At 41.7% G+C, this 72,089-nt stretch overlaps 1 protein-coding gene across 1 annotated transcript; it reads left to right on the top strand.

Annotated features, from left to right (window-relative positions):
• The first annotated feature begins 24,555 nt into the window (after positions 1-24,555).
• Positions 24,556-28,359, top strand: FAM181B (family with sequence similarity 181 member B). Its single transcript, XM_008020301.3, has one exon. It carries the CDS (start codon positions 26,642-26,644, stop codon positions 27,920-27,922), a length of 1,281 nt encoding a protein of 426 aa, XP_008018492.2. The 5' UTR covers positions 24,556-26,641; the 3' UTR covers positions 27,923-28,359.
• The last annotated feature ends 43,730 nt before the right edge of the window (positions 28,360-72,089 follow it).

The following is a 72,089-nucleotide window of genomic DNA, read 5'->3' as shown; positions in this document are numbered from 1 at the left end:
GCATAGTTGTGAAGATTTAATGAAAGGGAATGAGTAGAGAGAACAGTATGTGTTTGCAAAATATCTATCAGATATTGGACACCAAGGAAACAATATTTATTATCTGGTGTTTGTAATCACCTCTACAAAATACCTGGGATAAAATTCCTAATTAATGTTGGATTATCTTCAGTTCAGGGAACTCACTGCCTTCTGAGATGGCAGATCTCATGCTTAGATAGTTATGTGGTGAATTTCTATATTACATTGGTTTAAGATTTCTTTTCTTCTAGCTTTTTATTCATGGCTTCCAGCTAAAGCTTTTGCTTTTTGAAATAATAAGTCTAATCTCTTACTCAAACAAAGTACTTTAATTATTTGAAGAAAGTTGTTTCTAATTTTCCCTGGGCTAATATTCTCTTTCCATTGTCTCTCATTCCTTTCCCCCTCCACCGCTGCTTTTCTTATCTTCCCTTTCTTCTCTCCTTTCTTTTACATCAGTCACAAATATTTATTAAATCTCTACCTGTCATAGTATCTGTCAGGCACTGAGGCTACCTTCTTTCCTTTCCTCAGAAAAATTATACACTGTTTAAAATAAAGTTTTGTTTTGTTTTGTTTTGTTTTTCACTCTATGCTATAAGAATGTTCTGAACCTTTTGGAAGCATCCTTTCTCTCATGGTTTAATTTTGATCATCCTCCTCCACCCAGTCATTTTTCGTGGGCATGGGACCCTCCCAGCCAGGTGCTGGATATAATCTCCTTGTGTGCCGTTTGCTAAGACCATTGGAAAAGTGCAGTATTAGGGTGAGAGTGACCCGATTTTCCAGGTGCAGTGCAGTCTATCACTTCCCTTGGCTAGGAAAGGGAATTCCCCGACCCCTTGGGCTTCCCAGGTGAGGCAGTGCCTCTCCCTGCTTCGGCTCATGCTCAGTGGGCTACACCCACTGTCCTGCACACACTGTCCGACAAACCCCAGTGAGATGAACCTGGTACCTCAGTTGGAAATGCAGAAATCACCTGTCTTCTGCGTTGCTCATGCTGGGAGCTGTAGACTGGAGCTGTTCCTATTCAGTCATCTTGGAACCTAGTCCTCCCAGTCATTTTTCTCTATACAAGCTATAACACACCAACAATCTCCTTAACTTGTGGCCTGACTGTAGACCAATCAATGCAGATCTGGAAAGTCCTCTTCTCTCCCATTTTGTAAGGCTAACCTCTTTTGAATAGGTTGATGATTATTTATGTAGGGGTAAGTCATGACTGGAAGAGTGCATTGGAATGGCTGATGCCGTATGCAGAAGGTGGACTGGTCATATATGCATTTTCTATTGAGTATTCTCCCCACAGCTAAATGTCAAACTGTAATTAGGTGCACAGAATTCACACAGAATGGCCTAACTATTCTAGAGTCTGGCAATTTTTAATGTAAGATGAATAAAACTTTATGTGTTGCTCTGATGCAGATGAAGACTCTGATAACCATTAGGGTAGATTTGGACATAGTCTCTCCCAGAAGTTGTCACAGGCAGCAGTTTTGCTATGAATCCAGAATTTTATGTTGTGGAGGGCCCATGATTTATACTGGTCAACTGTGACTCATTTATGGTAGATAGATGAAGGATAAAATAATACTATTTAGTGGGTCATCATATTTACTATTAAAAATGAAGACATGCATGTATGATTTTTTCAATTTTAGAGTATTTTCAAGGTGACTTTAAATTGCCTGATGCTGTCTCCTAGAAACTAAATCGGTGGCTTAGAATTCAAAAAAAGGAAGTGGGTTCTAGAAAGGGAGCATACAGTTTCTTAAGAAGGACGTTTTGCTTCTTCTATAGAGCTTTGCAACTGAAAATTTGTATTTGGATTCCAGTGACCCTGAACAATGAGGGTGGAGGTGGGTCTTTATTTTTTTCAGGCTGCTTTTCAGATTTCTCATTAAATTCCCTGTGATAAGTGGCTGTCATTTTTGATATTAAAAACATTCTTAAAGATGAAAGCCAGAAAAGACCTTGACTAGGGTAATAAAATCTGTAATATACCCTGGAACAGATTATATAAAGATTTGAAGACAGATGAAGGACAGAGAGGCATGTTAAGAAGAATTCCCAGCTCATGGCAGCTTAGTAGAGAAAAGCTAAGATCACCATATGGTTATTTTTTTCTGCCAAAGCACAGTGGCTTTTGCTTCTTGCACATAAGAGTTGGAAATCATAGCATTTCAGCATGCATTAGTGAAAGTTCTATCTCACCATGCTACGAAATTATAACTTAGAAGAGGAAGTTGAAGAGAAAATTCTTCAGAGGATTTACACTTACTTGTGAAAATCCAAAATCTAAAAGAGAGGCTACTGAGTCAGATTTCAGAGCGAAGTACTCAAATCAAATATAGCTCTGATTTGTAGTGTGAGAAGAAAGAACTAGATTTCCTCTGAGAGATATTTCTTATCCCTGACTGAAACAGTGGGGAAACTGAAAAGAATGGCCTTTGGTCCTTCAAATGTTCAAAGAATGACAGTGAAAGCCCAATCTTAAACAAAATATTTTTTAAAAAAATTTTAACAAATACTTCTTGTGGCATGTAACAGAGTTTCCTATTTCCTTCTCAAAATTAGATCATTCTTCCGTATCCTCTAAGAGCCTAAAATTCACTTTGGGATGACTCTGGTGAACAAAAAGCAAGCACTATCTCAAGCCTGTATTCTGAGTTTTTATGTCTCATTGCCTGTCACAGGGAAGCTTCCTGGACATTTTAGACTTTTTAAAAAACTGCAGTTCAATAAAAATGAAGATTTTCCTTTTAGGTCACCATTTCTTCTGGCAGACTGGGCCTAAAGTGCACTTTATTTCCCTTTAATTTAACAGCTCCAGCAGCTTTTCCAGTTAAATCGACTGTTCATTATTGAGCCCCATTTAGGAAGGGGCTGTGCAGTGCAGTTTAATGAATCCTTGGCACAAAGCTCCCTTTCAGGACTGGGAAAGAATAGGGGCTGTTCAGGCCCTGTAGGGCTGTATGTCAAAGCCAGCCCATAATGCCTGTCAGCCAAGGGCAGAAATTCCCACTGATATAAGAATGTGCAAGAAATCAACTTTCACCGCCGACGAGCAGATTAAGACACGATCAGGAAATGAGACTGTAGGTTTAGAACAGTGACACCTGTTTGAAGAGAGAGATTTTCCCATCCCTTCATCACTGTGTGGTTGGAGTGGGGGCTGGGAGAAGCTGCAGCACAGCCAAGCCCTCAAAGCCCTCCAGGTCCTCTGAGAGGGGAAGCAAAGACATAGTGGGTGGGGGCATCTTTGGGCTAGACTCCATGCTAAGTGCCTTAACATGCTTTTTCTGCTTTAATCCTTACAACAAGCTATGAGGATTATTTGCATATGACAGGGGAGGAGGAAACTGAAGCTCAGGTGCTTTCATTTCTGGTTCAAGGTTACACTGCTAATTGGCCACTAAATGGCAATGATGGGATGCAGCATAGACCTGTTTGGCTCTAGGATGTCTGTCTTTTCCAGAGCTCTGAACTGAGGTTCATCAAATAAATTGGATCCTTTAGAAATAACTGTAATTTAAACTTCTTAATTATGTGGGGTATGCATTCAATGTACATATGCTGGGCACGTGTGATATGTTGGGAATACCGGCACATGAGACATAGCATGATGGTATGAGGAGTGGCAGTTAAGGTACTGCCTTTACTGCTAGACCGGCCCAGTTTTGAATCTCAGCTCTGATAATGTTTATGTCTTTCAGACCTTGGGAAACTTCAGGGAAATCCCTCTCACTAAGCCTTGGTTGTGCTATTCTTTTTCGCAGCACACCCCGCCCCAACCACCCAACCCAGCCACACAGACATCAAGGATGGTGGCTACGGTTACTCTGGTATTGCTAAGTACCATCTGAAAATTAAAATGGTCCAAAAGGTTTCTACAGAAGGGAGTCCTAGATGCCTTTGTGTTACATCAGTACCATGAGATTCTGAGTCCTCAAGGTGTGTGTGTGTATTGGTTTTCTTCCAGTATCATGGGACAGATCAAGCCTTGGAAGTACATTTTCAAAAAGGTGAAATCATGACTCTTAGGCAAATAAAATATGGATCACATGTAAAAAATTGTTTAACTCATTAATTAGTCAGAGAATCACTAAAATATTAGGACTGGTTCAAAGAATATTTAAGAAGTCAGGTGTGTGTGTGTGTGTGTGTATATAGAGTATATATACACTATATATACAGAGTATATATATAGAGAACATATATATGAAATGTTAGGAAAAATTCACTGGTTACGAAGAACTGAGATAAATATCTTTGTGGTCATCTGTTCCACGAACAGAAATTATTTGCATATCTACCAGACAAAACTCTTCCAAGTAACAAATAATTTTACTAAATTAAGAGCAAGTAGTGAGAAGAATGAAATACATTCCTCTAGACAATCTTTGGGTGTTCTTTCCTCTTGTATAACATTGAAAGAATGTGGGACTAAACTTTCTGCCTGATTGGATAATTTTTCTGGTAACCCCCATATTTTATATGTAAGTTTGGACCATCTAAAGAAAAGAAGTAATTTGTGAACATCATAGGGTTAGTGGCAAAGACAGAAGTAAAACTCAGGTCTGCTGTCTCCTCTACATGGCTGTGAGACCACGTAGCAACCCTGTTTCTTTAAGCTAACGTTTCCACTAGAGACCAAAGAGTGAGAGGACTTTCACTTTTCTAAGTGTAAAGAGTGAAGGGATATGCATTTTCCAGGGCAGTTTTAAACCAGTTTCAACTAAATTCAATAAGTATATGCCAATTGATCCATGTTATTAAGGTGGAAATTAGGAATTTAACCCCAGAGTGTACTTCCTGCTAATAGCATAGGGGTGATTTGGTTCATTAGACAGGGTTCCCTGGAAACAGACCTTGAAACGGAGAGTTGTATGGGGAAGGCTGATTGAGAAGGACTCTTAAAGGATGCATATGTATGAAGTGAGGAAGTCAAGATTGGATGAAAAGAGAAACTGACTTGTCTTCAGCCTGAGTTAATCCCGTGGGAAGCTCTGGAGCTGGAATACTCTTTGGGGCTCGACTCAAGTTGAGGAAAGAGAGGTTTTGCCCTTGTATCCCTGCATCAGCCAGTCATTGGTCTACTGATGCGCCTGGGAAGGGATATGAACTTGGGTAATCCAGTTTCCTTGAGCAGAGGTCAATGCTTGGTGAGGGGGCCAGCTGTAAGCTACCAGTAGCCAGCCAGCTCAGCAGCTAGGGGATGGGTTCATCAGTCCCTAGGTGGGATCTGGGCAAAGCATCACGGTATCCACTACATTTGGCTTTTATTACAAGGATAGCTGTAATAAATATATATCAACTTAAGGGTCAACACTAATAGATGAGTAGTGAATGTCAGGAGCACTCTGTTGAGAAGGGTTCTAGGCTCATCTGGGCTCAGTGGAAAGAGTGTGAAGATTGATAAGTGATGTCCATACAAGAGAGTGGAAAGTGAGATTACATTTCTTCTTGAATTTGAAGATGGTGAAGGGTGACTACATCACACAGTTTGCCATGAACCATCCTGGTTTATGCCTGGGCTTCCAGGGTAATTCTAAATGACGTTACCTTGTATTCAAAAATGTCCTTCAGAAGCTCAATTTTATGGTCATCCTAACTAAGAGGTTCTTTTCTCCACACCTAGTGGAACAAGTAGCCTAGTATCTTCGGTGCATTTAGGATTTCAAAGAACACTGGCAGAGAGAATTTCCTTCAGCAACTTCTGCTTCTAACTTAGCAGCACAGAACTCCCTTTAGGCAAAGATGCAACCATTTCTGGCAATCTTCCTAGAATGGGTAAGGAGGAGGTGGAATGTGGAGATGTGAGGCAAAGTACAGGGAGAATAAAAACATTACAATCACAAAGAATTATTCTGTCACATGATAAAGCAAAACTTTCCAGGTATAGCCATCTCTGGCCTAGCTGAAGAGGGTTGACCCTGTACTTAAAATTAGACACTCAGAAAGTTGGAAGGGAAGGTAGAGATCATCTATTTATTTTATAGATGGGATACAGTCCAAAGTTACACTCTAGGTACTTGTGGAGCGGGGATTAGGACTCTGGTTCCTTAAGCCTCCCAGGCTAATGCTTCTTCCACTGGACCAGCACTTATTTGTCTTCTGTTCTCAAAAAAGAAATTAGTAGGATCTGTAGCAGTGACAACAACATGGAGGCAGCAATTTGGCCTCAGTTAAAAGAGAAAAATTGCTCACAGACCTGGGAGGACTTGGCAGAGAAGCTGGCAAGAAAATTGCTATACGCAAGAGGATGGGGAATTATTTTTTCCTGTGTAAACAGAGCATGGCATCAGGTTGGGGGCCAGAGTTCCCTCTTGTGCCAGGAAAGTGACAAATGCTAAAAAGTGCTACCAAGAACAAGGCAATGTGCCACACACCATGGAATACAAAGATAAATACACTCCTCTGCTCAGAAATCTCCAATGGCTCACCATATAAGATCAAGTCTAAGTTCCTTTCCATCAAGCATTCAAGACACCCTTTCCAGAGTTCTCCCCCTCTGCTCCCTGCCTCCCACCTCACATTCCAAACGTATAGTACTATTTAAGCTACCCTGAAATTTTTCAAGAATTTATTTTTTTAAAGCAGTTTTTGGTTTACAGCATAATTAAGACAAAAAGTTCAGAGGTTTTTCATATATTCCCAGCCTCCACACATACATAGCCTCCCCCATTTTCAACATCCCCCACCAGAGTGGTGCATTTGTTATAATTGATGAACCTGCATTAATACATCATAATTGTCCAAAGTCCATGTTCTGCATTAGGGTTCACTCTTGCTGTTGTACATTCTATAAGTTTAGACAAATTAATGACATGTATCCATCATTATGGTATCATACAGAGTATTTTTACTGCCCTAATAAACCTCTGTGCGCCGCATTTTCATCTATTCCTGCCCTCCAATACCTAGCAACCACTGATGTTTTTATTATTTCCATAGTTTTACCTTTTCCAGAATGTCATATAGTTGGAATCATACGGTGTGCAACCTTTTCAGATTCTTTTCCTTCACTTAGTAATATGCATTTAAGATTCCTTCATGTCTTTTCATGGTTTGATACCTCATTTATTTTTAGCGATTAATATTCCATTGTCTGGTTGTACCATGGTTTATTTATCAGTTCACCAACTAAGGGACATCTTGGTTGCTTCCAAGTTTTGGCAATTATAATTAAAGTTGCTATAAACATCCATGTGCAGGTTTTTGGATGGAAATAAATTTCCAACTTTTTTGGGGTAAATATCAAGGAGACCAATTGTTCCATTGTATGGCAAGAGTGTGTTTAGTTTTGTAAGAGACCTCCACACTGTCTTCCAAAGTGGCTGTAACATTTTGCATTCCTACCAGCAATGAATGAGTTCCAGTTTCTCCATATTCTTGTTAGCATTTGGCATGGTCAGTTTTCTGGATTTTGGCCATTGTAATAAATGGGTAAGTGCTATCTCATTGTTGTTTTAATTTGTATTTCCCTGATAACATATGATGTTATGGATCGTTTCATTTATTTGCCATCTGTATATCTTCTTTGGTGAGGTGTTTGTTCAAGTATTTTGCTCATTTGGATTGTTCATTCTCATGTAGTGAGTTTTATAAGTTTTTTGTGTATTTTGGATAACCGTCCTTTATCAGATGTTTTCTTTTGCAAATGTTTACTCTCAAGCTATGGCTTGTTTTCTCATTCTTTTGACATTGTCTGTCACAAAACAAAAGTTTTTAATTTTAACTATGTCTAACTTACCAATTATTTTTCTTATGATCATGCCTTTAATTTTGTATCAAAAAGTTATCTTCATACCCAAGGTCATCCAGATTTTTTCCTGTGCTGTCTTCTAGGAGTCTTACACTTTCGCATTTAGTTCTGTGATTCGTTGTTGAGTTATTTTTTGTAAATGGTGTAAGGTTTGTGTCTATATGCATTTTTCTGCATGTAGATGTCTAATTGTTCGGAACCATTCAGTGAAAAGACTATCTTTGCTCCATTGTATTGCCTTTGCTCCTTTGTCAAAGACCAGTTGCCTATATTTGCATGGGTCTATTTTTGAGCACTCTATACTGTTCCATTGATCTCTTTGTCTATTTTTTCAGCTAATACCACACTGTATTAGTTACTGTAGCTCTATGTTAAGTCTTGAAGTTAGATAGTGTCAGTTTTTCAACTTTGTTATTCTTGCCCAATATTATGTTGTTACCCTGTAATTTTAAATCTCCATATTTTGGCCCACGAGGATGCTTTTTAGGATGCCCTTTTTCTTTTTTCTGTCTATAAAAACTCTCCTTATCTTTTCAGGCCCAATGTAATGGCATCTTCTTGTAGAGCTTTCTTGACATTTCTCATACACCATGAATAATTCCTTTTTGTGTGCTCCAGTGACAATTTTCTTGTGCCCCTATAAAACACTATCCTGAGGGCAGGAAGTATATCTATGCCTGTTCTCCATGTTTAGTCCACAGGGTAATTGGGATATAGTAGGTGTTCCATAAATGTCTGCTGAATGAATAAATAAATAACATGATGAATAGACCATTGGAAATACATCTATCTCTTTAGGACCAGGAGTCAATCATGTGTGTATCCTTGTTGATTAGAATGGTGCCTAGCACATAGTAAGTCCCCAGTAGATATTTAGTAAGTGACGAAGATAGACAAGTATACAAAGAGCTGATACAAGGCACACTGGGCCTGGCAATAGGCAATTTGGTTTTGCAGTTAAAGCCATTTGACCCTTGGCAAGCTACCTAAACTGTTGACAGTTTAGGATTCGTCAGTAAAATGGGGACGATATTTCCTACTTGAAAGGATTATTGTAAGGATTAAATAAATAATGTATGCAAGTGCTCAGCACTGCTTCAAATGTTAGGAGGGAACTCAGTAAGTGCTTAAGTGAATGAATGGATGAATGAAGAAGTGCTATAAAAGAAATAATGGTAAAATATCAAAGGAATGTGAGGAAGAGAGATGTGACAGCCTGAATTGGTGGTAATGAGGACTCGGGAGGGCTTTTTGAAAGAGGTTAATATTTAATGTGGGCTTTAAAAGCAGGATAGGATCTTCAGAAAGTGCAGTGGAACCAGTGACTCCCCGGTTCAGCCTTATAGAAATATAATCGAATATATTTTCTGCTGTCTCAAATGCTACACCCAACAAAAGTCAACTTAATAACAGTGAGGAAAGATCAAGTGTAATATAGTAAAATTAGCCACAGGCGGGGGAGCCTAATTTCAGATTCTCTTTGAATAATAGCAGTTTTGAGGAACTGGAGGAGGGGGATTGAAACATAGGTGTGGTATCCTAAGACTTGAAAGCACTCCTTTAACTAATTTCCTCCCTTGATGCGGTCAGGAAGTACTTTCCGGAAAGAACAGACAGGTTTAATGCAATTATGCAGTGTTGGCCCTCCCCAGCTTGGCGATGTGCTAGGCAACTCCAGCTGGCCTCATACAAGAGAAAGTAAACTTCAGCTGCCCCTCAGGCCATTGTTTTAGCACTCTGCAGAGTAGTGTTCCAGCGGCTGATCCGAGCTGCTTAAGCTGTTTAATTGAATGAATTCAACCTCATATAATAGGATCTAGGTCTTTAAGCATTTCTGTCTGGTGCACCGGATATTGGGCTGCTCAAGTTACCCAACTTCAGTAAGGCCCTGGGTTTTTCTGGTGTCATACTTGTCACATTTTGGTGCAAATCTCTGTGGGATCACAACAGCATTATGCTGTATGGACACCAGCCTTATGCTGATGATCCACACATTCATTCAACTTGAGTTTAGTGTTTCTTAGAGGGGTCAGCTATCAGGTATTTTAATGAAGTCTGGAAAAAGAGATTCCATGTAGACAGACTTCTGTAATTTTCCTCATTTCAGGAAAAGGAGAGGGCATAATCACTATTTGGAAATTGAATCTTTCAGCTCTGTCTTGGTCTCATGTGCTTGGGCCTGTAGCAGACTGGCCATGCAATGGAGCAGGCACTGAATACATTCTAACAGAAGAGGGGGAAAACAAAAACAACTGAAAACCAGGTTAATCTTCAGCCTTACTCTCTGTCAATCCACCCTTCATACAGACCCCAATTGAAATTTCTTTTTCTTTTTCTTACGTAGAATTTACTGACAGCGACATGATATATCCTAAGTGTACAGTTCCATGAGTTTTGACAAATGCTCATGTGCCCACAGCCCAGTCAGGATACATGACATTTCCATCACTACAGAAAGCTCCCTGTGCCCACTTTCAGTCAATTCCAGCCCCTGTAGGCAACAGTGATTCTGATTTCCAGCATCATAAATTAGTTTTCTGGTTCAAAATCTCATATAAATGGGATCATGCAGCACATACTCTTTTATATTTGGCTTATTTGGCCCAACATTATGTTTTCAAGATTTCTCCATGATCTTGCGTCTGTAGTTTGTACCTGAATACTCTTCCATTGCATGTATCTACCACACAGAATGCACTTTCTAAAATAAAGAAGTGATCAGGCCGGGTGCAGTAGCTCACACCTGTAATCTCAGCACCTTGGGAGGCTGAGGTGGGCGGATCACCTGAGGTCAGGAGTTGAAGACCAGCCTGGCTAACATGGTGAAACCCCATTTCTACTAAAAATACAAAAAATTAGCTGGGTGTGGTGGCGTGCACCTGTAATCCCAGCTACTCGGGAGGCTGAGGCAGGAGAATGGCTTGGACCTAGGAGGTGGAGGTTGCAATGAGCCTCGGTTGCGCCATTGTACTCTAGCTTGGGCAACAAGAGTGAAACTCGGTTTCAAAAAAAAAAAAAAAAAAAAAAAGAAATGACCATGTGCTTAAAATCCCTCATTATTATCCCATTGTTTACATAATAATGCCAAATTTATTTTTTATTTTTAAATTTTTTTGTGGGTACATAGTTGATGTATATATTTGTTGGGAACAGGCTCCCCAAAATCTGGCCATAAACTGGACCCAAAACTGGCCATAAAAAAAATCTCTGCAGCACTGTGACATGTTCGTGATGGCCGTGATTCCCATGCTGGAAGGTTGTGGGTTTACCGGAATGAGGGCAAGGAACACCTGGCCCACCCAGGGCGGAAAACCGCTTAAAGGCGTTCTTAAACCACAAACAATAGCATGAACGATCTGTGCCTTAAGGACATGCTCCTGCTGCAGATAACTAGCCCAATCTATCCCTTTATTTTGGCCAATCCCTTTGTTTCCCATAAGGAATACTTGTAGTTAATCTATAATCTATAGAAACAATGCTTATCACTGGCTTGCTGTTAACAAATACATGGGTAAATCTCTGTTCGATGCTCTCAGCTCGGAGGCTGTGAGACCCCTGATTTCCCACTCCACACCTCTATATTTCTGTGTGTGTGTCTTTAATTCCTCTAGCGCCACTGGGTTAGGGTCTCCCTGACTGAGCTGGTCTCAGCATATATTTATGGAGTACATGAGATGTTTTGATACAGGCATGCAGTGAGTAATAATCATATCATAGAGAATGGGGTATCCATCCCCTCAAGCGTTTATCCTTTGTGTTAAAAACAATCCAAGTATACTGTTTTCATTATTTTAAAATGTACAATTAAATTATTACTGACTATAGTCACCCTGTTGTGCTGTCAAATAGTAGGTCTTACCATTCTTTCTAGCTATTTTTTCGTGCCCATTAAACATTTCCCCCACCCCACCACTAGCCTCCCCAGCCTCTGGTAACCATCCTTTCATTCTATCTCCATGTTGTTGCAAATGACAGGATCTCATTCTTTTTTATGGCTCAATAGGACTCCATTGTGTATATGTACCATATTTTGTTTATTCATTTATCAGTTGATGGACACTCAAGTTGTTTCCAAATATTAACTATTGTGAACAGTGCTACAACAAACATAGGAGTGCTGATATCTCTTCGATACACTGATTTCCTTTCTTTTGGGCATATACTCAGCAGTGGGATTGCTGGATCGTATGGTAGCTCAAGTTTTAGTTTTTTGAGGAACCTCCAAGCTGTTGTCCATAGTAGTTGTGCTGATTTACACTCCCACCAACAGTGTACAAGGGTTTCCTTTTCTTCTCATTCTCACTAGCATTTGTTATTGCTTGTCTTTTGGATAAAGCCATTTTAACTAGGGTAAAATGATATCTTATTGTAGTTTTGATATGCATTTATCTGATGATCAATGATGTTGAGCACCTTTGCAGATGGCTGTTTGCCATTTGTATGTCTTCTTTTGAGAAATGTCTATTCAAATGTTTTGCCCATTTTTGATCAGATTATTATATTTTTTTTCTATAGAGTTGTTGGAGTGCCTTATATATTTTGGTTATGAGTCCCTTGTCTGATGGGTAGTTTACAAATGTTTTCTCCCATTCTGTGGGTTGTCTCTTCACTTTGTAAATTGTTTTCTTTGCTGTGCAGAAGTTTTTTAACTTAATGTGAACCCATTTTTCTAGTTGTGCTGTGGTTGCCTGTGCTTGTGGGGTATTATACAAGAAATTTTTGCCCAGACCAATGTCCTGGAGATTTTCCCCAATGTTTCATTGTAGTAGTTTCATAGTTTGAGGTCTTAGATGTAAGTCTTTAGGCCGGGCATGGTGGCTCACACCTGTAATCCCAGAAGTTTGGGAGGCTGAGGAGGGCGATTCGCTTGAGGTCAGAAGCTCAAGGCCAGCCTGGCCAACTCAGCAAAACCCCATCTCTACTAATAATACAAAAATTAGCCGGGCATGGTGGCACACGCTTATCATCTCAGCTATGTGGGAGTCTGAGACACGAGAATTGCTTGAACCTGGGAGTTGGAGGTTTCAGTGACCTGAGATTGCGCCACTGCACTTCAGCCTGGGTGACAGGGTGAAACTCTGTCTCCAAAAAAAAAAAAAAAAAAGATTTACGTCTTTAATCCATTGTAATTTGATTTTTATATGTGGCAAGAGATAGGGGTCTAGTTTCATTCCTCTGTATATGGATATCCAGTTTTCCCAGCATAATTTATTGAAAAGACTGTCTCCTCCCCATTGTATATTCTTGGAATGTTTGTCAAAAATGAGTTCACTGTAGATGTGTGGATTTGTTTCTGAGTTCTCTATTCTGTTCCATTGGTCTATGTGTCTGTTTTTATGCCAATGCCATGTGCTTTTGGTTACCATAGCTCTGTAGTATAACTTGGAGTCAGGTATCGTGATTCCTCTAGATTTGTTCTTTTTGCTTAGGATAGCTTTGGAATCACTCTTTTGTGACTCCATATAAATTTTAGGATAATTTTTTCCTATTTCTGTGAAGAACGTAATTATTATTTTGATAGGGATTGCATTGAATTTATAGATTGTTTTGGGTAGTATGGACATTTTAACACTATTGATTCTTTCAATCCATGAACAGGGAATATCTTTGCATTTTGTGATGTCCTCTTCAATTTCTTTCATTAGTGTTTTATAGTTTTTATTATAGTGATATTTCAATGCTTTGGTTAATTCCTAGGTATTCAATTTTATTTGTGGCTACAGTAAGTGGGATAACTTTTGTGTGTGTGTGTGTATGTGTGTGTGTTCTGCAAGTATTTATAATTTTTTTAACTTTTATTTTAAATTCAGGGGTATATGTGCAGGATGTGCAGGTTTGTTACATAGGTAAACTTGCGTCATAGGGGTTTGTTGTACAGATTATGCCATCACCCATGTATTAAGCCTAGTACCCATTAGTTATTTTTCCTGATTCTCTCCCTCCTCCCCACTTCTACCCTGCAATAGGCCCTAGTGTGTGTTGTTCCCCTCTACGTGTCTGTGTGTTGTCATCATTCAACTCCCACTTATAAGTGAGAACATGTTGTATTTGGTTTTCTGTTCCTGTGTTAGTTTGCCAAGGATAATGGCCTCCAGCTCCATCCATCTGCAAAGGACATGATCTCTCTGCCTCTTTTTTTTAATGGCTGCATATACTACATGGTGTATATGTACCACATTTTCTTTATGCAGTCTATCATTGATGGGCATTTAGGTTGATTCCATGTCTTATAGGGATTACATTTTAAATTTGTTTTTCATATTTTTCACTGTTGGTGTATAGAAATGCTATAGATTTTTGTATGTTAATTTTGTTCTAATAGTTTTTCACTGGAGTCTTTAGGTTTTTCCAAATGTAAGATCATGTAGTCTGCAACACGGATAATTTGACTTCTTCCTTTCCTATTTGGATGCCCTTTATTTCTCTCTCTTATCTGATTGCTCTAGCTAGGACTTCCAGTACTGTGTGGAATAAAAGTGGTGAAAGTGGGCATCCTTGTAATGTTACAGATCTTAGAGGAAAGATTTTCATATTCAGTATGTACTAGCTGTGAGTCTGTCATATATGGCTTTTATTATGTTAAGGTATGTTCCTTCTATACTAAGTTTTTTGAGGGTTTTTATTATGAAGGGATGCTGAATTTTATCAAATGCTTTTTCAGCATGAATTGTAATGATCATATGGTTTTTGTCCTTCATTCTGTTGATATGCTGTATCATATTGATTGATTTGCATATGTTGAACCATCCTTGCGTCCCAGGGATAAATCCCACTTGGTCATGACGAATGGTCTTTTTAATGTATTGTTGAATTCAGTTTGTTAGTATTTTATTGAGGATTTTCCATTAATATTTATCAGAAGTATTGACCTGTAGTGGTTTTTTTTTCTTTCTTTTCTTTTTTCTTTTTTTTTCTTTTTTGATGTGTCTTTGTCTGGTTTTGGTGTCAGGATGATACTGAATGCCAAAAAGTTTTAGTATGGCATTCGAGCCCTTTCTTATCTGACTCTGGCCACCTCTCCTGCCTCTTCCACCCATGCAAACCATATTCTAGGGGAGCATCTCACTTTTCTGCTAATGCATTGTGTCTCCTACCCCTGTGTCTTCTGTGACCTCGCTGTGTTTTCACCTGAAATGCCCTTTTCCCTTTTTCCCCCATGGAAGTTTCCTCCCCAGCCTTCCTGTGTGAAGTTTTCTCTTATCTTTTAGCCAGATACTCCTCTGTTGTCTGTGTTGCCACAATCCCTTATACTTCTTCAGTTACAGACTGGACTTTGTGGTCTTGAAAATGAGATAATGCCTAACTTCTCTTGGCCATTGCAACATCAGAACAGTGCTGCACTCTGTGAATAGAGGATTTTAAGATGGCAAATTGATAATTTCATTGGTTGGGTTAACGAATTGGTTGTTCAGCATTATGTAGGACAGCTTTAACAGCCCACATGAAGCAGGGACTCTTCATAGCCCAGGAAAGTGCCTAGAGGAAAAAGTACGAATGGTTGCTTGACTTCTGACTCCACTTCCTTAGAGATCTAGTGTCCATCCCTGATCATCTAGGGAGCTCTTTGTCAAACTTTTACATGTGGGAATCTTTTTTTTTTAGACGACGTCTCACTCTGTCACCCAGGCTGGAGAGCAGTGGTGCGATCATAGCTCACTTTAGCCTCGATCCCCCAGCTTCAAGCCATCCTCCCAGCTTAGCCTCCCAAGTAGTTGGGACTACAGGTGTACACCACCATGCCAGGCTATTTCTTTTCTTTTCTTTTTTTTTTTAGCAGAAACTAAGTCTTGCTATGTTGCCCAGACTTGTATGGGAACCTCTTAGTGGAAACTCAGCATACATGTGGACCACCATTTTTTTAAAAAGATGTAATTCACATGCCATATAATTCACTGTTTTCAGATGTGCAATTCAGTGTTTTTTTTTTTTTTTTTCTTTTTAGTATATTCACAAAGTTGTACAACCATTACCACTAATTCTGGAACTTTTTTTTTATCAATCCTAAAAGAAATCCCATATCCATTAATATAGATCTCCAGTTTTAGGCGAAGTGAAATAAAATTTTTAAAAAAATGAAAAAGAATTTAGCAAGGAAAAACAGCTTTAAAAAAGTAATTAAAAATTTTATATCACTCAGAGTAATGAAATCATATGCAGCCTTTTGCCAGCTGTATGTATCCAGATCAAAACAGAATGCTTCAGAAGTAGACTCCATAACTGAGCAATTTTTCTTCTTCTCTGCACTCTCTATTTATATTAACTTAAAAGTTCTAACTCTCAATTATAGGTTATTGGAAATGAGAGCAAATGTTTTTTGGTTCTGTTAGACAGTTCTGAATATTTGGATCAAACAAGGCATCTTGTTGATTATACACTCAACAGTCATCAAATTGATATTGATTTAATGATTATTTTATTATTATGTACATGCTTTCCACAGTTCATCTATATTTTACTGAAATTTTTTGTATAGGTTTTTGTTTTGCCTGAAATTAATAATTTTCTTGTCTTTGGGGGGTACTTAGTTTTCCACGTACATTTCATTAATTCTTCCCTAAACACTTTAATAGAAGGATAGCATCTTCCTATGGAATTTGGAATGCTTTTGATTGCAGGTAGCATAATGTCCAACCTAAACAAAATAGGTTTTTAAAAAAGATTTCCTCACTTATAAAGAAGTCTGTAGCTAGGGCTTTTTGTGGTTGGTTAATTCAGTGGCATTACAATATCATTATGAATACAGGTGCTTTTCACATTTCTCTTTTGCCAGCCACAGCATGTTGATTTTTGTTTTCAGGCTTGACCTCTCATGATCATAAGATGACTATTATAGCTCCAAGTATCACTTCCATACACCAAAGGCAGGAAGAGGAACACTTCTTCATCCCTCCTCCTTTCCTCTCCCTTTCTTTCTTTTTTCTTATTGGTAGGTAAGGAGAGACTTTCCTAAAATTCCAAGATAGATTTAATGTCCCATTGGTTAAGACTGGACCTCATGTCCATGGTCTTGCTAAAAGGGAGGTACAATTGTCCATCATTTTCAGCCTCCACAGAAGGAGATGGACTCTGTTGTGTGAGAATAAAAATGGTATAGTTGTGGGTAAGCAACAAGAGTATCTACCACTTGCTATCATTATGATCAAATACATAAGGAAATGTGTCACTTCCATTTATTTTTCTTGGAGTCACCCCTTCCTCGAGCACTACATTCTCCTGTTCCAATTTGGACTGATTGTCACTAGGTTTGTCATATGGCTATTGTCCTGATGATTCTCTTTATCATTGTCTGGGGAAGTCTCTTTACTTCTTTTCCACAACAGAGCTCCTGTTTTCTGGATACCCTTTTCTTCTATTTTCTTCCTGGAGCACATTATTCAGTGGCTCCCTGAGAAAAGTTTCCTGAGAGGCAATTTCATAATATATTGCGTGTCTTAAAAATGTTATTCTGGGCCAGGTACGATGGTTCATGCCTGTAATCCCAGTCGAGATTACAGACATGTAATCTGGGAGGCCGAGCCAGATGGATGACTTGAGCTCAGGAGTTCGAGACCAGCCTCTGCAACATGGCGGAACCCCTGTGCAACATGGCGAAACCCCATCTTTACAAAAATCAGCCAGACATTGTGGCGTGCTCCTGTAGTCCCAGCTACTTGGGGGTGCTAAGGCAGGAGGATCCATTAAGGCCAGGAGATAGAAGCTCTGAATTGTGTTTGCACCACTGCACTCCAGCCTGGATGACAAAGTGCGACCCTGTCTGAAAACAAACGAACAATAAATAAGCAAACAAAAATGTTATTCTACCCTCATGCTTGATTGAGTATTGGGTTTACTACAGAATTCTAAGTAAGAAATAATTTTCTCTCAGATTTTTAAGGGCATTGACTCATTATTTTCCAAGTTCCAGTGCTGTTAATGAGAGGTATGGTATTATTCTGATTCTTTTTTAGTTAGTTTTTTTTTTTTTTTTTTTTTGAACATGATGTTTATTTCTCTCTGGAATCTTTCAGGTCTTATCTTTATTCCTTGATGTTCCAAACATTTATAATAATGTGCTTTGGCATATTTTTTTCATTAAGTTTGCTAGGCATTCAGTGGGTTCTTTTAATTTGGAAATGCATTTTCTTCAGTTCTACAAAATTTCCATGCTTTATTTTTTTGACAATGTTTTTCTCTTCCACTTTGTTCTTTTTTTCTGGAATTCCTACAAGGTTGTGATGAAAATCTCTTTTGCACCAACTGAAGAGTTCATTTGATTTTCTTAGTCTTGCCTAATATCGTTTTTCTGCTCCAGGATCTCGTCCAGGATACCACATTACATTTAGTCATCAGATCTTAGGCTCCTCTTGGTTGTGAGAGTTTCTCAGACTTTCCATGTTTTTGATGACCTTAGTAGTGTTGAGGAGGATTGGTCAGGTATTTTGCAGAATGCCTCTACATTGGAATGTGTCTGATGTTCTCATGATTAGATGGGAGTAATAGGTTTTTGGAAAGACCAGAGAAATAAAATTTCATTTTCATCGTATACTATTAAGGATATTATCAACATAACGTTGCTAGTGCTATTAATCTTGATCACCTGGCTGAATGGTGCTTGTCAGATTTCTCTACTGCAAGGTCACTCTTTTCTCTCATTTTATATAATGTACTCTTTGGAAGGAAGTCATCATGCACAGATCACATTTAAGGAGTGGGGAGTTATGATTCACCTTCTTAAGAGCAGAGTATCTAAAGAAGTTACTTGAAATTTGTTTTGCATGGGAGATAGTCTATTCTCCCTCATGTATTTATTCCATCCTTTGTCTGTATTAGTATGGACACATTTATTTATTTTATCTTTGGCTTTATAATTCCATAGCCCATTATTTATTCTGTGGCTCAAATTGTCCCAGTTTGGGTCATTAGGAGTTCTTTTAGTTGGCTCCTGTGTCCCTTTGACATACCCTCATTGTTTTCTGTTTTGAGCACTTCCTTGAACCATTAGATGTTTCAGGCTCATCTTGTATATTCCCTGCCCCAGTCCAGAATCAACCAGTTATCCTAGGAGCTCTAACTCTTTTTTACTGGAGAAAGGTATTAGGAACAAACATTTGGGCATTAAGTTGTCGTCCTGCTTTTAATTTTTGTTATCTTATTGCATTTTATGTACCCTTATAAGTGGCCTAAAATTCCTTCTGAAATAAAGCAGAATAAAATAAATAAATAAACAAGATTCATTTAAAAAAGTAGATCCGAAACTTAAACCCAGATATTTTCTCTCCAGATCTTATTTTCCTTTGGCATAAACCAAACCCAATATATCTCAAGAGATACAGAAAGGCAGAGACATACTTTAGAGTTTAATGTTGATTATACATTTGTCTTTTGGCTTGGCATTCAGTATCTTTAACAATTCTAGCCCAGTTAGCATTGTCTCCCACTATTTTCCTATAAGCATAAACACAAACACAAGCATAGGAGTACTTATTAATTACTGAAAAAGTCATCCATATTCATTTGAAAAATTAACATTTTTGATTAAGCATGTGATAGATGTAAATAAGTCATCTATGAAAAGATTCTCCTTGTAAAAACTTTTTAAAAATCCTATCTAAGGACAAATATCATTTCTAAGTCTCCATGTGGCCTATATGTCTTATTTATATACTTTGGGAAATTCTTATCTTCCTGAGAGTTGTATTCAAATGTCACATTATCCATGCCTCCTTCCCAATTTCCTTGATTAGAGTGAATTTCTCTTTCTGTTGAACCCACTATGATTCATTCACACCTTATTTTATATGGCTTTGCATTCTATTGAAGATGAGACGGCATTGTCTATAAGATTATAAGTTTCTTGAGGATAGGATCTGACTTTATGCATCTCTGTGTTCTCCCCAAATTATTTTCACTTCCCAACACATAATCTGTACTTAATAAATGTTTATTAAGTAAATGAAAGGAGAAATAAACTATAAATTAGTGTATACCTTATTTTCAGAACTACACCAATAGTATAAAAGGAGCAACAGACTAGGAGTTAGTAAATCTTGGTTTTACATTGAAATTATTAATTGTAGCACTATCTGTAATATAAAAGGTCTGTAAAACCTCCAAGTAAGTTAATCAAAACAGGACTAGTTGAATAAACTATAGTAGATCCATTCAGTGGAATACTACACACTGTTAAAAAAAAAAAAAAAAAAAAAGGAAGGAAGATATATTGTTAAGTGAAAAGAACAAGTTAGAGGAAAGTATGTATAATGAAAATATGACTGTGTTAACGAATCATAGGCCTGAACCCAAACAAAACAAAACAACGATGATTAACTCTAGGAGGTAGGGAGAAAATTGTGGAGGGAACTGTGGTAGAAGTTAGCCCTTCCTGAATATGTCTTGTGGCATAGTTTTGACTTTGAAACCATGTAAACTGTAGAAAAATTATAAAACAAAATTAAAGATTTATAAAGTAATTTTCATAAAAAGCAAAGTAAAACAAGTGAATCTGATTGTGCATTGAAGGGGTGGCATAATCAGAGATAATTTTTTTTTTTTTTGATGGAATCTTGCTTTGTCGCCCAGGCAGGAGTGCAGTGGCACAATCTCAGCTCACTGCAGCCTCTGCCTCCCAGGTTCAAGCGATTCTCCTGCCTCAGCCTCCCAAGTAGCTGAGACTATAGGTGTGCGCTGCCACTCCCAGCTAATTTTTAATTTTTTTAGTAGAGACAGGGTTTCACTATGTTGGCCAGGCAGGTCTCGAACTCTTGACCTCATGATTCACCCGCCTTGGCCTCCCAAAGTGCTGGGGTTACAGGCATAAGCCACCATGCCCGGCCAACCAGAGATAGTTTTTTAAAGTGAATTTGAAACATAGTAATTGGACTGTTCATCCCTATTGGAATAGGTTTTGAAGATAAAAAATGGGAATGACAAAGAAAAAGGAATTAAACTGTTTGTAGTAGTTGTGTTGTTTGTAAGAATATTGGCATTGTTATTCCAAAACTATTGCACATATTGTAGCATGTATAAAAAACAGCATAAAAAAGAACGTGAATCTGATCAAGCCTCTACATCTATTTCTCATTTACAGGAAACACATAGACCATAGAAACATGTTAAGTGGCATCATAGAGACAGATGCAACCAACCGAGTCCAGAATGTGGGAAGGTTGACCAGACAAAGATGCAGTTTCTTCAACAAACAAATCACAAAGAAAACAAAACAGTGTGTGTATGTGGCTACAGATTAAAAGAGATTTAAGAGACATATCAAACAAATTCTTTGTCATTTCATCCATTAAGGGGGAAATTCTTATTTCCCTTCGTTTGAATCTGAGCTGGCCTAAATGACTTGCCTGACTAATAGAAAGTCATGAAAGCGACATTCTGGGGATTCTTGGGCTAGGTCATAAGAAGCCTGGCAGGTGCCACAAGGGCCTCTTGCAGCACTGCTTCTGGGATTCCTGAGGCTCCACATAAGAAGTCTGAGTACTCTTAGACTAACATACTGGAGAGGCCAGTATGTGCAGGTGCAGGTGCAGTCATGTGAATGATGCCATGTTGAATCCTCCAGGCCAGCCATTGTCAACGTCACATGAACCAGGAGGATCACCTAGCCAGCTCTTGCTCAAATTACTTACCCATATTATTGTGAGATATAATAAAATGGTTGTTGATTTAAGTCACTAAGTTTTGGAGTAATTTGTTATATAACTATAGATAACCAGAATAACATCTAATATTTTAAGACATAAATTAAAATCCAGTGTTAGTAGAATCTGGTTTGCAGGGGAAAACGATAAAAAAGAAAACAAGAGAATTTAGGGTGCAGTTTGTAAGGTAACACTGTATTGTGACAATAATGATACTTTATAAATCGTGCGGTAAAATTTAGGAATTAATTTGCTTTATTTGAGATTTTAAAAATAATGAATGACAGGAAATTGGTTTGGGAAGAGAGAGAAAAACAGATGCATAATTATTTCTTTCATCATGAATGTGCATTCCTGACATCTCTGAGGGCTAAGATTGTCCTGCAGGGAATATGATTAAAGTTACAAAAGAGGAAAACAAAATAAATAAGTCAGCTTTTGATCCTGCTGCTATATTTACCCACAAGAAAGGAGGCAGCTCTCAGGTGGGCTTTTGTCTAAGTAATGTCCTGAAATCCAAGTGTAAAAGAACAATATGAAATCTCAATTCTCCCAAACGGTTTGGGGCGAGTTCAGCCCTTGAGCCCCTGGGGGACTTGGTTCCCAAGGAGACTAATCCCACTTGCACAGCATTAAGCGTCACTGGGGTGAAAGAGCTCTAGTTTGGAGTTCTGCAGAGAGCCCCTACTGCAGGCTGGAGCCGGGTCCCTCTGCTCTGTAGGAAGTGAAATGTATTGATGTCAAAGCCACTCAAATGAATGTGCTCACTCAGGGAGTAGAAGGAGGGACTGATGGGCTTGGCAAGAGCTGGCCACTAACTTTACTGAAACCAATTTTATTCCAGATAGAGCTCTTCCCCAAAGGAAAGGAGATCAAGGGAAAAAGTAGCCAAGGCCCTGAGGCTGGGTCTATATGTACAATTTCACTGGACAGTGGAAGCTCTAAGGATTTCTTTTGGTCTCAGGTGTAGAATTACTTCAAGCAGAAGCTGCTCTTTGTTGCCCTATTGCCTAAATTCTTCCATAAACACCACTGATTTCATTTAGCCATGCCTCTGCCCAGGCTGTTCTCTCTGCCAGAGATATTGTGTGTTTGCTTTAGTCAGATATATCATTTAAGTCTTAGCTCAAATGCTAATGTCTATGCAGGCTTCTCCAACTCCTGTGGGCACACTTGAGGGTCCTTTTACTTCCATTGAGACATGTATCACATTATATTACAATGGTTTGTTTGCATGTTTGTCTTTCCACCCAAAGGGTAGAAATCATGGCTGCTTATCTCTGTATCCCCAGTACTAGCATAGTGCTGAGCACATTGTGGGTGTCAATATCTTTCTGTTGGAAAAAAATCAGTGACTGGATGGATATTTATTTGTAAGGATCAATTTTGTGAATCAGGTTATAGAACTTCTAAGCCATGAATTTCTTATATTTGTATATAGAGCTCCATGGTTTACAAAAGTTTTAATTTCCATTATCTTATTGATTTTCACAACAGCCCTATAAAGTAGGATACATTATTATTCCCCATTTATAGATGGGAACATCGAGGTCCTGAAGGTTAAGTGACTTTCCCATAGGCAGTCAGATAATAAAGGCAGGACTGGACTCCAGTATCAGTCTCCGGCTCCAGTTTTAGCATGCTCTCTCCTATATTTCATTGTCTTTTTGTAAGTTTCTACAACCCCCAAGTATAGCTGCTCTCTTGCATTTGAAAATAGTCACTCACTTTGCTGAGGAAAAGGACAAATGATGCTGGTTTCATAAGCTAATGTGTTGGTAAGGAATGAGTGGGGCCTAAGGAATCAAGAACATGGACATTTGTTGAACTGCTATTTTGGGTCAGGTGCTTTTATATATACTGTCTCACAAAAACCTTGAGGAGTTGAGATTATCTCCATTGTGCAGATGAGAAAAGTAAGATTCAGAGGCATTACTTGCCTGTTACATCATGTAATTCTCACCCTGAGAACAATTATGACCATTCCCTTTTTTCAGGTAAGGAGCTTGAGACTTTGGAAGATGAACTGACTTGTCTAAGCAGTTCAATAGCAATAGGCAGGGCCAGAATTTGACCCTGGCTTCATCTAACTTCAAATCAACTTTGATGTGCAGAACTCCAATGGAAATGAAGAAAGACTTTTACATATGAACCTTTTCATATTCCATTTATTTCGAATATGATTTTAGGATTTAGATAACTCTGGCGATTAAGAGTTTTTTCAGACTAAGATATCAATTAAATGTAGAGTACTGTGCAATTGGTGTCCAAGGACTTGTAAGACAGTTGCTCAGTTGACATAAGGTGAAACAACAACAACAAGAACAACAACAAAACCAGTTAGTGCTATTGACTGCCAGACCTGGAAGCCTATAGAATGGCCCTGTAGGAAAGGGGAAGGGCAGTGCTGACATCCACATCTGGAGGGTAAGAAGCACAAATCAGTGACAGGTCTGCACAATTTTCTGAATGTGAATGCCACCAAGAGTAAAACAGACAGTTCAGTCATGGAGGACAAAATGTTGTGTGTAACTCAAATGAAAAGTCCATGATAATTGAGCCAACTCGAATTTAAAATAAAAAGTTTGGCTCAGCTATGTGGGTTTGGGAAGTGGTTACTTCATCTTCTAAATGAAAAACGTTCATCTGGCCTTTTTTCTTTTTCTTTTTAATTATACTTCAAGTTCTAGGGTACACATGCACAACATGCAGGTTTGTTACACCCATGGTGTGCTGCACCCATTAACTGGTCATTTACATTAGGTATATCTCCTAATGCTATCCCTCCCCCTCCTCACCCCACAACAGGCCCCGGTGTGTGATGTTCCCCACCCTGTGTCCAAGTGTTCTCATTGTTCAATTCCACCTATGAGTGAGAACATGCGGTGTTTGGTTTTCTGTCCTTGTAATAGTTTGCTTAGAATGATGGTTTCCAGTTTCATCCATGTCCCTACAAAGGACATGAACTCATCCTTTTTTATGGCTGTGTAGTATTCCATGATGCATATGTGCCACATTTTCTTAATCCAGTCTATCATTGATGGACATTTGGTTTGGTTCCAAGTCTTTGCTATTGTGAATAGTGTCACAATAAACATATGTGTGCATGTATCTTTATAGCAGCATGATTTATAATCCTTTGGGTATATACCCAGTAATGGGATGGCTGGGTCAAATGGTATTTCTAGTTCTAGATCCTTGAGGAATCGCCACACTGTCTTCCACAACGGGTGAACTAGTTTACAGTCCCACCAACAGTGTAAAAGTGTTCCTATTTCTCCACATCCTCTCCAGCACCTGTTGTTTCCTGACTTTTTTTTAATGATCGCCATTCTAACTGGTGTGAGATGGTATCTCACTGTGGTTTTGATTTGCATGTCTCTGATGGCCCATCTGGCCCTTTTTCTTTGGTAAGGCTGTGCCCTCATGGTGTTCAAAAATGGTTTCACTACATCTACAAAAGGAGGCTTAATGAAAAGAGTTTTGAAAGAGATGGCCTATTTCTCTCCTACACAAGCTCTGCATCTAAACTAGAGTAACTTATTTAGAGAACACTTTATCACGCACACAGTGTTTTCATAGACACAGTCCCCAACTGATGATGGGTCAACTCTATGATTTTCCAACTTTACAAAGGATTGATCAGGGTATTACATGCATTTCAACCTACAATATTTTCAACTTATGATGGGTTTATCAGGATGTTGCTCCATCATAAATCGAGAAGCATCTGTGATCTCACTTAATGCTCATGTACACCCTATGATCCAGAAGACACATAAGGGAATATGGTCACCTTTTTGTGTTTCAGAGAAGTAAGGGTGAATACTCATCCAGATTACGGAATAATGTATCATTTAAACATCACAGTTGCCCTGTGGGGAGGGCAACTTTACCTGCTTTTAACATGAGTAAGCTAAACAGAGAGTACGCTGGTTTGTCTAAAGCCATGAACTCGGCAGAGCAAGGATTTCAACCTAAGTCAAGAGGTTATTGAGTGGTGGCTAAGACCAGAATCCAATCCTTTTCTGAATTTCTTATGAAAATGACCTTATTGCTCATTTTCTCTATCTATCCCAAAAGGATTGCCCAGGTGAAATTAGTTTTAAGTGAACTTCAAGATGATTCTCGAAATGCAACGAAAATTCCAGGATAACCTAAATGGTATGACAGGTAGGGGAGAGGTTCCAATCCGTCTTTTGTTCTAACATGCTAAGAGTTTTATACACACACGGTGTTCTCAAGCAACAGGGGACTTAGCCAGATTGACCCCTTTCTCCATTGCCTCCTGCTATGTATTAATAAAAGATGGGCCACTGCTGGCCTCAATTTACTGTTAACCAATTGTTACTCATAACAATCAAGTGGCAAACAGTCAAGAAGAAAGAGCATTGGGCTTGAGAATCCTGGGAAAACTCAGGTTAGAACCTTAGGATCAGGTCTAGAGCTTTAAGAAATACTCATTTTCCTCCCCCATCTTATAGATGAGAAAGGCAAGGGCAAGAGAGGACGCAAGCATTGTCAGGGGCTTAGGAATGGCTTTGGAGTCAGACTGGGCTAGATCTGACCTTGGCCAACTCACTGAACCTCCCTGAGACGCAGTGTCCACATTTGTTGAATGGTGATAACATGTAATTCACAGGGCTGCTGTTCAAGGATTAAATGAGATAATAGATGGACAGCGCCTGGCAGAAGCAAGCGCCCAAAAGCTGGTAGGTGTTGTTATACAGCTGGACTGAAACCCCACGTCTCTAGACTCCTGCCTTCTTGCCTCAGGAAAGGCACCACCGCAAATACCTGCAGAAGCATATCAAGCCCTGCAGGGGCCTCACGGGCATGAGCTGGAGTTTGAGGACCAGCCATCTCTTCCTAACCCCTTGCGGTTGGAGGAGTCAAAAGAAACGCCGCGAAGCAAAGGGAAACGAACGGGTTAAGGCGTTGAGCTTGAGAAAGCTCAGAAAACTAAAGCGACCCCCCGCCCCTCCAAGCCAGGCTAAGTAAGCCCCTCCCCTGCACCACCGGGGCGGTAGCCGCGCGCTCCCTCCCTCCGCCCCTTGCTTACAAGACCTAATGAGCTCCCCTGGGAGGACGCGCAGCGAGCCAGGCCCGGAGCTGGTAGGCTGCGCCGCGCGCGCCGCGCCGGGACGCGAGCCGGGCCTGGGCGGCGGGCAGGAGCCGGCGGGGGCGCACGGCTAGCGCTGCGGACAGCCCGGGAGCCGCGGCGATGGCGGTGCAGGCGGCGCTCCTCAGCACGCACCCTTTCGTGCCCTTCGGCTTCGGGGGCTCCCCGGACGGGCTAGGGGGCGCCTTCGGAGCCCTGGACAAGGGCTGTTGTTTCGAGGACGATGAGACCGGGACTCCGGCGGGCGCGCTGCTGTCGGGAGCCGAAGGAGGGGACGTGCGCGAGGCCACCCGCGATCTACTCAGCTTCATTGACTCGGCGTCCAGCAACATCAAGCTGGCGCTGGACAAGCCGGGCAAATCAAAGCGGAAGGTGAACCACCGCAAGTACCTGCAGAAGCAGATCAAGCGCTGCAGCGGCCTCATGGGCGCCGTGCCCCCCGGCCCGCCCTCCCCGAGCGCCGCTGACACGCCCGCCAAACGGCCACTGGCCGCCCCTAGCGCCCCGACAGTCGCGGCCCCGGCCCACGGCAAGGCTGTCCCCCGGCGGGAGGCGTCTCAGGCCGCGGCGGCCGCCAGCTTGCAAAGTCGAAGTCTGGCCGCGCTCTTCGACTCGCTACGCCATGTCCCCGGGGGTGCCGAGCCGGCAGGGGGTGCGGTGGCTGCACCGGTGGCCGGGCTAGGAGGTGCGGGCACTGGGGGCGCCGGAGGGGACGCGGCCGGCCCCGCGGGGGCCACGGCGGTCCCAGGGGCCAGGAAGGTCCCACTGCGGGCCCGCAATCTGCCTCCGTCCTTCTTCACGGAGCCGTCCCGGGCAGGCGGCGGCGGGTGTGGCCCGTCGGGGCCGGACGTGAGCTTGGGCGACCTGGAGAAGGGCGCGGAGGCCGTGGAGTTCTTTGAGCTGCTGGGGCCCGACTACGGCGCCGGCACCGAGGCGGCCGTCTTGCTGGCCGCTGAGCCTCTCGACGTGTTCCCCGCCGGAGCCTCCGTACTGCGGGGACCCCCGGAGCTGGAGTCCGGCCTCTTTGACCCGGCGCCCGCAGTGGTGGGAAACCTACTGTACCCCGAGCCCTGGAGCGTCCCAGGCTGCCCCCCGACCAAAAAGCCCCCCCTGACTGCCCCCCGCGGCGGCTTGACCTTGAACGAGCCCTTGCGCCCGCTGTACCCCGCCGCTGCGGACTCTCCCGGTGGGGAGGACGGGCCGGGCCATTTGGCCTCTTTCTCCCCTTTCTTTCCAGACTGCGCCCTGCCCCCGCCGCCGCCGCCCCATCAGGTGTCCTATGATTACAGCGCGGGCTACAGCCGCAACGCTTATTCCAGCCTTTGGAGACCCGACGCGGTTTGGGAAGGGGCGCCGGGGGAGGAGGGGGCGCACCGGGACTGACTTGGAGGCACCCTTCCCTCCATTAGAGACGGCTGTGGAGAGCGCCGCGCCTCCATGGGTTTCTCCTACATCTAAAGAACAGTGGAAAATACACGTGGAGATGAAACCGGATTTTTAAAAATTCAGTTAATAAAAGCAACTTCAGAAAAAAGAGATGAAGAGGAGTTGGGGATTGTTTAATCACAACCTCACGTGTTAAAACAAAACCAAACACGTTGGTAGGTTCTTACTGGACCAGAGGAGCCAAGAAACCAAGACGGTATGGGGTGGGGACGGCAGAAGGGGCAAGAGCTGGCTTCTGTAGCCACCTGTCTTTTCTATTTTTCAGCGAAGGTCAGTGTGCTTAGTGTAATTGCCCCTTCTAAACAGTGTCCTAGTCCCTCCCTTCCCTCTCCTTGAGTGCATTTTGAATTAAAGCGTATATTGAAAAGAATGGAGCGGAGACTTATTGATTTGGGTGTTTTCTTACAGGACGGTTTTTCGTCTGGTCCCTTAGCTTTGTTAGGTGAGCCTGTGGCTGAGGGCGGAGGCCGGTGGTCCACTGCTGACCTCCTGTGCTGGTCCTTGGGTAGGGTTCTCTTCTGTCACACTTTAACTTTTTTTTTTTTTCCCTGCCCGCTTCTTGCTTCCATCTCCTTCCACCCTTATCAGTCCCAGTGCTTACTTTCCTTCTTTCTTTGCCTGGCCTCTCATTGCTCTTTTTCGGCCAGCTTTTCTTGCTCATCTCTTTTGTAGGAGACTTAAATTTGGCAAACCTGGGTTCCATTTCTCTCCTGTCTTTCCCCCATTTTCCAGCCACTTTGGGAGGGAGAGATTGGGCAAATTGTAACCTCTTTGTATCAGTTTCCTGATCTAAGAGGGTGAGGACGGTAATGTTCTTCTACTCCACGGCTGGTTGGGTAGCTCAGGGGGAAATAAAGTGTCTTGAGGCTGTGGCGGCGCTTGATTGGTTCTGCTGTGTATACACAAATGGTTTCTACACATGGAAACAGAGTTGTGAGTCCCATGCTGGTTTTTTTGTTTTGTTTTTTTTTTTTTTTGCCTATCTGCTTGCCTGGTGATTGCCCTTTCCCTTACAAGCTGTACACCCTCTTTACCATCCCTCCTTCTCTCCTTCCACAGCTCCCCCTCCACCTCTGTTGGTTTCTGCCTTGCTGTGTGTCCTCAGTCCTTATACCCACACCGTCCCCACGGAAGGACACAGAGAAGGATGTGAAGTTTCCAAAGGAGTCTCTATTCCCTGAAGAGCAGGTTTGATGAATGGAATCTGAAGGGGCTCTGCAGGGAGGAGTATGATCTGTTGTCCGAGGGAGATTTGGGGAAAAAGAAATATTTTTACCAGTCATGAATGTGGCAGAGAGGACACATGGCACCATCAGGATGGTTAAGGGGTGGGGAGGAAAGACTGGTGGGAAGTGAGCAGCTGAAGGGAAAAGAGGAACTCTTGGTGCTGTAGACCTGCCGAGAGAAAGGCATGAAGAGAGCAACGCCCAGAAAATCTGAGTGAAAGGCTGCCTACTAATGATGCTGCAAAGGAGAGCTGCTTGGCTTCAAGGCACCCAGGATTGATTGCAGGAATACCTGCATGTGAGTTAGTCGAAAACCGAGTGTTACTGCAATAGATGTAAAAATCCAGATTCATGGTTGCACACATCAAAAGTCTTGTGATATTTTCAGAAAAGAATTTCTGGAAAAAAATGAGTATTAACCAATGGTAGATGCAACTTTAAATGCTATCACTAAGTCACTTTCTTCTGAAGAAAGCCTTTCTTAAGAAAGCACCACAGGAAATAGAGCAAGGAGTACTGTTAATGATGATAAGAACTTTTGCAACTCCAGAAAGCTAATGTCTATTGAATCTCTTCCAAAGTGGTGAAAGGTGATTAATTCCATTGTGCTAACAGAATATTACTTAATAACGATTTAATTTATCTAAACTATTGTGAATACAATCCAGGATACACTGGCATGGTAGGAAAACATTAATAACCCTGTGACTGTTACTAAGACTATAGTGTCATTGTAATGTTTCTTAATTTTCCTCTCCTTTCTTACCTAGTGTAGTAAAATAAGTTATCTCTCCCCTACTGTTTTGCTTGCTATACCTTTCATTAATGATAATATCAACATTGTGTGTTTTGGCATTCCAGGCATTTAAGCTAAGCACTAACTCACTGAGCCTCTTAATATTGCCATGAGGTAGGTGCTTGATATGGTTTGGCTCTGTGTCCCTACTCAAATATCATCTCTAATTCTAATTGCCACATGTCAAGGGAGGTCCTGGTGGGAGGTGATTGGATCATGGGGGCGGTTTCCCCATGCTGTTCTTGTTCTCATGAACAAGAACACAGTGAGGGAGTTCTCACGAGATCTGATGGTTATAAAGTGTGGCACTTCCTTGCTATCTCTCTTTCCTACCACCATGTAAGACATGCCTTGCTGCTGCTTCACCTTCTGCCATGATTGTAAGTTTCCTGAGGCCTCCCCAGCCATGTGGAACTGTGAGTCAATTAAACCTCTTTCATTTATAAATTACCCAGTCTCAGGTAGTATCATTATAGCAGTGTGAGAACAGACTAATACAGTACTGTTATTATCCCTATTTGAAAACTGAGGCTCAGGTAAGATAACTAACTTATCAACAGCAAGTAGTGGATCCAAGATCCAGACATACCAGTGTCCTAATCCCAAGACCTGCCTGTTTCTTGCCAGGCTCTGCTGTGCTTTGTACATGTGTGTAGTTCCCAGTTCCCTGTATTATGCTAGTAGCAGATTTTTTCAACCTTGGTACTATTGACATTTTGGGTGTCATAATTCTTTGCTGTGGGAGCTATCCTGTGCATTGTAGAATGTGTAGCAGCATCCCTGGCCCCTACCCACTTGAAGCCAGTAGCACTGCCTTAGTTGTGACAATAGAAAAATATCCCCATTACCTTGTGTCTCCCTGGGAGGCAAAATTTCTGCCAGTTGAGAACCACTATGCTAGAGAAATGTATATATAAAGTGTCTGTGGGGTACCTGGCACTTTCATATGCATGATTTCCTTTGATTCCTACAGAGGCCTGTGCTTCGTTGTCATTATCTTCACTGTTACAGGTGACAAATAAGAAAGGCCAAGGGGAGGGGCTAAATCAACTTAGGTGCATCTCATCTCTGCTGATTTACCAGCAATGAACCAGTAACTTAACCAAATTTGAAGCATGGTTTACCCATTGGAAAAACTGGATAACGGTCTATCACAAAGTATTATTGTGATTTGGCATAGGGTATACATAAATATCTTCTAAGAGGAAGGGGGCAGTACCTAGTAACAGACAGCCAAGGCTTGGCATTATGTCAAGGTTCCAATCCTGTTACTCAGGCCCCTATGTAGCCCTATTCCTCCCCACTTGCCTTCCAGTCTGGGCACATAATGTGTCTGACATGCCACTTACTGTGGTACAGTAAGTAGTGCCCATTAGTAATCATTTTGCCAAGGACTGAACTTACTGTTTCCTCTGTTATATCAATTTCTGCTGAAGCCTGTTATAATTTTTTTAATCTCTTGCTTAGCCACATCCCCGACCATAGAGGATTCTTTTTCTTTTTTTAGGCGGTGTCTCACTCTGTCACCCAGGCTGGAGTGCAGTGGCGTGATCTCAGCTCACTGCAACCTCCACCTCCCAGGTTCAAGCAATTCTCCTGCCTCAGCCTCCTGAGTAGCTGGGATTACAGGCACCCACTGCCACACTCGGCTAAGTTTTGTATTTTTAGTAGAGACGGGGTTTCACCATGTTGGCCTGGCTGGTCTTGAACTCCTCACCTCAAGTGATCTGCCCGCCTCCGCCTCCCAAAGTGCTGGGATTGCAGGCATGAGCCATCATGCCTGGCCAAGAATTCTTTTTAAGTGCAATGGTAGGTATTTTTCAAGACTAGAAATATGCTGTAATATGCATGTAGTTGCATGGCTTTGGACAGGCTGGGTATCCTAACCTGGTAATAGTAATTATACTTGCATGCCTCATAGTCATGATCCTCCATCTCAGCTGGGTGTTCCTTGGTACCTGGAATGTGTTTTAGTGTCTTTCTGTATCCTTCTCATGTCCCAAACCTTTACCTATCTCCATTCAAGCTTCCACCCTATCCCTTCTCTCACTCCCAGGTCCTGACAAGATGGAGACCATGTGTTGTGACACCCCTCCATTTCCCACCCCACTTTTCCACACAATTTCTCTCTCCAGCAAGCAGGACCTTCTCTTGCCCTCATGGCTCAGGATCCTGCCCCTCCTGCCTCATGAGGACAAGCTGTTGCTCCATCTTCTCCTTATTAGCCATATCTTCAGCCTCATCCTTGCTCCCCACTTTTTTCTCTCATGCTAGAAGTAAACTTTTAGAGTAATTTTTGAAAGAAAGAACAAAAGCTCTCAGCCCTATTTCCCTCCCTAGGTATTTCTCTGTCATCTTCTCAGAAGAGTCAACTCTCTGAAAAAGAAGCTACACTTTTTGCTTCTACCTCACCTGCTATGTAAACCTTAACTATTTTGAGTCTTAGGGTGACCAACCATTGCAGTTTGCTTGAGACTGTTCCAGGTTTAGCATTGAAGTTCCACATTACAAGAAATTAGTTATGTGGAACCATCCTTCCCATTGCTCACTGAGGTAATATTTCTAAAAAGCAGTTCTGGTGTTTTCACTTTTTTGGTTAAAATCCTTCAATGGCTCCCTGTTACATCTAGGGTAAAGACTTTGCTTAGAAATGTGGCTTTTGCCAGCCTCTTTTTTCTCATTTACCACTCTCCTAATAGTACCTGTGTTCCAGAAATTTTGTAGTAATTGTAGGTGCTTTAATGCTCAATACCCATGCTACCTTAGTTCTAGGCAAATGCCATCTCTGCCCTACCATTTCCCAGGAATTTCTCTCATGGAAGCTTCAATTACCAAACACGGGGTCTTCAGCCTTAAGTTTTGTTGTTTACTTCTACAAACTTCTACGCCACATTTAAACAGTTGGACTCTGTCTTCCTAAAACTCTCTTCTTTGGGTTTTTGGTATCTCATTTTCTTTTAGTTTTCCTCCTAACTTCCTGGCCATGCCTTCTTCCTCATTGGTGTGACCTTATACGTTGGTGTGACCCAGGGTTCCCTCACTTCTGTCCTGTATTCTTTGCCCTCCATACATTCTTTCTGGGTGTTAGTGTCTTTTCCCAAGGCATTAGTTATTCTTAATGTTTCAATGACCCTCAAATCTATACCTGCAACCTTGGCTTCTTTCTTCTGTCCCAGATCCATTACTTGCCTATTTCCTAGATAGTCTCTTGGGGGCTCATACACTCCTCAAACTTTGTGCCCAAAATCGAACACATGCACAGACTGATTAGCCACAGTCAACCTCACCATACTCTTTTAGCCTGTCCCATTCTGTTCAAATAGCTACCAAGACCTATTTCATATTACCTTCTATGCCAGTGTGTTTTAAATATTTTATCCTTGACCTTCAGAAAAACTTCACTGGACATTATGTGTCAATATATTAAAAACCATATTTATATAAATCAATATTCAGACAAACATCCCCATATTGAATAGTGGAAATATTATATTATAATCTATATTAATATTCAATTATATTTTGATATATAATTGAAAAATTTTTACAGAGCCCAGATTCTTTCTAAGAAGCTATATGTTACACTGATAGTTTCTGTTCTATTTCTTAATAAAACCTGACTATTATTCATTAAATTGATTTCATGGCTTACTGATAGGTTGGGTCTGCAGTTTGAAAGACACTGTTCTAAGCAACTCTCATCTGTCTCCTCTACTCCTTTACAATGCCACTTCCTTAGTTTGGGCCTTCATCACCCCTCACCTAATCAAGTACCATGATTGCCTAATGACCTCCTGTCTCTAGGCTCACAATCCTCTCAACCATCCTTCCCATTGCTACTGAGGTAATATTTCTAAAAAGCAATTCTGGTGTCTTCACTTCTTTGGTTAAAATCCTTCAATGGCTCCCTGTTACGACTAGGGTAAAGACTTTGCCTAGAAATGTGGCTTTTGCCAGCCTCTTTTTTCTCATGCACCACTCTCCTAATAGTACCTGTGTTCCAGAAATTTTGTACTAATTGTAGGTGCTTTAATGCTCAATACCCATGCTACCTTCATAAATTCACTCCTGTTCTACTTATGCCTGGAATGGACTCCTTGACTTTCTCCGCTTGCTAATTTTTACTGAGCCTCTCATTCTTAGCCCAAGTGTCACCTGCTTTTTTAAGCTCCCGGAATCAATGAAGCACCTTTACTTTGGAATCTTCTATCGTTCTAAAAGACCCCAGGCTCTGATAGCAGTTAATCACACTGTTATAGTAGTCATTTGTTAGTCCTCTGCCTTCTATACCAGAGGCAGGGACTTGCCTCTGCTTTCTTATCACTTTTTGGAATCTGGCAATAGTAATGTGTAACCCATAAAGATGGGATGAATTTTACGGAACTTTAGAATTAAATAAGGGACTTTCCACTCACGTTGGCACTTGAGCTTCACCCCAAATGTCAAATGGTCATATAATCATATGCTCCCATTTGTTAAGGACCTATTATACAAAGAGACCCCTTTTTGTGTGGGAACCTTAATTGCAGCAGGAATTATGTATATGGCAAAAATAACCATACCAGTATTTTTATCAAGCCAAAGGGCAGAGTTATTTTTCTTGAAGCAGTACATGTTCTGGAAAGCATAGAGGATGTTGGTGACATGCTTTGATCATTTGTTCTACCCATAAAGTGTGATCAGAATGTTCCTCTGTGAGAGGAACCACTAGAAGCCCTTCCCTCAGTGAATCTAAAATTGAGTTGGGCAGTTAAGATACAGATATATGAAATGTTCGGTGTCAATATGGGAGTAAAGAAACAATATAAAGCACTTCGGGAGGCCGACGCGGGTGGATCACTTGAGATGAGGAGTTTGAGACCAGCCTGGCCAACAAGGTGAAACCCCATCTCTACTAAAAATGCAAAAATTATCTGGGCGTGGTGGCACGTGCCTGTAATTCCAGCTACTTGGGAGGCTGAGACATGAGAATCGCTTGAACCTGGGAGGCGGAGGTTGCAGTGAATCCCACTGTACTCCAGCATGTGTGACAGAGTGAGACTCTGTCTCAAAAAAGAAAAAAAAAAAAAAGAAACTGTAAGAAAATAATCCAAGAGATGTCACAAAATACTAGAGAGTCTAGAGAGTTTAATTGCTAAATGAATGGCATGGGCATCTTTCTTTCCACTTTCAAAAGGTGATGATCCTAGAAACATTTTAAGTTGAAAAAAATCATATTTATTTTTCCATAGAATGTGATGACAGTGAGAGATAGAATGAATGAATGAATATGTGGCTACGTTCCTGGCACAGGGCTCAAGATCCATTTATTACCTCTAATAAATGTTGTGGGTTGAATTGTGGCCCCCCTCAAAAGATAGATGAGGTCTTAACTCCCAGTATCTCACAATATGACCTTATTTGGAAATGGGGTCTTTACAGAGGTAATCAAGTTAAAATGAAGTCACTAGGGTGGGCGATAATCCAATATGATTGGCATCCTTATAAACAGGGAAAATGTAGACACATACACAAAGGGAAGACAGTGTGAAGACACACACGGAGAAGACAGCCATGTGACTGGGGCAATGCATCTACAAGCCAAGGTATGGCCAGGATTGCTGGCGACCACCTGAAGCGGGAAAAGCCAAGGAAGGAATTGCCTCTAGAGCTCTCAGAGAACTGTTGGTCCTGCTGACACCTTGAGTTTGGACTTCTTGTCTCTAGACCTGTGAGACAGCAAATTTATATTATTTTAAGCCACTCAGTTTTTGTGTTCTTATAGCAGTCCTACGCAATTAAAAATACAACAAATAGTGACGATCAACACAAATACAAATTAATCCTATTTATTATGCCACACAAGGCTTCTTGTGCTTAAAAAGGACCTATGTAACCTTAACCACATTTGTTTTATTTTAGAGAATACTGGGAAAGGGGCTCCGTACAGATGTAACAAAACCTCTAAAAGCTGCCGGCAATTTGAGGGGTGGACTCTTGGCAGCAAGAATGCTGGAGAGCCAAATGAGCAAGTCCATTCCTGCCCAGGCTTAGGTAATAATGAGGCACATCTGGCAGAGTTTGAATCTAGCTACTTGTTAAGCTCTCTGAGGCTACTGTCGAACCTTATCACATCCAACTCCACTCAGCTGCAAATACTCAGCACCTGGCCAGTAAGAGCCTGTCCTAACAGTGCATGGGGAATCTGTTCCTCATTAAGAGGTGGGTCTAAAGGCCACCTTGGTATCCAGCAGTGGTCGGGGGAAAGCTGGCAAGCAACTGTGTGCTCAAGATGGTGCAATTTTCCCCTTCACCCTTTATGTGAGCTATGTATGACACGGCTACTGCCTTGGTTTCCTTTAGGTTCACCTGAGTCTGGAGCTCTCCTGGGATGCTGGGCTCACTTAGCTGGGGCCTGGAACCCTTCCTCTTCCCTAGGGTTCACGCTTGTGAGTGCAGGCACCGTGTGCCTCCTGTTTACTATTGTACCCCAGGGACTACTCGTGTCTGACATGCAGGAACTAAAATAGTTGTCACATGAATGGACAGTTGTCTTTGCTATCGGCAAGATCCTGTCCTTTCTTGCTGCCAAATTCACTGTGAACTCAGGATACTGCTGCAAGGGAATCAAACATGCCTTGGAACTAGAGTACTGCCTCTCATGTGACTCCCTTTCATGGGGTCTAACAACTCTGAGTGCCTCCCCTGCCCCTCCCCTTTGCAAATGCATGTTCCAGTCTAGCTTAAAACAGGCCCAAGTCCCACTTGCCTCTAGGACCTTGTGACTAATTAGCTTTTCAGGCTCCCAGCCTTAATCATATCTTTAGTCTTGTTTGGGTTTCTTTATAACATCCACCTCACAAAAGACCCCATCTTTCATTTCTCAGAAGGAGTATTTGTTAAAGTCAGAAATTGCTGGCATTGTTAAAAACACACAAAATTGGCTACATGAGTCATGGTTCTATTTGTTTGGCAACAGTATAAAACTAACACTATTTTTCTCAAGGTAGGAAATAGTAATAAAGAAATGTCAGCCTATCTTAATGGAAAGACCTCTCAACAAAACTAAATAATCTATGCGCCCACATGCCATTTCCATCACGCTTGTGTGGCCGAGGCTGCTGGGTTATGGCATGTGAAGTCAGAGTGCATTCTCTGGTGGAAGCAGGAACTGAAGAATGCATAGAATTTGGTGAACAACTTGGACAGAGGAGGCATTTCTGGTGAGGGAAACTGCCTGGGTGAGGGGATTCATTTATAAAACATTAATTTAATTGTTTATTCAAATAACTTTATAGAGCTTCTCTTTTGTGCCCATCATGCATAAGGTGTGAAGATGCAGAGATGAACATAATACAGGTCCTAACTTTGAGTGGTACCTAACTTTGTGGGACAGAGAGACAACCAACATATAATTATAGCACTGTGTGATACGTGCTGGACTCAGGGCATAAATTAGGTCCTAGGGGAACAAGGAGAAGCTCATAACTCTGTGAGATGCTCCAATGAGTGATGCTATCTTTCCTTCATTTCACACTTTTTTATTAAGCCAGGTATGGTGCTAAGTGCTAGGGATATCACGATTGGAAAGATGGGCAAGGAAATGGACATGGTGTGTGATAAAAGTACAAGAGAGTGGGCATATGTGCTATGGGGAAAGGACTAATAGGCATTTGCAGAAATTTGGCGTGGTCCAGGGTTGGCAAATGTATGGCAGGAACTACTCCTTACTCCTGTAGTCATGCCAGACATTGTTAATTCAACAGGGCACTCTTGCCTTCAGAGCATGAATTCAGTTCTATTTACTACCATATGCCTAGGTTAAAACCCGTTTTCCATCTGGCATTTATTTAGTCAGTGCCATAAAACAGATCCAATGCTTGAGGATTGACTCACACTGTCCAAATTCAGAAGAGATTGCAGTTTATAAACTGTAAGTCCTCTTGCTAACATACAGTGAGAAACATAATCAGTTCACTCCTGACCAGGAAAGACCCTAGGATCTACCTAAACAGATGGCATGCAAATGAGAATAGCATGCAGTGAGCAGGGACTTGGAACAGGAGAGGTAGTATAACTTGTGCAAACAACTCAACAATTTGGGGGCAGCTATGACTAGGTTTCTTTTATGTTCGTATAACTGCTCAAGCACCTATCTGCCTTTTTTGTATAGAGCCTTGGTATCTCTCCCTACAGTCTTCCCCTCTCCTCAGTGTATGCCATAACCCTAGAGGTTTATCCAGTCCAAAAGATAAGTCCAAACAGGGGATTCAGGCTGGCTTTGTTATTCAAGTGAGTCTAGGACTGGTGTCTGATAAATCTGCTACTGTCATTGTTTGTCATGCACCAGAGGATTGTACAGATCATCACTGTGCAAGCATGCATGGCCAAGGAGATGAGTGGAAACTAGAGTCCAGCTCATGCTTGCTCTAGTGTCACCAAGCTGTGCATCCAAGGAAGGGGAAGGCTTTCTGAAAACAAATTTGCACAAAGACACTATAAAGCTGGTGGTGGCCCTGAGAGTTACCACTGAAAACTGGTGGTTACACAGAACAGACTTGGTGGTGCCAGCAGCTCCCATTTGCTGCAGAAGCCCCATGTGCATTGTGGGAAGATGATCTCCTCCTTTGGAGCTAGGCCCTGGGAGCACTGGGTCAGGGCTGGTTTTGTCACCTGTGCCTCTGGGACCCAGCACCTTCAGCACTTCTCTTCTTTGTCTGCGATATACTTGGGTCATCAGTTTTTTTCTTTTAAATCCTTTCCCTTGATCATGGGGCTCCTTGACTCTAAGGGAGACCCTGTCAGTGTTCACAATTTACTTCCTGTTCCTGCCTATATGATTCTAGCTGGTAAATTTTCTTACTAAACAAAAGCTCCCTACTGTCTAGTAGTGGCTGCTGTTGGTGGGTCCTGGCACCATTGGAAAATTGGTTTGAAGGTTGGGGGTATCTTTGGCGTCATTGGAGTCAGACAGAGCTTACTGTTAATTGCTGCTTTTCCCTTTTAGCTGTATGCCTTTGGGCAAATTACTAAACCAGAGCTTTAACTTCCTCTCTTGCAAGATGGCAATAATGATATGGCACAGGGTTGTGGGTGTGTTAGGTGTCATATGTAAAGCCTCCAACATTATACAAAGACCCTCTTTCAATGGTAGTTATAAGAAGCCTCAGCAGAGAGCTGAAAAAGAGCCTTGAACTTCCTGGTCCCTCTTTTGCATCCAATGAGGAAGAGCTCTGGGTGCCCTGGGATTTTCGTCTCAGGATTTAAAAGGTGCTGGAACCACTGGCATTGAAAACATCCTACCCCTCCACAATGACCCGGAATCCGTGACTAACTGGCCCCTTCAGATGAGCTGGTTTGTAAAGGAGCAATGACAGAGTGAGCCTTTACCCCAGAAGACAAAACAATACCCCACACAAAGGACTCGCAGCAGCCTGGCAGGAATGGTGCATCTTCCCAGCATGTTTGTAGTGTCTGGTTCTTCTCCTGGAGGGGATCGGGCCTCCCTCCGAGGGCCCAATGGTGGGTGGTCAGCTTTGTGCTATGTGAGTGCCAGGGCCCCCAAGATCTGGGTGCAGAGTGCTGCTCAGAATCCGATCTCTTAATCAATTTTGCCCATAGCAACAGGATTTCAATGCGTGGCAGGGGATAAAGTGGCCCAGAGGAACTCAGGACATATTTGAACAGTAGCCCAGAACTTGGATGGAATCTGAATCACATTGGCACAGGTCTGGGTCATGGGTTGCTGCAGAACATCGTAAGAAAAGCCATTCTTGTCCACACAATGGCATGAGGAAACAGGAAGCGCTGCAGCATGACTGTATTATCCTTTTCCTGAGCAGGGCCACCGTTCAGCTGGGAGGACCTTACCTTTGTTCCTACCCGTTCCTACAGGTTACACACCAACTGCTGAGAGTAAGTTGAATGACAGTAAAAGGTAGTGAAACAACAACACAACAGCAACAGCTACAACAGCCACCTTGGACCTGGAATTGGCACAGAGGTCACTGGCCCAGCCTGAACCGGTTTAAATTTCACTTCTGCCTTTTCTTACTGATGCCATTTGGTAGACTTACTATACCTTCCCAGGCATCAGTTTTCTCATCTGGAAAGTGGGAATAACCATATTCCCTGCTTTTCAGGGTTGGTGTGAGAATTAGAAATCAGGTAGGTAGCTACTGCTGAGAGCCAGGCATATGGCAGGCTCCCAGGTACTGGTAGATACTGTTATTTCTAAGACCTGGATGTAACCAATGCTGATGCTCACTAGTGCTATATAGGACAGTGACATCATCATTTCTGAGTATCAGTGTTCGTTCTCATCTCTAGAATGGGGACACGTGATGTTTCCACATTGTGGTTGTGAAGATGAACTGAAATACAAACAGCCTCCAGCATAGCATTTGCCAGTGCAAGGCTTTAGTAAATGTCAGTAGGATCTGAAAATCCAATGGTTGGAGAATAAAATCTCCCCTTTAGCTATGAATTTATTTCCGTTTCGTCTGGAGTCTGAGGCAGATCCAAGTCCTGTTATTTATTTAGCTGTATTTGACTCTGTGTGTAATACTTGTAGCTGACTTTTAAGTCACTTTGATATTTCCTGAGTGAGATTTTCATCTTTCTTATGCCAAGAGGCAGGTTTCAAACAGAAGAGCAAACCGTGGACTTCTAGTGCTGCATCTTATTTTGGAGAACAGAATTGTCCTCAGTCCTGCCTGTGCATCTGAATCCCCTGGGGCAAGAGAAGGGCTTGAAAAACAGCCCAGTACTGCCCCAGACTCACAGATGTGACTGATGCAGCTGGGCCTGGGGTGAGCGCAGTTGGAAGCCACTGCTCTGTCCAGATGCTTCTCGCAGAGGTGCCAAGGACTGGCCACACATTCTCTTACCTGCTTGCTCCTCAGTCTCCATCAATGCCTTTATGTTTCTATTCTCTTTATTCACATAGTTGACAAAATGTACAACGAAAGCATGCAAAAGGCAGAGCTGATCTTGACATTGGCTAAAATTATGGTTTTATGTTTAAAGAAACTATAAAAGAGAGAAAAGAAGACTTTTCTAAATTTAAAAAGAATGTAAATATTTATACTTTGTATGTGACCATAAGTGGAGAGAATTGGCCCTTTTGTTCCAGAAAAGTAACTGGTGTTAAGACTGAAAAGCTAATTTTAACGGAGAAATCTGGAAAGGAGAGTTATAGCATGAATGCTGCCAAGATGAACAGATTGCTCCAACCTCACTAGATTTTAGCTTTTTTTCCCCGTCTGCAGAATGAAGATAGTGATGGCAATACTTGTCTTGCTTTCATAGGCTGTAGTGAGGAATGAGGAAGCCAAAGCATTGGCAGTGTTTTATAAAATGCAAAGCATGAAACAATGAAAAGGATAACTTGCCTGATGACCTTACTGGGCAAGTTATTTGACATTTTAGTCCCTTAGTTCCCCGTCTGCAAAGTGGGACCCATAATGCCTAATGCTGACCTCACTGGGACGTTATGGGAACAAAAGTAGAGGGTGTTTGTAAAGGCACTTGGAAAAGCAGGACACCCGTATTAAATTAAAGTAGCAGTATATTCTCCATTTAACAGATGAGAAAACAGGTACTGTGAGGCTACGTTCCGCTGAGCATTCTGAGCAGAGCTGCTCATCTGGCCAAGCCTTCTGGGCTCAGTGTCTCTGCTTCCAATGGACTTCCCCATGCTCTGTTTAACAGCACTGACTTCTCTTTTATCTTGGTTGCCAGTCTTCCCAAAGTGGAGGCAGGCCCAGGTCCATTCTTTGCGTGAGGCTAGGAAGAATAGGGCCATTTATATCTCTGCTCCAGTGACTGGAAAATCCTTTCAAACTGCTTGACTGAAAAGCACCTCAGAGCAAAAACTTGGGGAATCCAAAGGCCTAAAGAGCCATCTAGTGGTGGCACATACAAACGACGCTGGCTTTTGCCAGTAGCTTCATTGGAATAGAGATAATGGAAAGGGATTTTATTTTTTCCTCTCCTAAATTTGTGCCTGCCCTGGCAACCACAGAAAAGGATTGATGTAAGGCTTGTAACCCTGGACTTCAGAGTGATATTGGAGGAAAACTGGGAACCTCTACAGACTTGAGCTGCTACAAAGCCTTGGTTTACTTTCTCAGCTCCTGGCTTGCAGCTAGTTGTGTCCATGTGACTGAGACTTTTTTTTTTTTTTTTTTTGAGACGGAGTCTCACTCTTGTCACCCAGGCTGGTGTGCAGTGCCATAATCTCGGCTCACTGCAACCTCCGCCTCCCAGCTTCCAGCGATTCTCCTGCCGCAGCCTCCTGAGTAGCTGGGATTACAGGCACCCGCCACCATGCTTGGCTAATTATTCGTATTTTTAGTAGAGACAGGGTTTCACCGCATTGGCCAGGCTGGTCTTGAACTCCTGATCTAAGTGATTCTCCCGCCTCCACCTCCCAAAGTGCTGGGATTACCACACCCTGCCTGTGACTGAGTCTTAGGTAATGGAATGTGAGCGGAGGTGATACACATCACTTGTGAGTCTGGTCCCTAGAACTCTCTACATAGAAATCTCCAAGCCATTTCTCCTTTTGTGGTGTGATGCAGATGAGCACAGCAGTTTTGGAATTCATGTGTTGAAGATGGAACCACAAGATGCAAGGAATCTGGGTCTTCAAGTCACCTTGGAGGAGAGCTACCTGTCCATGAGGAACTCCTCTTTTGGACTTTTCATAGCAAGAAGTAAACCTCTAAGTATCTTTGAGTTATTATGCATCTTCGTGTTTGTTAGTTTGTCATAGCAGTTAGGGTTACCTTAACGAATATAGTTGTGGTTAATCAAGTGAACAATGAAAATCAGAGACAGATTTACCATGAAGCCAATGAAGCTCTAGCTTCAGGGATCTTCATTTGTGTAGGCCCTTTCCAAGGTCCAAGGTGTGGATGTGAGGAAGTGGCGGCGGGGGGGTGGGGGGGGTGGGGGAAGGGGAGTCCCCTGGCAATGTGTTCTTATGGTTATGTTTTGTGAAATTTGCAAAAGTAAGATATTTTTGACTGCATGAAATTGGTCAGGAGTGCTGCCTCTTTCCTTGTCAACTTCCCCTCCATCACATTTTACTCTGTGTTGGATGGTGTTGGGGAAGCATGGACATTTTGGGGACCCAGCTAAGGGAAGTTGAGCAGGGATACAATTAGTCTGAGTGTAGTTGTTGCATTGTAGTGGTTTTCTGTCTCTTTCATGTAGAGTTATTGCTAGCTGTTCTGGTATAAGAATGATTTCCAGGAATAATACTATGCCCACTGTGCAGCTGTGAAAACACGATGCAAGGTCAGAGGTTGTACTGTAATAGAGTCTGTTCGGGGTGCCTGGTTCAGGGAAAATGTGAGCAGAGGGGAGAAACAAGGCTTGAAATGTGTGTGCAGTCAGAAACTAGTCTATAGAAATTTCTTCTAATCCATTCTGATGTGTAAAACTGTAAGCAGAGAATTTAGTTCTTATTGATGCTTTGTCAAAATTGAATTTCATTCCTATCAGGACACACTTGGTAATTTTTAAAAGCATATACAATTTTAAACATACTTTATATTGTCTCTGTTTTTTTTTCATGGGAATAGCTTAGTTGATAAAGCTTGAATGTAGCATTTAAATTGAATTTCCAAAAGACATTATGGAATGTTTTAATAGAAAAATGAGAAATTATGGATTTTTGATTTAGACCTTCTTTGACACTTTAAATTTAGCTATTAAAGAACAGAGAGAAAATTCAGATAAAAGTAATGGAATATTAAAGAAAAGCAATTAATAAGAGATAAAAATAAGAAAAGATCTGACTTTAAGAAGTGAGTTGTAACAAAAAATTCTTCACATCGTCCCCAGCACAGTAATTCATTAAAGGAAAAGATAAATTGCAAATAGAAATAATTAGTAGGCTCTTGGATTACTTGGTAATCCATTTACTGAAGAGGAGTAAATCATATGCACACATCAGAAATGATTTCAATTTCTTGCTGATTTGGTGCAAAATTCATATCTATAAAGCTCACAATACCTCACTATGGCAAGAACATCAACAACAAACTAGTTAATGAGTGTAATCAACTCAAGAATGATTTAAGACTAGCCACTGCATAAGAAAATTTGAAATACAGTGAAATCTTACTGTTCAAATATGAAAGAATTGATAGAGTTCTTCCCACATATAACAACCATTCTAAAAATTTATATGGCACAGCCAATTACAAATTGTGAAGCTGAGAAACACTTTCTTAAACTATTAATCACCCATGCTAAAGGAAAAACACATAATTAAAAAAATCAATCACTCATGCTAAAGGTAAGAGAATTTTATATTCTCTCTATTGAAAATATTACGACCATTGTCATCATATGAAGAGGCAGTTACAGGCAACATAGCCAAAAGTCCAGGAGAAAAAGCGTTTTAAGAGCAGTTAATTAATAAAAATACAATTGTGCACTGCATAACACTTCAGTTAGTGTCAGACTGCATCTAGGACAGTGGTCCCATAAGATTATAATGTATTTTTACTGTACTTTTCTATGTTTAAATATACAAATACCATGCTGTTACAATTGCCTACAGTGTTCAGTATAGTAACATGTTGTACAGATTTGTTGCCTAGGATCAAAAGGTTAGACCATATGGCCTAGGAACGTAGTAGGATATACCAACTAGGTTTATGTAGTACACTCTATGTTTGCAGAATGACGAAATCACCTAAAGACACATTTCTCAAAATGTATGCCTGTTGTTAAGTGACACGTGACTGTATTTACTTTTCAGTATTTTGAATTTTGTGATGTTTATGGCATCTGATAGATTTTATATGGCATCTGATAGATTTGTTACATTTTCATTTTAAATTAGCATTTAGTTTTGTAATGAATTTTGTATTCTGTTTTTTTTTTTTTTTTTTTTGGAGACGGAGTCTCGCTCTGTTGCCCAGGCTGGAGTGCAGTGGCCGGATCTCAGCTCACTGCAAGCTCTGCCTCCCGGGTTTACGCCATTCTCCTGCCTCAGCCTCCCGAGTAGCTGGGACTACAGGCACCCGCCACCTCACCCGGCTAGATTTTTGTATTTTTTAGTAGAGACGGGGTTTCACTGTGTTAGCCAGGATGGTCTTGATCTCCTGACCTCGTGATCCACCCGTCTCGGCCTCCCAAAGTGCTGGGATTACAGGCTTGAGCCACCGCGCCCGGCCAATTTTGTATTCTTTTTGTAGTCATTTCTTGAGCACACCCCTAAAATAGAGTAAACTTCATGTTCACAAAATCCAAGTTTACTCTTGGGACTGGAACATATCCATGGCTCGCAGTGAGGCTGAAGTTTCTCGGGAGACTAACTTCAGTGTCCTGATCAACGGGGGGCCCTGGCAGGAGGATGGAGGGCAGGAGAAAACAGTTTGATTTGACCATTTCCCTGCCTCCCTGGCACTGGTTTCTAATTCTGGCAACAGTTGTGTCCTCTTTGGTTGTACAATGGTGTTTTATTGCTGCCTAACAAATCTCATTTAGTGGCCTAAAACAACACTAATGTATTAGTTCACAGTTCTGTAGGTTAGAAGCCCTGGTGGGCTCAACTGGGTTCTCTGCTCCGGGCCTCAGAGGCCTGGAATCAAGGTATTTGTAGAGCTGGTTCTTATCTGGAGGCTCACGTGAAGGTGAGGATCTACTTCCACGTTCATTCAGGCTGGAGGAATGCAGTTCTCGCGGTTTTCAGACTGAGATTTGCATTTGTTGGTTGGCTGTCGGCTGGAAGGAAGCTCCACACTGCTTCTGGAAGCTGCCTGCATTCGTTCCCATGTGGCCCTCTCTTCATCTTCAATGGACCAGAAACGTCACATCAAGTCTGTCTCACAATACGAATCTTTCTGTCATCTCCTCCCGCTTTCCTCTTCTGTTACCAGCTGGAGAACGTTGTTTGCTTTTAAGTGCTCGTGTGATTTGAGGGATGTACTTGGATAATCTCCCTTTTTTGGAAAGGCCATTAGTGAGATATAAGGCATAACACAATGACCGAAGGATTCCTCATCACAATCAAAGGGTGGGGATCCGAGTTTTGACTCCTGGGGACATTCTCAGGAATTCCGCCTGCAGCAGGCTGTGGTTCCTGTTTGGTAGCTTAGCAGTTCCAGCTCTGTCCAGGGTCTCTAACACTGCTTCTTCCCTGGCTCCCGCATGCCTGGGCGTAGTAAATGCGTCTTGCTGTTTCTAGCGCCTGGGTCTTCGCCATCCCTCATTGGTTCCCTTACCTCTGCCCACACATCGGTAAGTAGTATTTTTTGTGTGAAACTCTCTTTGGTTTCTCCCTTGGAGCATGTCATCCATTTTTGGCTAAGACTCTGACCGATAGAGCTGGGAAAATACATTTTGGTGAGAAGCCATAATTTTGTGTTCTCTTTATCCCTTGAGAAGATGTTAGATCTTAGGCCTGGGGTACTCACAAGGGAAAATAAGGAATTTTGCATCCATGGCCTGTGAGATTGAGAACGTATTGTTTCAAAGGTGCTGAGAATGGAATGTGGTAGTTATATCAGACAGCGTGATTCAGACAGCACTGGGTGTGGGCTCAGATTTCTTATGTTCAAAACCTGACTCCTTCATTTATCAGCTGTATGGACTTGGACAAGATGCTTAACTTCCATAAGTTTTAGTTTACTCATCTGAAAGAGAGGGATATTAAGGATATTTCCCTTATTGGTGGACTAAATCCATGCAAAGCACTTCGCAGTGACTGGTGCATAGTAGGCACGTAGTCAATGACGTTGTGGTTATTGATATTATTTGATATTGAGGGCTACTTTGATGAAGTTGCTCTCTCATTGATTTGCCAGTACCAGGCTTGGTTAAAACAAAATTAGCCTGTTTCATCTTTAAGCTGTTTGCTCTTTCCTATTGTTACTCTGTGTTCTGATCATTATATAGAGATCTGAAATTCTGCTATAACAAAGCGATATTTTGTATTTCTTCCACTCTTCCATTTTTACTTATTTTTGAGGATATAGAAACACTTACTTACTTAAATCCAATGCAATATGCGGTGGGGCCCACGCTGGATGTTTGTACATGTTTTAAAGCAAATTATGATAGGAAGAGAAAATACTCAAAGATTACAAAGGAAGCTTACCACCTCCCTTGCTTTTCCTAATTTATGATTCAGAGAAGCCCCCACTCTATGAGGAGAGTTCCCACTAAGTGAGTAGTTTTGCCAGTCTAAGACTGATAAAAGCCTTTAGGATCCCTGACTAGCAGCATCAATATCACCAGGGAATGTGATAAAAATGCAAATTTTGGAGCCCACCCAGGATCTAACATAGAAATTCCGAGAGTGGACCCAGCAATTTGTCTTCTAGCAAGCCCTCCAGGTGATTCAGATGAACCCAGAGTTTGTGAACCCCAGCATTGACACGGGATTCAGCCTTGCTTCAATGTATTAAACTACCTTGCCCTTGGGAAAAATCAAATGCTATAACCTGTCCACCTTACCCATCTGGCCACTCTTACATTCTCCTTCAAATGCTCCATTCACAAAACCTTCTCTTCTTTTTTTAGGTTGGAACTTCAATGCAGAGGGTTGAAGTGATCATACCATTTGAAGGTACATTATCATCACTGGTCTCTGCAAGTCTCTTTTCTTTTATGTATGTATACATATATTCATCTGTTCATTAATTTATTAATTCCACTTTCATTCCTCATTCTCCACCCCACCATGTGTGTTTAATATGTATCTTCTTGGTATGTATTCTTGTAAAATGCATATTGTTTTGTGTACATGTGTTTTTATTCATATAAGTGGTCCTGTGTTATATACCTTGTTTCATCCTTTCTTTCCACCGTTCATCACCATATTTTAAAGACCCATTTGAGTTGCTCTGTGCTCACCTTGTATACTACCTCTGACTGCTCTACTCCAAGGTAGACACCTGCTATGTTTTACCCAGTGGACACCCAGATTGCCTCCAACTCCCTGTCTCTGCAAACGATACTGTGATGAACTTCCAGCCCGAGGAACAGCAGCCTGAACTAGTCTGAGGAGGCACAGCTATCTGCTAACATAGAGGGTCTCGCTCAACAGAAGTCTGTTTGCTCAGGGGGTCTGAGAAACTTCCTAAACATCTTCTATCCTGAGGGAAAAAGATGCCAAGCTGAATAAACTTGGCCCAGCAAGGAGGACTTGGTAGTGTCTTCTCTTTCAGTTTGTCTCCTCCTGCAGTTCCCACTGGTTCTGGGTCTATGTTGCTTGGAAAGAAAGCAGTGGGTGGGAAGAGGAGAGAGGCTGTGGACCTCACATGCTAGTTGCCTGGCTTTGTTCCTGAGCACAGGTGAGATATGTTCTGGGGATTCTTAGAAAGACTCTGCAGTTACTTTGCAGGAATTGAGTTTACATATATAGATAGAAGAGAGAAAGTGTGGAATTTGGATTTTGACTGTCACTGTGACCCCATCCTCACTCACAAACAGGGTTTGAAGCTTAGAACAATGCAAGATCCATGCAAAGAACTAGAAGGCTGGAGCGGTTGTAAACTCTGGGTTATCACACAATATACCAGATGCTGAGCTGGTGTCAATATTATGTGGCAGAGCTTGTGCTTCTCTCACAATCTGGAAGGGGATACACAGAACTCTAGTGCAAGGCTGACCTTGGACATGGATTATGTTAGGGGATTCAGTCCCCAGTGAGATGGTTTTGCAACACTAGGAGGATAAATTGAGATCTATATTTATCAATATGGCTTAATCATGGCAGAAAAGACCCAGTAAAAGTTGCTGTATGTGCCTGGGCTAGAATGATTAAGAAATGAATCATTGCAACCATCTGCCCATTAAAAAGTAGGACAGAGGATGCTTGGTATGTCTTTATTTTTGCCCCAGGACTGTGATCTCCATGTAGTTTTCAGAGAAACAATTCCATTCTGGAATATACTTCAATGGACTTTTAATTCCCTAATTAAATCACTCTTCTGGATTATACAAATACATGTTCTAGGATAAAATGTTTTGTGAGATTTTCCTTTAATAAATCCCACTGCGATCTAACTGAAGCCTAATTAGCCTGTTTAATTGGCAAGTTCTATGAGAGAAGGCTCAAGCCAACTGCTGATACTAGAGCTTCCTCACTCTGCTAAGAGCTTCAGTCCCTGGTTTTTGGCAGTTTTTATTTACCCAGACAGATGGTGGATGGACCCGTTATCCCAGTGACTTGTGTAATTAGAAGAAGAGGAAAAAAATCAATATTCTTGTTCAAAGATTGACCTGAATATCTACCTGGCATTTACTTCATTCTTGCTAAAAGCAATAATATTAATTAGCTCCCCAGAAAGTGACTTTATGAATTAAATGAGTTTTGTTACCATATTTGTAGCCACCATGATATAACTTGGGGTTATTCATGCAAAGCTTGATTTACATAAAAGTGTGGATGTCTGTGGGACATCTTAGGCTGTGGGACACCAAGTCTACTTATCTCAGGCTCCATTCATATAGCAGTTCCCTGTCAAATCATCTTTGACCTCCACTATAAGGCACACTATAAGGGGTAATATGGTGTAGTGAAAAGATTCTGGGTTTTAAAATGGCGCTTAAATTTGTATCCCATTTCCACCAATAGTCAGCTTTGTGTTGTGCAATTTCCTTAGCTTTTCTGAACCTGAGTCTCTTGAGCTATATGAAAGAGATAAAACAGGCCAGGCACGGTGGCTCACACCTGCAATCCCAGCACTTTGGGAGGCCGAGGCAGGTGGATCACCTGAGGTCAGGAGTTTGAGACCAGCCTGGCCAACATGGCGAAACCCCGTCTCTAGTAAAAATACAAAAATTAGCCAGGTGTGTAATCCCTGTAGTCCCAGCTACTTGGGAGGCTAGGGCAGGAGAATCACTTGAACCTGTGAAGTGGAGATTGCAGTGAGCCGAGATTGTGCCACTGCACTGCAGCCTGGGTGACAGAGTGAGACCCTATCTCAAAAAAAAAAAAAAAAAAAAAAGAGAGAGAGAGAGAGAAAGATAAAATATTATAAACAGTGTTATTGCGAGGATAAATTCGGATATGCTAGATAATGAGTATCAGATATGAATTGTAGAAAACGTCACATTTTCATCTGTGCTCTTCTAAGCACATGACCTAACCCTCTGCCGAGCATTTACTTCATTCTGTCTTGTATTACAATCAATTTTAAAATTAGTTTGTGTAGGCTAGATTATGGTAACAAAAGGATTCATGCATCTAATGGTTCAACACAGATAGAAGTTTATTTTTTGCTCTTATAGCAGTTCAGAGGTCCATGGAAGAGTATCTGTTCTGTGCAACAAAATAAGATACAGCTGAGAATGTTAACATTATAAGGCACATAAAGATTTCTTCAATAAACAAAGGGAATTAAGCAAACACTAAATTAGGGTGTTATTTTCCCACTCAAGTCTTTCATTTCAGATGGCCTCAAGGTAGCTACTCTCATGTTGAGAGAGAGAGAGAGAGAGAGAGAGAAAATGAATCACGGGGACTAGTAAGGAAAGACATAAAACAGACTTCAGTACTGCGTCTAGCAAAGGGACTAGATTGTAGTAACATGCGCATGGAAATGAAAGCAAATCATTTCCCGTCCATTGGGCATTTGCCTGTCTCTTGTTAGAAAGCAAGTTCTTTGAGAGCAAAGATTTTGCTTAATATTTTCTGCCTCTTCCTTTATAGTACCTGACACTATAAATGTTGAATTGAAGTTAATTGAGACTTTTGTATCCTTCGAATGAGGAATGAGGAATATATTATGTATAAATATTGGAGACTTAAATGGCAGTGTCTGGACACGCAAGGAGGGAGGGGTAACTACAATAACCTCGAGGCTGGTGAAATGAAATGTGTCAAAGTAGAATTTCAGAGTGCTGCATCCAAGGAGGAGTGCTGTTTATTAAATGTGCCCACAGAAATTATTTTGCTAGCTATATATTCACATATACCTCTAAAGAGGGCAGGTTACATTAGATGGCAAGACCTTTGTTCTTTTAGTGGCTTGTTGACTTTGGTGCTATAGTTTTGGATGTAGGGCTGTAGGGTGATACGGTTTGGATGTTTGTCCTCTCCAAATCTCATGTTGAAATGTGATTCCTAATGTTGGAAGTGGGGCCTGGTGGGGGGTGATTGGATCATGGGGGTGGATCCCTCATGAATGGCTTAGCACCAACTCCTTGATGATAAGTGAGTTCTCACTCAGTTTCTTCACCCAAGATCTGGTTGTTTAAAAGAGTCTGGGACCTCCTGCATCTCCTCTCTCGCTCCCGCTCTTGCCATATGATGTATCTGTTTCTGCATCAGCCATGAGTAAAAGCTTCCTGAAGCAGATGTTAGTGTCATGCTTGAATAGCCTGCAGAACCATGAGCCAATTAAACCTCTTTTCTCTAAATCACTCAGCCTTAAGTATTTCTTTATAGCAATGTAAAAATGGCTTAACACCTGGGGCAGAAAAATATGGAGTTCTGGGATTGGGGAGGTGGGAACAACTGGCAGGATGAGGTAAGGAGCAAAGAAAACAAGAGGGAGAAGTTTGAACTGGAGAAGCTGGAAGCACGCAGGCAAAGGGTCAGGAAGGCCCCTGGTGCAGAGCCTGAGGAAGGGTGAGAGATGATTCCTACTGGAAGCTGCTTCTGTGAGTGAAATCTTCCACTGAGATAATCAGCTTACATATGCACACGTGGTGGGAGGCATTCTTGTAGAGCTTAAAGGAGAGAAAAGGTTCACATCTGGAGAAAATGGTGGAAACCAGAGAGAGATGTGCAAAAGCAGGTATCTAGAACACAGAGGAGATGAGGAGAAAAATACCCACCTCTCACTTCCTAATGCTCAAGGGCTTTGTGATTTTGCAGCTCTTGGCATTGAAGTCATTGGCCTAGATCTCCAAGGGCTGGTAGATCTAGATGATTTCTTTTCCTCTGAGGAGAAGGTGGCCAGGATTTGAATCTCAGCCATTGCTTGCTGTGACTGTATTCACTCCTATGTTCTGGAAGGTGAAGGGACAGTCTTAGTTACCACATGGGCTGTTGTCCCTACATTTCTTGGTGGGTGTTACTGCAGTTGGGCTGAAACACCTGTAAGTGTTGAGGTCATTTTTTTTAACCCAGACTAGAGGCCAGTCTGAGCAGCTTGCCTTGTGCTTCCTTCCTTCTTGCCCCTGCCATGTTGCTGTCTTGGAAGGACCTAAGCTATATCAGACACAGGGCCTTCATATCATACCAGCTGCCTGGAAAACTGATAGGAATAGAACTAGAGGTAGATGGATAGATAGAAAAAACTCAGAACATAAAGAGGTGCAGAAGAGGCCAAGAAAGGACTTACGCAGTCCCCAATCTCTTAGCCTGGTGGCCTAATTTTATGTCCTAAAGTCTCCATTATGCCCTTGTGCCCATTTGGGAGCTCTTCCTCCTCTTTGAGAGGGTGACAGGTGGGGATTGTGGGCAGAAAGTCTTGAGCTGTGTCAGTATGTTAACCCTTGTGCCATGTTCACGTGATGGGATTAGGAGGCCCCTTTTTGGCTTGGACCCCCATTTAAAAATTTCTTTTTCATCAAAATAAGCAATTCACAGCCCCTCCCAAGGCTTGAGTATGCTTACAACACAGATTTCACAGAGTAGAGAGGATAAGAAGGCCATGGTCACCCCATGCTTGAGTTTCTCAGGAGTCTTTGTGTCCCTGTGCCATTGTCCTTAGCATTCTGAATTGTAATTTTTCAGTGTCCGTGGGCGACTCCACTAGTTTGTGAGCTTCCCAATGACAGGTGTGCACATTATCCATCTTTCTATCCCGCTCTGGCAACTTGAACAAAGTTTGTTAAATAGATTCTCATTTTAGTGGGTGTGTCGGGAAACACACACAGGGCAGAGTATCAACAGAAAACAGGAATCAGCAAGGGCGCATAAAACAAGACAAAATGTGGATTTGAAGTACGGCATAGGGTGGTTGTCACCTTAGTGGTCTGGGTCCAGGGCTCACCCAGCACACCAGGTGCCAGGCATAAGGAGGCAAGAGCAACTTCAGAGCCTACTTGCAGGAGGGGAGAGGGTCGCACGCTGCCAAGTTTCTCAGGTTTAACTTAGGAACTGGTAGTGTTTAAACCTGTCGTTTGAGGGTCCTCTCTGACTACAGCTGAACAGGGCAGAGAAAAATAAACACTTGTCATTTGTTGGGTTCTTACTAGGTGCTAGGATTTTTTTTTTTTTTTTTTTTTAAGACAAGGTCTAACAGCTGCAGCTCACTGCAGCTTTGACCTCCTGGGTACAAGTGATCCTCCCACATCAGCTTCCCAAGTTGCTAGGACTATAGGTACATGCCACCATGCCTGACTAATTTTTATATTTTTTGCAGAGATGAGGTTTTGCTGAGTGGCTCAGGCTGGTCTCGAACTCCCGGGCTCAAACCATCTGCTCACCTGGGCCTCCCAAAGTGCTAGGATTACAGGCATGAGCCACCTCATCCAGCCAATTCTAGGAATTCTTGTATCATTAATTCTTAAAGCAACTTTACAATAAAGTATTACTATCACTATTGCATAGATGAGTGAACTGGGTTCAAAAAGTTTAAGTCACTTGTTTAAGGACTCCTAGATAAGAAAGAATTGAGACTCAAGTTCAGAATATTTTATTTCTTATACATATATTTGTACTTATCATCCAAGTATTTATTATATACCTACAACGTGTTCAAAATTGTGCCACATGCTAGGGGATACAACAGTCTTCAAAACATAGTCCCTATTTTTATAGAGCTTACAGCTTAGATGGTGGGAATATAGGCAGAAAGAAGACAGCTAAACTCATAGGGGCCAAGGAGGCAGGGAGCTGGGTGACTCCTTCAGTCACCACTCTTTCATTTGCACCAATATGCATTTCTGATGTTGTGATATTCTGGCACCTACGCTAGGTCCTGGGGATGCTCTGGGAGCATCAGATATGGTCCCCACCCTCTCTCATGCAGCTGTCAGCCTACAAGGGACACTCATTAATCCAATGATCACAGAAATATTTAATTTTGATCTGTAATAAATGCTGTGAATGTTACTTAAAACTGAAGAGAGGTGAATGACTGAATTTCAGGTATGATGAAAGGCTAGCTTGAGAGAGTTAATTGCAGACAGAAGCTTTTGGGACCTACTGAATCACTTCCAAGTAGGCAGCTTCTTTTTTTGCTACACAATATTCGGTGTGCAAATGTTTAGACAAATGGCATTGTGGATAGAACTCACTTTTGAAGTCAGGTCAAATGTTGATTCTGTTTCTCACTAGCTGGATCACACTGGGTAAGTAACTTAGCCTCTCTCTGCCTCAGTGTTAAAGGGTTAAGTGGGATTGATGATATTGATGATGCCTTGGCCTTGAACCGACCTGGTTTAACCTCCTTTCTTGCATGAAGTTCTCAAGAATAGTTGTGGATGTGCAGGGGATGTAACATCCTAAAATAAGGAGAAACTGGCTGGAAAAGCCCAGGCTCTGTTCTAGTCCTGCCTAGAACAGGCTGTCCTTCAACACATTAGCCCAGAGAATCATGTTATGCCTGGGGTGCAAAACCCAGGGCAAACTGCTTTCTGGGCTTCCTCAGCTGTGGTGGATGTGGAGCACGTGCAGATGAGACTCCATCCACCCCAGGCAGATTTCCTGAGCCTTGAGGAACAAGGGTTAGGAAATGAATCCTAGGTTTCTATGGTCCCTTGCTGTCCCCTCATGTAACTTGTAGATGTGAGTGTTTTGTCTTGCTGAACTCAGGCAAGTAGTACAAGTGCAGCCCAAGATGAAGTGGGCTGAAGTGGTAACCGATGCACGGAGAAACTGCCTCACAATTATGATAATGATAACTAACATTTATTGAGGCCTTAGTGTGTGGTCGGCAATGTCCTGAGTATATGCACTCATTTAACAGGATTGCTGTGAGGGTTAAATTGGATAATGTATTTCAAGTTTGCAGCACAGTCTATGGCACAAAGCAGGAGTCTGAAAATAGCAGCATAACATTGATGCACCAAGGGTGCATGTTGGAAGTGGTTTACTGCCTGTGTAAGCAATAAAGGAATGGTTTTCTGTATGGAATTCAGAAACAGTAATAAAGCTGTCTAGAAATTGATCTGACTTTTATTATCACCATAAACGAGCAATTCTGTACAATGTCAATTACAAATACCTATCTCTAAAAAAAAAAAAAAAAAAGACTTGCCATAGGTACTGTGGCATTTGAATAATTTTTTTTGACGTGTGAATTTCTGAGATACAGGTGTAATTTTGTTATATGGATATGTCATGTAGTGGTGAAGTCTGGGTTTTTAGTGTCTCCATCACCACAATAACATACATTGTACTCATCAATTAATTTCTCATATTCCATTCCACTTCCACTCTTTCACCCTTCTAAGTCTCCAATGTCTATCATCGCACATTCTACATCTATGTGTACACATTATTTAGCTCCCACTTATAAGTAAGTAGATGTGGTATTTGTCTTTCTGTGTCTGACTTGTTTCACTTAAGATAATGGCATCTAGTTCCATCCATGTTGCTGCAAGACATGATTTCATTCTTTTTATATGGCCGAACTGTATTCCATTGTGCATCTATACTACATTTTCTTTATCTAAACATCCACTGATGGACACAGGTTGATTCTATATCTTTGCTATTATGAATAGCACATGAGCTGCAGTAAACATGTGAGTGCATTAATATATGCAGACATATTTGTTTTATACTAACATGTTTTTGTTATTTATCTTTTATTAAAATTTGTAATTTACATGGAAGTTAAGCTGGAGACCTCCCAGTTATTCAGGCAGCCTCTGACATGCGTAGACTCAGCTACATATGTGTGTTTGAAGGGTACATTCATAATCGTGTGGAATTGTTCCAGCTGCTTTTGGGTACAGTTTCCTGTGTCCCCAGTCCCTGTGGTACTATATGTTTATGCATTTAAACAGTAGTTTCAAAATAAATATTGATAGCACAATGATTTAAAGGTGAAGAAACAGAACTTGAGTTATTTCAATTCTATCATTCTCTATGCAAATCATTCTTAGAACACTGCTTCTCTCGGAAGCATTTCTTAATTTGTTTACTACTCCCTCCTTAAAAAATAGGTAGTGAATGTAATCAAAAAATGTTAACGTATTATTTCTTTCCTTTTCTACTTTAAAATTTTTTTCAGTTTTTATTTTTATTATCATGAATAATACTCACAGTATAAAAAATTTCACTGCTTGCTTACCTTGTCTGATTATCCATTAAATACCCTCTAGAATTTAATTTATTATTTGCTTTATTTCATGGTTATTACTGAAAATAAATTTATTTTATTGAGGAGGGAGGTATTAAGAATGATCCCCACCAGGTATCAAATATGCTAGATACGGTCTATTAATATTATTCCATTCACTATTCTTATTTCATAGGTCAGTTAAGAGAAGCTTCATTATCTTGGTTAGATAAACTTGTCAATAAAGTACTATTGTTCTGGGCTTCACTGCTTCAGTTTTGCTTTGGAAAAAGATTGACAGGGGGATGAGGCATGACTCATTGACTTTCCTGAGACCGCAGAAAAGATTCCTGAAACTCAGGCAATTAGTGGCTAAAAGACAGATCATTTATTCTAAAAGCACCAATCACAGGAGCAAAAGGGTGTGACAAAATGCATGAAGACCTATAAACCTCTCGCCTGGGGTGAAGAAAGCAAGGGTGATCATTGAATCGAAGAGCTGGAGACACAGGGGAACAATTCCCAGCTAGCACCTAAAACTGCCTCCTGGATAAAATCTTTTTGAGAGGCGTCCTGGGTAAGAGAGCATGTACTGCCTCTTCCACATTCAGTTTAGCGTAACTATTCTTACTGATGACTTGACTATGTGATGGCAGTGGGCTGGGTTGTTCAAGTTTTCATTGGGCAAGTTTGCATTGAGCAGTTACTACTCCAATTTACCTTCAATCTCTTCTTCCATTTATTGAGTGTCTCCGATGTGCAGGCACTGAGCTAGGAGGGGCTTTCACATGTGCCCTTTTGGGAAACTTGTGAGGTGGAATTAAGAGATGGCAATGTGTGAAGAGGCTGGACTATGGAGTTCCATAAGCCTAGGATCAAATACAAGCTCTGCCACTTCCCAGCAGAGGGACCTTGGGCAGGTTACTTAACCTCTCTGAACCTCCACTTCCTCATTTGTAAAAGGAGAATAAATGAGAACTACCTTGTTAAGTAGTTGAGAGAAGTAAGGTAAAGTGTAAAGCCCAAGTACAGCACCCGAGACACACAGGCCATCAAATGGCTACTATTATATCTCCCGTTGCAAATGAAGAAGGCCCAGAGAGGCGAGTGACCTGTTTATAGTGTAACAAAACCAGCTCCTTCTACTTTACTTCTCTGTTTCTTATTAGAGTGCACTCTGCTATGGTTGTTCCTTGGGGGCTTGGCAAAGCCACACTTCTTTTGTTAGTTGGGGTCTCTCCCAAACGGTGGTGCTGGTAGTGGCTGATTCCTACCTGAAAGTGCCCTTAGTTGCTGTGGTGATGAAAGGGAACGAAAATCAAGAAAGGGTTATGAAATGTTGCCTTGAGAAAAGTGTTCTCCCTCTCTACCTTAAGTAAATGTGTTCAAAATGTACCCTTTGAATCCAGTGGGAAACTTCCATACCTCTTTTTCCCATGAATGGCAGGTCATGTGACATGGATACAGTCTAAGATTATGTGGTTCAGTTGTTATTCAAATAGGGTTTTGGTATATTAGCTGATTTACCCTTTTTAATTGTAGTCACCCTTGTGTTGATCTGACAGGATTAAAAGTTACATATGGACTAGTTTGGGCTTTAGATTACAGAAATGTAGAATTTGGTCTTCTATTTCTTTTTCTCTTTTTTAAAAAAATTTATTTTAGGTTCGGGGGTACACATGTGTGTTCCTTACCTGTTTGCTTCTTTAATACATGCAGGCTCAATAAATGCTCCTTCAATAGAATGAACAGGGATGCTTTCCCCAGCAGAGGTGGTGTTGCAGAAGTAGATTCTGAGATAGTTATTCAGCTGTGCCTTTAGGATTGACACCTAATGAAGAGAGAGACTAGAAGTAGGGTTAGCCAGAGAGAGAAGCTGAGCAACAACAGGGGCCCAATATCAGCCCCAGCCCACCTTGTGGGAAGATCTGGAGCCAGAATGGCCCTTCAGAGGTCTCAAGTTGGGCTAAGATGGTCAAGCGTCTACACTACCGCCTCAGTCAGTCGTTGTTATGTGGGTCACTCTGGGGAGGGCGTGACCTTGGGAGAGGCAACTTTCTGTAGTAGAGGCAATTTGTTAACAGCCGAAGTCTTTCCACATGTGCACTCCCAGCAGCAGGCAACAAGTCCTTCACTGAAGTGAATTGCAAGCAATGCACACCGTGCCTGCCATGCCTTGGTATTGTAAGGGGCTGGGGTTCTTAAAACAATGTGTTTGTATTTGTGTGACTATTAACACTCATTAGACTGGACAAAGAAGACTTACACCCACCCTGTTTGCGTGGTTCAATTTGGATGGCATAATGGCCTTTGAACAAAAGGTGGCGCTGTAGTGTCAGTTTTGAGGTGCTTTGACGCAGCCAGGAATTGCGGCAGGACGAGAGTAGTACCACTTGATTTTCTTTATAAAGAAGAACCATAGGAAAGAAGATGAGATGCTATTTTCAAGGTGATTTTTCCCCTGACACTGACATGCTTGGAAGAGGTGAGATCTAAGGGCTGTGTGTGTGTGCGCGCACACGCATGTGCATGTACACATGTGAGTACATGTTGGCAGTGATAAAGGGGGTGGGAGATGGAAGACTTATTGTTTCCTCCTTCGCTCACTCCTTTTCTTCTTTCCTTCAGAAAATACCTTAGTGCTAGCTCCTAGGTTTTTAGCTCTGGGCTGATCACCAGGGTAACAGAAATGAGCAATATTTGGACTTCTCTTTAGGAAGCTTTGATGGAACAGGGAAATGGCACCTGTATGTGCCTCATAAAATAAAAGCTTCATGGGTGCTTCATTTCTAAGTCAGAGATTAGAGAGTGATCAGGGGAGGCTGGAGAGAAGTTAAAACCAAGGTGTGAATGGTGGTACTGAGCTCTCCATTCAAGAGGCAACTGTAGCACAGGGGCTGGGTCCAGGGTTTGGGGTTACATCCCTGGGCCTATTTCTGACCCTACTATTCAGCTGTGTGCACTTAGGCAAATGACTTAATCACTCTGTGCTTTAAAACGGCCTCAGTTGGAAAAGGGGATCTTCTAATTCCTAATTACAGGGCTGTTGTGAGGATTAATTGAGAGCTAATAAATTAAAGAGTTAAGATTAGTATATTGCATATGATAGGGTTTAATAAGTACCAGCTATTATTTTTAATATTCTCTATTATTAGTTTCAAAACATTCTTGGGCATATACATTATGCTAGGTCCTACGCTAGTTGCCTGAAAAACGAAGATGAACACAGCACCCTCATGGAGTTAAAGAGGACAAGTGCATGTAGTACACAACTAAAACAAGGAGTGAAGCCCTAGGACTGAGATCCAGGCAGGGTGTATGGGAGCAGGTGGAGGGGCACCAAAGTCACCTTCGGCGGGGAGGGGTGTTGGTGAGGAACCTGGGGAAAGCTTCCTGGCTGAGGTGCTTCTTCAACTGAGCCACTACATGATGAGTAGGGGTTCAACATCGGAGGGTGAGAGAGGATGGCTGGATGAGAGCAATCCATGCAGAGGGTGCAGAAAGGAAGCTAGTACCAGACACTGGTGAGCAGGCAATGACTAACAGTTTGGCATTGCCAAAGTATACAGTTCAAGTGTGAAGTAGCAAGGGTTTGGGGTGGGGAGGGTCATGGCTGATAGGAAGTCACTGAAGGTTTTAAACAGGGTAGTGCATCCAGTGACCATGCCTGGTACCCAGTGGGGCTTAAATGTTAATGGATGAATGAATAAAAGCTGAGTAGAATTTTAGCATATGAGTGTAGGGAGTATTGGTGAGATTAGGCCTAAGGTGGAAGATTGCATCAGTCCAAGTCTACTGACTTGCTCTAAGCACGTGTGCGCGCGCACACACACACACAATGTATACTGTAAAGGTAATGTATGCTCATTATAAAAATAGTCAAATAGTACAGAAAGCCATATAGTGAGAAGGTAAAAGTTTTCTTTGCATTCATTCCTTCAGTTCCTTGGAGGTAACTAGTATTAAGAGTTTTCTTGGGTATCTTTCCAGACAGATGTAGGCATACACACCTGCACAGAAAAACGCAGAACAGTGTGATGCTTAGATGCAAGGATCTGGAGCCAGCCTGCCTGGGTTCCAATGATAACTCTTAGTCTCTGCTATTACAGCTTTATGAGCTTACCCTAGTTACATAACCTCCCTACACCGTGGTTTTTCTATATGTAAAGTGAACACCTACCCCGCAGGGTTATTATGAGGATTAGATGAGTTATGTATAAAGGATTTATAGCTCCTGGCATATAGTCTTTGTTACTTTTATAGATAATCTCTTTTCTAGGATAACACAATGGAGTCAAAATAAAAAATATAGATAATCTCTTAAAATGATAAAAGAACATATTTTAATAGTGCTTTGCCATGTGCTTTTTCTCACATACTAAAGAATCTTTCACATCTTTCCACATCAGTAAACATAAATTTACCTCATTGCTTTTAATGCTGCAAGGCACTGTATGGGATGCATATACTGTAATTTATTTAATCACTCTCATATTTATGGAAACTTAGGTTGTTTCCATTTTTTCACTCTTACAAACAATGCTACAATGGCTATCTTTGTGCACTTGTTCAAGCACATCTGTAAGGTAAATACCTACAAATCACATCGCTCGTATAAGGGAACCCTACTATAGGATGTCTATTTTCTTCTTCTTCAATGGAAGCAGCTGCCAACCGATACTACTCTGAACAGGCACATCTTGAGGGACACATCTTAAATCTGCACATGTGTACCAGGCTGTGATCCTATCCTGGATGAAAGGTGCCATGGAGTCACTGGGAAGTTCAGGGGAGGGTTTAGGCCAATGGACGTAAGAAGCTCATCTGGAGGCAGGGAGTTCTACCTCTCCCACCTTTCCTTCCTGCACTCATTTTCTCCCTGAGATTCAGAGTTAAGGAGAGGTTTTGGGGTGGATGTTGATGGCCTTGTCTATCTTATCTATGGCCTAATGAATTTCCAGAACCCAGCCCTCTTACAATTCTCTTGCTGTCATGGGAAGTAGCTCTGAGAGAGCTGAGAGAACAGCAGAGTCTGTGACAGTCAGATGAATGGCTCTGGTTTGGCTGTAACACTCACAGATTTTAAAAGAACCATAGGTCACTGGAAAGGGTCCCACACCAACCACTCTGGCAGGGACCAGGTCTATTACCATACTTGGGACACTGCCTCCCCTACCTCTGAGCCTTCCTGGGTCATGTTTCCACAAGTACCCGAAGTCCCACCACCCACCACTCCCAGCCGGTGAAGGGCAGACTCTGGACCTGCACCTCTGCCACTGTGAAGCAGCCTCCAGACCTGTCTATGGAAGTGGAGTGGCTGTATGAAGAAATGTAAGTTTTGACCTCAAAGGCCCAGTGTGATGAGAAGCCCTCTTCCTTGAGCTGACTCTTGGAAGTGGACATTTCACGCTTTTGAAGAATGTCAATCACTGAAATAGGGATCATAAGGGCAACAGGAGCAGTGGGGCAAGATTCATCTGAGGAGCATTCCAGAACTAGATTTCATCCTGATTGGAGCTGTGGTGAATGAGAAACACTGGAGGAACAGACACATCCCATTTTAGTTCTCTTTTTGCTGGAAGCTGTGAGCAGGGCTGGCGCCCACCCTCACCTTCTGACTGTGGAGCCCTTGGACTTTCAGAAAGTTGGGACAGGGCTTCAGGAAAGAGATTCTGGACCTCCACATGAGACCATGTGTATTAGTTCCTTTGTGTTTCTGCAACACTATAACAACATACCTGTGACTAGGTCATTTGGTAAAAACAGAAATTTATTTCCCTGACAGTTCTAGAGGCTAGGAAGTCCAGGATCAAGGCACCAACAGGTTTGGTGTCTAGTGGGGGCCCTGGTCTCTGCTTCCAAAATGTCACCTTGAAAGCTGCATCCTCATACGGCAGAAGGACAGGAGAGAGCGAACCTATTCTCCCAAAGCCCTTTTATAAGGGGACTAATCTCATCCCAAGGGCTCTGCTCTCATGACTTAATCACTTCCTAAAGGCTCTACCTGTTAATACTATCACAATGGTGATTAAGTTTCAGCATATGAATTTTGGGGAACGCATTCAGACCATAGCAGTATGTATATTTAGAAACAAAAAAGATGCTGGTATTTGCACTTTGAATTGGGATAGGAGACGTTCCCAAATTCTTCTTTTAAAACTTGGACCAATTTTTACTCCCACAGTGTATGCAAGTATCTATTTCCCCTTATCTTTGACAACAGTGAATTTCATTAAACTTTAAATATTCTGCCAAACTGACAGGAATATAAAGTGCTATCCCAATTTTTATTTAATTTGTATTTTCTCGATTGTGAACGTAATCAAACATATTAAAATCTACGTATGAGACATTAGCATTTCTATTGGATGGTATGGCTTTTCCTTAAGATTTGGAAAAGCTCATTTGATAAGCAAGAAAATTAGCCCTTTGTCTAGCAGATGTATAGCCAATATTCTCCTAAGTCCTTTGTGTCTTTTAACTTGTTTTCTTGTGTGCGAGTATAAACATTTTATGTCGTCAGATTTATCAGTCATTTCCTTTAGGACTTCTGGGGTTTATACCATGCTTAGAAAGGTGTTTCCCACTCCAATACTATAAAATTATTAACCTATTATTTTCTGGTATTTCTGTGATTTTATTTCTTTAGTATTTTTTTAAAGCAAATTAAAAAAAAATTCCTGAAATAATATTTATTTGTTTAAAACAGAAAAGGATAAGGAAGAAAACAAACAAACAAAATCCGCCTATTATCCTAACACCCAGAGAATCTCTATGTTAGCAGAGGTTAGCACAATTAAGAAAAGATTTTACATGCATAAGATTTTAAAAAGTAAACAAAATAGAATGTAAATATTAAACGATATCTCTCTCACCTACAGAGTATTCTCCCATTCCTCTCTCAAGAGGTTTACCTATCACCAATTTCTCATATTTTTTCAAAGAAAAAAATTTAAATTTATGGCATATATACTTTGAAAAAATGTATACACTATACTGTTACTCTACATCTTTCCTTAAAAGTAAAATTAATGATTAACAATAAAACTAATAATTATTAAAAATAAAATTAATAATCATTAAACATTTAGTAGTTATACCTTTTAATTAATCTGGAGTTTATTTTGGCACAGAAAGTGAGGCAGGGATCTAGCTTAATTTCCTTTTGTAAAGTAGTCAGCCAGTTATTCCAACGCTATTTATTGACTAAGTTTGTCTTTTCCCTGTTGACTTGAAATGTCCTCTTTTTTTAATGTATCAAAAGGTTTCACTCTCTTAGGAGATCTGGGTATTGTCCCCAGCTTTGCCACGAATTTCAATGTGATCTTTGAAAAGCTCTATCCTCTCAGGGCTTTAGTTTACTCCTGTGTAAAATGAAGGATTGGGAGAGTTGGTGTTTAAGTTTCCTTCTAGTCGTTATACTGTATGTTGATACCAAAACTCCACTGTGATTTCAGATCCTCCTCCCTCTTAGATTGTTTTCAACCCATTGTCACGATGGGCTCACCTAGCACCCAGTGCCTGGGGGCAGTTTCCAGGACTGTGTCTGCATCACTTTTTAAAACTGTCTTTTTCTTCACAAAATCATTATACTGGAACCTTGACACTTAAGCCCTCTCTTACGAGCTACATGAATTCTTGTGTGGCCTGTCACAGTGAGCTAGAAGGCACAAAAAGGGTCTTAAGAAGTGGTTCTTAACTTGGATCTCTGGGACCTCTGAGGGGATGGCGTATTATGAAGACAGTAATGGAAGGTGTTCTTTTAACACTTGAAAAGCTTTATGAAAATTGGGACCCAGCGACTAGTTTCAACATTGCCATCTTTGCTTTGGGTCACAAGTCTATCTACACAAAGAGCTCACGCTGATAGTTCATGCTGGTCAGGGAAGAAGTGAACAAATATTTGCTGAGTTTCATATGTTCTGTATACAGTCACTGATTTAATTTGGTCCCAGACCTTGCCAGATCAGTACAGTTATCTCCATTTTGAAGGTGTGAGTAGTAACTTGCCCTAGGCTACCCGGGTCGGTAGGTTTTAAACTCTAGGATTTAAATTCAGGTCCGCACCGCAAAGCTTTTGCCCTGTACTTCCCAAACTCCAGCTCCCCAGTGGGGTAAATCTGACTGGAATATATTCTTGAATAATTTTTAAAAAGGGGTAATGCTCCCTGCCACCACCCAGACTATGATGGCTTTGGTGCTGGGATTAGAGTAGTTGTGGTGGCACACAGTTCCCATCAGGTGGCACTGTGAGCTCAGCAGTGGAGTCAACTTTCCCTGCAGCATCACCCAGAGCCCACAGGCACCTCTGGGGAACCTGGCTGTAGATTCACCCTCTCCTAGCAGATGGAGTTTGCCTGTGTGGTTACTCTGAACTCCGCCAGGTGGGGCACAGCTGTGTTGGTTCTCTTTGGGTTAAAGAGGGCCCTAGGTAGGTCCTCTTCTTTTATGACCTGCAGCTGGTACAGGATCTGTCTCCCTGGCAAATAGGTGGCCCAAGATGGGGTTCCTGTGCTACTGGGTGGTTGCACCTCCAGTTTTAAAAGGTGGTGGACTTCAAGTTGTAGGAAGATCCTTCTGCCACAGCTTTTGCTGTGGTGCAGACAGGAGCATTTACTAAATATGGATTGGAAGGGCCTACTGGAAAGAGCGGAGTGAGTTTAAACCAAGAAACTGCTGTGTTAGGGTTGAGCAGCAAAGAGGAAACAGTATAAGAGAAGGCAAGTATCATTCATTGAGTGCCTACTCTGTTCTGGGCACTGGGAGGGGAGCTTTCCCCATATTATCTTATTTAGTCCTCACAATAATTCTGTGAGTTAGCTACTATTACTTCCCCATTTTATAGATGAAAAACTAAGCCTTGGATAGATGAAAGGATTTGACCAAAGTCACAAAGCAAGTTAGCTTTGGAGAGAGTATTCTGTCCCAGTCCAAGACCCCAGGACCAGATCTCAAAGACCTGGAAGGAAGGAATAAGTAGAGATTTAAAATCTGTCATTTAATTCTGTAGCTAGCATGAACCTTTCTCTTACTTTCTCAAAACCTTGGTTCTTTAAAGTGTTTGAGAGACTCTTTGTAAAAGAGGCATAGGCTGTATTATCACCTTGTTATAGATTAGGAAACAGACTCAGAGGGGTTATACAACTTCCTCAAGGTCACACTCAGTGGTAAGTGGCAGCCAGAATTCAAATAAAAATCTATGTGATCAGAACACTTGTTCTTTTAAAAATGCAAATGAAGGCCAGGCACGGTGGCTCACGCCTGTAATTCCAGCACTTTGGGAGGTCAAGGCGGGTGAATCACTTGAGGCCAGGAGTTCGAGATGAGCCTGGCCAACATGGTGAAACCGTGTCTCTATTAAAAATACAAGAAGTTAGCCAAGAAATGGTGGTTCACGCTTGTAATCCCAGCTGCTTAGGAGGCTGAGGCCCGAGAATTGCTTGAACCTGGGAGGCAGAGGTGGAAGTGAGCCAAGATCATGCCACTGCACTCCAGCCGGGGGGACAGAATGAGACTGTCTCAAAAAAAAAAAAAAAATAAATAAAAGAAAAAGAAAAAGCAAATGTAGTAATTGTAACATAAGCATTCATTCATTCATTCATTCATGTAACCAGGTAGTATCTAACCACCAGGTATGGAAGCAGTTACTTTTACTTAAGATTAGTTCTATGTATTCTTTAGTCTGGCAGGTTCATGCTTGTATCATCCATCCTAGCACAGTGCCCTGCCATCATAGATGGCCAATAAAGGCTTATTGAATTGAATTAAATGGAAATGCAACTGGAGACTTGAAGTGGTCGAGCTCTTAGAATTTTCCTTTCCAAGTCCCCTGAAACCAAATTATTGAAACTATTTGATTTAATTCAATATGGCCAGCACTTGAGTGCCTGCCATTTTGTTCCTTTATTATTTAGCTAATTTTGGCCACACCTCCCAGCCTATTGCCCAAATCAGATTGTATACTGAAATATAAAGCTACATTAAAGTCTAAAGTAAAGGTAGGAGCCTATGAGCCTCATACTGCTGGAAGGTAGAAGAGGAAAAGCTGAAACTTTAGGCTATGGGAAGGTAGCATTTTGTTTACAAAAAGAAAGAGGTATTTGAAGTTTGGTTATCCTGTTAACTATCTGTGTGAACCTGAATAGGCAACATAACATTTATAAACATCTGTTTCCTTTTTTGTAAGATGTGTTCCTCATCTTACTGGATTATGACCAACATAAGCTCCTTGAGGGCACAGTCGGAGTATTTAGGGTGATATTTTTAGTCCCTGACAGAAGGCCTGGCACATAGTAGGTGCTCAGTGAGTACTAAAAAAAGGAAAACTGTTCTTTGAAGTAGGTAAAGCAAATTCAGTTATTCTAATTTTATAGCCAGGGAATGATCTTCCTAATTGACAGGGGTGAGGGCACGAGACGGGCTTGAGTTAGACTTTGTAGGATAGGTAGTGTTTAATTAGGCAGAAGTGAGGACGGAGAGCATTTCAAGGTGAGGAAGTCACTGCAGCAAGGCATGAAATGTGTAGGACAAGCTCAGAGTACATGAACACTCTGAAGAAGGTACATGTTGGAGAGGAGTGAGACAGCATGTGAAGAGGTATGTGGATGTATTAATAGGTTATAAAGGGCCTATCTATTCTCTGCCCTTGGGGGCTTACAACATTTTCTCCATTGCCTCCAGCAGATTCTAGGGCAGTGCTTAGCCGGTGGGTGTTAATGAGGCTTCCTGTGGCTGCGTTTGGTAAGGAGTTGTATATCAAACATAGTGATGAGTTTGCATTTCAAGCCACTGTCTAGGACTCTCAAGAAGAACTCTTTTGGGGCTCTTTGTTTATTGCTATTGTCCAAATGTGCCCCCTTCCCTAAATTCATATGTTGAAACTTAATGGCCAATGTGATAGTCTTAAGAGGTGATTAATTCATGAAGCCCTCATAAATGGGATTAGCAACCTTATAAAAGGGCTGGAGGAAACTGGCTAGGTCCCTTTTGTCCCTTTTGTCTCTTCTACTATGTGAAAACTCAGTGTTAAAGGCACCTTTGGAAACAGGGACAAGGCTATTACAAGACACAGTACCTGCCAGAGCCTTAATCTTGAACTTTCCAGCTTCTAGAACTGTGAGAAATATATTTCTATTGTTTAAAAATTACCGAGTCTTAGATTTTGTTATAGCAGCACAGGCAGACCAAAACAACCACAATAAGAATGAAAGAAGTTATTTACTCCCTGAATGACCAGTGGAGATAGGTCTATTATCCTTCTTTCAGGATGAAACAGACTCTTTATTCCTTTACTACACAAGAGCAAATTCAAGGCCGTGATCCACTTGTCCAAATGGAGAGGCTTGCCCAGTCATTCAACATTCTCTGGACCAAAGCATATTGCCTGAAATTATTTCCTGATGCCCTCATTTCTTGCATAACCATGCCAGGAGAGCAAGCTACCTTTGAGTGACTACAGCCTTGCATTTCTGGTTATCTCCTCTGCTTCTGGGAAATCTCCTTGATTGGGTATGTAAACACAATTCCACCAAGTACCCAGTTCAGTACCGGAATGCTTTCCTCTTTGTCCTTAGTTAACCCAAAGAACTCATTCTGTAGTGGGAATCACTTGATGGTCCCCCCATAACAGGCCATTCAGGTCCATTTGACAGTGCTGGTGGCATACCCTTTAATGCAAACTAACCATTCAAACATCTAAAGATTTCCCTGGCTTGGAGACATATGACAGCCACCCTGGAGGCAGTCCAGTTCTGGTTTTGTGTACTCATACACTTGCTCCTGCTGATGTTTACTTCAGGCCCCTGTTAGATATGCTATGCTATGGTCTTTATGTGTTTCCCCAAATTCGTGTGTTGGGCACTTAATCTCCAACTGTGTTGGGAGATGGCACATAATGGGAGGTATTTAGGTCATGAGGGCTGTCATGAATGGATTCATGCTGCTATAAAAAGGCTTTACAGGAGCAGGTTTACTCTATTCTGCTCTTCGGCCATGAAAGGATACAGCGTTCATCCCTCTTTAACCCATCTGTCCTTTCTGCAATGTGAAGACACAACAAGAAGGCCCTCGCAAGATGCCAGTGCCTTGATCCTGGGCTTCCTAGCCTCCAGAACTGTGAGAAAGCCAATTTTTGTTTTTAATAAGTTACCCAGCCTCAGGTATTCTGTACTAGCAGCACAAAACAGACTGGAATGAGTGAACCCACACCACTTTTTCATTCATGAGTGAATGCCACTTTTACATGGTACATGGTAACTGACATTGCTAATGGTATATGGTGTTAACTATGAAAAGAATTGTTGAGAATGATGTAAAAGCATAGGAGTACCATGGAGCCTGTACAGTTGTAGAGTGAGATGTGTTTGGGCTGCAGAGCTGAATAGTGTAGTAAAAAGTACCTCAGTAGAAAGATGTTGTTAACTGCTTTACACATTTATGGCAAAGCCAGAGGACTGGGGGAGGGAGAAACCTAGTTTTCTATGTAACAAAGAACGTTTTGGTTGAAGAAATAACCCTGAGAATCCTTCCAAGTTTAGTTAGGGGGTTTGTGAACCAACCTTGTTGTCAGTGGAAACTTTATTATTATTCTTTCTAGTTGAACTAGTTTATTGTAAAGACTTCAGGGAATGAGGAGGAAAGGGTTGTCCCTGGTCATTGGAAACCAATGGTTTGTCTTCTCTTAAAAAATCACATGCATATTCTGGTTCAGAAGTACTAAATTCCCTCCATTGGACCACAAATTATCCCTGATTCTCACAACTTTGGAGCTCAACTCTTTTTTTTTTTTTCTTTTTTTTGAGATGGAGGCTCGCTCTGTTGCCCAGACTGGAGAGCAGTGGCACAATCTTGGCTCTCTGCAAGCTCTGCTTCCCGTGTTTACACCATTCTCCTGCCTCAGCCTCCAGAGCAGCTGGGACTACAGGCACCTGCCACCATGCCTGGCTATTTTTTTTGTATTTTTAGTAGAGACAGGGTTTCACCGTGTTAGCCGGGATGGTCTTGATCTCCTGACCTCATGATCCGCCCACCTCAGCCTCCCAAAGTGCTGGGATTACAGGTGTGAGACACCGCCCCTGGCCTGGAGCTCAACTCTTAAGTCATTTCATTCTTACTGTCTTGGGCTACACACCACAGGATTTAAAAATCAGATTTTGGGTTTGGGTATATGCTTGGCCACTTGCTAGCTGTGTGGTCTTGGATAAACCATCATTCTTTCTGAATCTGTTTTCTCATCAGTAAAATATCTCACTCTTGGGGCTTCTGTAAAGATCAAATAAAACAACAAATGTCAATGCTCTTTGCAGACTCCAAGGCACTTTACAAGAGTTTGCTATGATTATTATTGCTACCTGCAAAATTCTAGGGAACCTGATGATACATAAATGGCACTGTTTGGCATACCCTGCAGCAGCTGCTCCAGTTCTGTTTACTGCACATGGGTGAACAGTTTACTCCAAGGGAATATTTTACTCATTACAGGGTTGTAACTGCTACAAATAGCACAGGGTGCCTCCCACCTAATGTAGAACACAGGCTATGCCATCCCAAGAGCCAGCCAGATGCCAGATGCCACACTATGTGTGCAATAGAGAGTAGCCGAACCTGCTGTCTTGTAAAAATGAAATGGCAGGTATCTAATGTGATTAAGGCTTGGAGGAACAAGCCTGATTCAGTGACATGTTGTTCTGAATCCCAATACAGACATTCTTGGACAGCAAACTCCATTTTTCACCTGATTGCCCATATGAGTTTTCCTAAATTTGGCTGCGCCTTTGATTTGCTCTTCATTTTAAGCAATATGCTGTAGTGGAATGAACTTGTGCTTTGGAGAGACAATTTCGGGTTCAAATCCCAGCTCTGCTTATTAAGAGCTGAATGGCCTTTGGTGAGTTACTATAACTCTTTGAGCCTTGGATTTCTCACCTATAAAATAAGGATAATAGTACCTACCACGAAGGGTTTCTAGGGTGATTAAGTAAGATAATGTATACAAGCACCTGGTCTTGTACCAACTGAGTTGTACATATGTGTCAACTGTCTAACAAATGGCCAATGAGCAATTTGCAACCCACCTGACCCCAGGGTTGGATCCCTTTGTGACTTGTTGTTAAGCATGTTCTAGTGCTTTTCAATCTTCGATGTGCCTACAAAGCAGCTGAAGTCCTTGTTAAAATGCAGGTCCAGATCCAGTAGGTCTGGGGTGGGGCTTGAGATTCTGCATTTCTAACAAGCTCCCAGGTGCTGCTGCTGCCACCACCCAGGGGACATACTTTGAGTAGTGACACTCTTTAAGTGCACCCAGAATGTCTAACCCAACTGGCCAAGAGGCCCCAACCACTGTTTTCTACTGTTTTTGCTTAATTCAGAAGTTTGCAATCACTAGTTGTTTAACTCTCTCTGAATCAATTCTAAAAATACAGATTCCTGAATCCACCCGAGGAGATTCTATTTCTGTAGGTAAAGGATGTGGCTTAGAATCTACATTTTAAAAAGGCACCCTAGATGATCCTGCTGGGAACTAGCTATAAAACAACTACAGCCGGGTGTCAGGCCAGCATGTTGAGATCCATTCGTCATTATACAGTATTTGAAGCTAAATATGACTCATGTATAATCCTGAGAGTTACATCATGAAATGGGCACCATGAAGGTGCAAAATATTCCTATGCCTACACATACATGAAATTTTGATCATGTGGCCACTAACAGGAAAACTTGGCTGCTCCTGACTTTCACTTTATAGGTCAGCAATGTGCAGTGTTTAAGTGCTTAGACTTTGGTGTCAGATAGATCAGGGCTTACATCCTGGCTCTACATCTGAAAAGGTGTGACTTTGGATAAGTCACTTAACCATGCAAGCAACAGTTTCCTCATCTGTGAAGTGCAGATAACATTACCTGTTTCATAGGTTTGTGGTGAGGATTATCAAGACAGACAATTCTGTTCTCAGTCTTTCTCACATCAAGTGACAGCAACTCTATCTTTCCAACTTCTCAGGCCAGAAGTCTTACAATCATCTTTGAATCCTGTTTTTCCCCTATGTCCCACATTCAACCCACTGGCAAATTCTGTTGGCTTTACTTTCAAAATAAACACAGAATCCAACTTCTTACCAACTCCTCTGCTGCCCTCTTGGTTCAAGCCATTGTTGTTATTTTTGTCATGGCTTCCAAACTGATTTCCCTGCTTCTACCCTAGCCCCACCATAGTTCGTTCTCAACACATTAACCAGAGTGATTGTATTAAAAAGCAGGCGAGATGATGTCACCTCTCTGATCAAACTCTCCAACAGTTCCCCATTTTTCTCAGAATACAAACCAAAATGGTGTTTACAAAGTCCTGTACAATCAGATTTACTGTTACATCTTTGACCTCATTCCTGATTACTCTCTCTTCTTTTTTTTTTTTTTTTTTTTTTTTTTGAGACAGAGTCTTGCTCTGTTGCCCAGGCTGGAGTGCAGTGGCCGGATCTCAGCTCACTGCAAGCTCCGCCTCCTGGGTTCACACCATTCTCCTACCTCAGCCTCCCGAGTAGCTGGGACTATAGGCGCCCGCCACCACGCCTGGCTAATTTTTTTTTTATTTTTGGTAGAGACGGGGTTTCACCATGTTAGCCAGGATGGTCTTGATCTCCTGACCTCATGATCCACCCGCTTCGGCCTCCAAAAATGCTGGGATTACAGGCGTGAGCCACCGCACCTGGCCTACTCTCTCTTCTTCACTCTGTTCCAAACACAAAAACATCATCAATTTTTGACAAACATTTCAAGAAAACTCCAACCTTTAGTTGTTTGCCCTGGACTCATTCCCTCTGCCTGAGGCGTTCTTCCCCCAGATATCTGCATGACCAATTCCTTTCTCCTCCAAGACTTTGCTCCTCCAGACCA

This window comes from Chlorocebus sabaeus, chromosome 1 (genome assembly GCF_047675955.1).
Source record: "Chlorocebus sabaeus isolate Y175 chromosome 1, mChlSab1.0.hap1, whole genome shotgun sequence".
Classification (NCBI taxonomy): domain Eukaryota; kingdom Metazoa; phylum Chordata; class Mammalia; order Primates; family Cercopithecidae; genus Chlorocebus; species Chlorocebus sabaeus.
This window is presented reverse-complemented; position numbering and strand designations above follow the sequence as displayed.

Excerpts from the sequence above, each read along its gene's own strand:
- FAM181B (XM_008020301.3), top strand. The coding sequence starts at position 26,642 with ATGGCGGTGCAGGCGGCGCTCCTCAGCACGCACCCTTTCGTGCCCTTC.